Raw genomic sequence first — 72,089 nt, forward strand, 5'->3', positions numbered from 1 at the left:
AAAGTTTTTAACTATAAGAACACTTTTCAGAAAACCTCTCATTATACCAGCGATAAACAATAGTGGTCTCGAACTGATAAAGACACTTGTTACAGACGCGCAGAATGTTATCTTATCAATGGGACTTCTGGGAATGGAAAATACATATTCCTTGTGCAATTTATCTTTAATTTTTACTGTCTTTTACAGTTTTACAGTTTGTTTTACAGTCTCACAGTTTAAAACAAAGAAGATAGTGCAGGCTAAGCTGTGCTTAAATAAGAATGTTATTTTATATAAACATTTAATTATTAATGATGTATCCATTCTGAAAGAAAATAATGTGTTGTACATTATATTTTTACAAAAATCTTGTTAAAAAAAATTGTTTTATTTTCCAATGAAAACAGGAAACTAAGGTATATAAAAAAACCAAGGTATAAAAGAAAAAAATACAAGACTATGATCATTGCTATTGCAAGAAGAAAAACAATTTGTTTCCTGCCGTATTTGCTCTATATCTATGGTGAGAATACGGAAGTTTGTTTTCTCGCTTGGATATAATGTATTATGTAGATCTAATGTAATATGTTGCAGACGGTTTGTTACGATTAGTAGTTTTCTTCCATACCATGTAACTTTCATCCCACTTAGAAATTGCAATTTTTCGGCATCTTGTGCGATAATTTCCTTAAAATGAATATTTGATTTTACAACAATTAAAATTGTACCATGATTGTCATTAATTCACGTAGTAACGTTGATAGAGCATTAAAAGTAATTTGTTATCGAAAAATATACCGATAATAATTATATTCAAATATCTCTCACTTACTGTATTAATAAAATTTCTTCTTAGTGTTCGTACACAAAATTGACGTTTCCGGGATGTTGCTGAAAAATAGTGCGTGTTGTGCGGATGCTATCGGTCCCGTTTGGCCAGATAAGGTACCCATCAATTTAGTTAAACTATTAGTCTCGTTTCTGCTTAGTTTTGAAAATTTTTGTGGATTACTAATATCTATCTTAAATATCTTGCGTCCCGCTAAAGAAACATAGTATAAATCTAAAACATTCGTGAGAAAGAAATGAGCAATCGCAAAAATTAGTGAATGACATCGATTATTTACCGAAAAGCTTTCTATGCTTTATATTAGTTATAAAAGTTTCTGTTAGTTATAAATGTAAATGTGTATGTATAACTGCAGTTAATAAATAAATGGTAGTAATATGACACAAGTATCAAATCAAAATAACACTTAAATATCTTAATACTTATTTATATGAGCTTGTGTAATAAGCTTATATAATAATTTAAATAATATTTGTGTTAGAAACTGGGTACTTACATTTATTAATAATTGTTAAGCTGCGACTACTGTCCTTCGAATAAAAACTCTGACCTTCCATGGTGGGATCAGTTGCATTCATAAAATCAGATTCAATTCTGTAGAAGCCTAAATTTTTGTTGTATATCACCAAACCGTAACCTTCAGTGCCAGCCATAAACACCTGTATACATACATTGTACATACGTTAATCTATTATTTAATTAATATAATAGTTGCATCTTGATTTAAATAACAAGATGTGACGTATTAACGAGACATTTACACGAGTATAGAACAAAGAACGCGTACTGTTATGACTAAACGCGTGAAGTTTGAGAAAAATACTAACGGTTGCATCGTTTATGTAATTGCAATCTCGAACATAAGGAAGTGGTGTCACGAGCAATCCAGTGCCATTTTACTAGCGATGTCAGGTGGGATGACGAGACATTGCTCGAGCATATCGTTTTCTAAATTGAAGATCAATAGTTTCGGAGGACAAATTTTCTCTTCCCCGACTGCGCCACAATCCAGAACAAAAAGGCGATTGCATTTGATCTAATACAAAAGTATAAGATATATCCGTAGCACATAATAATAATTATTTATATACGATAGCTATATGTTGCTAAAAAAGATACTGCTACTCACGGATATTCGGTATACACTTGTAATAGTATCACAACCGCAATTAATCTTATTGAATTTGTGCCATGTCCAATCTGGATAAGGAGACAGAAGTGGACCACCTCGTCCTACTATCTTATTTATTGTCGTTAAACTAGCTGGTACTCCCCTTTGTCTTACCATAGTAACAAATATTCTACTATCTACAAGAAGTAGAATTGTAAAGATCTTGTGCGCTGATGGAAGATGTGTTTATTGCAAGCATGTTGTAATTGCATTGCAGCAATGATATTATTTATTTTAAATCGACCGTGACTGGCAATATATAACGTCTTTTCGATATGAACATTGAAAAACTGTGAGCCAACTTGGTTTGTCGGATTCACACAGCACTTTTTTTCGGATCAATCATCGAGACATTATTAATTTTGACCATGGTTTTGGTCAGTTGATGTAATTTCTAAATTAAATAGTTTTTAAATTTTATTGCGAAAAATATCACCCCAGCCAGGGTTTGAACCTGGAACCTCCCGTATACCGTGCGGGTGTCTTGCCAATTCGACCACTGAGGCTGTAGTAATATTTATCGCAATAACAACTATAAGATGGAGCACCGATTCTTAGGTCGACGGTGTATAATAAACAGAAGTTGGCTCAGACAAACCAAGTTGGCTCACAGTTTTTCAATGTTCATATCGAAAAGACGTTATATATTGCCAGTCACGGTCGATTTAAATTACTTTAATTGTTATTCTATATACTGGCAAAAGAAATTTATTATTCTGATTATTTATTTTATTGGCAACATACAAATATAATAATTAAATAACAATGATGTTAAGTACTATATTAATAAGTTTTTAAATATAAAGATATTTTATATAAAATTATTGTTATTTCTTTGAATTTATAGTATTAACCTACCTGGTGCTATATCTGCATCATATAAAACGTTCTTACTAACATTATAATAGCCAATTTTCACCGCATTCTGCTTGTGCGTTGAGTTTTTCCGATTACGTAATCGATATATTTCCATTTGTACTGCTCTTCCAATTCAACACCGAAGCTTATACTTGCAATTGTTAGAATTAATACATTAAATAGTAACGGCGTCATTTTTTTAGTGTAACAGATATGCACAGTAGAATGATTGAGTTTCATCAATAGATATATGTCACAAGAGTGAATTCAGTAATAGCAACTACAGTGTTTGACAATATTCACTCGAGTTTATATAAGAACTTGCTGTAGGTATAAATAGAAATAATTTTTAGACTCACCCTCGTTATACCGATAGTTAAGAACTGCACACCGTCGTTTAAGGTTAATTGATCTATCATTATTGATAATGATTATTGTTATGTCTAATGATCAATGTGTTATCTTATCAGTGAGTCTTTGAGAAACTGGGAATAGCGTATTTTCGTATTATACATATAATAAATACGCAGTGCATATATAAAAATATAACATCATGAAAAATAAGTATCATTAAATTGTTCAATTTTTGTCTATCACTTTTATTAATTGTAAAAGTAGTGCAAAATTGTGTGACTCGTTTTATATATATAGTATATATTTTTTTAATAATTAAATGAGAAACTTTGATAATTAAGTAAAATGCCTCTTTGAGTTTTACAAATACTGTTTAAGTTCAAAGAAATGTATCTTTAAATATTGATTTGATTACGATTTACATTAAACTTAGCTTCATTTCTAGTATTAGTAAATAATTTTTATTATGAGGAGGAGTAATACCCCCACAACATCAGCGTCTATAATGTATTCCAACATATTATACGAATCAAATGCAAGGGATTTCCAAGGTAATGTCTTGGAAAAAATGTAGGGTCTATTTTACACGTCCATCACATCCTGTTATTGCAGATCCTTACATGGCGATGTAGGTAATATGAAATATCTGGTGATGGATGCTTAATTTGAAAAATCTAGCATATTTCAAAATTATTATTTCTATGTAAATAATAATTGACTTAGATATATCATAAATATTGCTAAATACAAAATAGTCAGCATTTTTATTAGCTGCGTTTTAATATAAAATTTTATTGCACTATTTATTATCTTTTTTTGTACGTTTTTCATAATATTTTGTTGCGTAAAAAGAAATTACATGTATCAGGTGCGATCGCTCTTTGGTTCCGCGTGGACCGTGGAGTATCTTTGAAGCTGTCGAGAATTCCTTTGTCCTAACGTGGTTGCAAGATGTAAACCTTGCTCTATGTATTGTATATGCTCTATTTATACTCTGAGTTTCTCGATAACTTCCGGCATGTCGTTGCGCTGGCTGGCGACGACGTGCTGCGGGATTCCTCCCGATGACGCGCGCCTGACGATGGTTGCGTCTCCAAGTCTCGAAGTACACGCCAGAACTTTGTTTCGACGGTCGACGGGTCGACCGAGGAGGAGCCATAACGTCGCGTGTAAGCGAGCCACGGGAGGGCGGGGGGTCGTCAGGATCTAATAACCTTTTGTCGGGTGGCCGGATGGAAACTCGCGCAGTTACACGACGTCGACGTCGTGCCGTGTTACCATGTAAATGGACGTCTGAATGTCCTTGGCAGGGATAAACGAGTCTGTAGTCCAACTATATACGTAGTCGACGACAAGTTCGGTGCCATCGATCCAGCCGGCGAAAGCAGGTCGGATACTTTCTTTGAAACGTCGCCGGGGTAACCGGTGGTTATCTCTCAAATTCGAAGACAACCTAACGATTGATATACCCGACCTCTTCGCGAAGTGAACTTTTTCATCCTTACCCGCTTCTCTACTCGCGATCGAGCGGCTTTAGCGCCTCGTTTGTCTCTCTCACAGAACATGGACATCGCCGACAATCGTAGATATGGAACATAGATTCCGGCTTTCTTAATCATATCGAATAGTCTGTTCGGATTATTTAACACTTAAGAAAAATATTTATAACTTTGTTAATTTTGAAAATATTATTAAATTCCTTAAAAAAGTTTTTTTCTCTTTTCTAAATTGTTTAAAAGAGAACGAAAAGATCGACTAATTACTCTGAAGGAAGGTGATTATTAGATAGAAAGTAATTAGCAGCAGATGTTACTCGAAAGTAACTATGGAGATCTTTGTCGAGTAAAACGATATCTTCTTCAAATTATAAAATAATTTTCTAGTTATCAAAGAATTAAGTTGCATTTCTTTTATGCCGCTTATTAAATAAATGAATTTATATAAATATTATTAATAATTAATTTAATTGTATGTTCTTTCTTATTATTAATTTTAAATATTTATTATATAAAACAAATTAAATATTTTTATAATTATGTATAGTCTTTAATCTTTATTATAATATTTTAAATTATGCTTATATGCTATATAATATCTATTCAACTTGTCTATAATATACACACAAGAAAGAAGCGTTTTATGAGAGAAGAACAGAGGCGAAGATCAAATTCGCGTGATTAAGTTATTCGTGTATACGTGGCATGCACCAGCGCGCAAGAACGTTGGGCGGGCAATGTGCACGTGAGACGATAAGCGTACCCAATTAACGATTCAAATCAACCATGAACAATTGGCCCGGGACTGAAATTTACTCGCCGAGTTCTAACGGCGCGTTGCGGGATATGAAGAGATTAGCACGAGATGATCTGCCAGGATACTTGAAAACTGTAGATCGACTCGTGGAAGAAGATTAGAAACAATCTAACACAACTTCAATAACATTCTTACATCACGATAAACCGCAATCTATTAAAGAGATGTTAAATTGTCAGATACATAAATAACTACAGTTGATGTATTCTCTCTGCAGAATATTTCTCGTTACTCATATTTTTAATTTATCCTTTTTTTTTCTTCAAGTAAAAGTATTTTTGAATTCCTTAAATAGTCGTCCATACTATATTTTTATTCTCTTTAGAAATAAAGTTAAACTACTCAAAATATTCAGTTACGATGATCTTTTTTATATTACTTGTTAGATGAACTCTCGCCCCACATTTCACGTTTCCTTTAATATATATATAGTGATTCAAGTAAGTTATGTAAGCTATGTAAGCTTCATTTTGTAATATTCTCATCCTTCTTCGAGATAAGAAAATCTTAGGAAATAAATGGGAAATTGCTTGCGAATTTATTGACGCCGATGCATCATTTGAATGGTTTCGAGGCTTTGTTTTCCAATCGCGCCACGTCCTCCAGATAATAATTTCGCGAAGTCGACGTTTCAATCCGACAATCCCGAAATTGCGCTTAGATCTTTCGTTGACACATACGATGGATACGTTATGTGAAACATGACGTTTAATGGAAATAGATCGTGTGTGTACATGTCTGTGTGAACGATCGATTCCGTCGAAATGTTAATGTAACTGGCTACTTCGACATTGAAGTAGAATGGCGTATCTACCTGATCTTGATAGATATGTACATTTTACTTACGCTCTTTTCGTTATACCTCCATTACACTTTGTTATATTTTCTCAAACATAAAATAACATTAATTGTTTTATTAAGTAAATTAACCGCTCAATTTTATTTTAAAAACTATATGTATATACTATAAAACTATATACATATATTTTTTATAAAGTTTATAATAGTTTATTTTATTCTTTTTACTATTGGATGACTTACACGGATCTCTTTTTGTAAAATAAATTAAATTCATTAAAATTGTTGAATATAAATCAAGTAATTTTAATGATAAATTAATTATAAAAATTCAGTTCTCTTTATTGTTTTGGGATATTATGCACAGAATCTTTTAAGGTTTCTATAGAGTGTAGAGATATCTTCTCTCGACAACTTCATGGCTTGATTCCGCCGCAAGCACCGTTTGTGGAGAGGCAAACATCTCGATCCGGCCACTAAATCGTCATAAGCGCATTGCGCGCAATCTCAATCTCCCAGTTATAGTACTCTCTCGCATTGGATTACCGACTCTACGGAATACGTAAGCGAGCTCGTGTCACCAATGTAGCTTTACATGATAGTTTTGCGCTCGAGCAGGAAGGATACGGAGAGTGATGAATAGAAGCGCGGCCTCCCGTAGCCAACGGAATCACTTCCGGATAATCCAGCGCACTTGATTGGACGCCCCCACTCCGCAGATTGATTGTTATACAAGTAGTGTTATTGAAAGCGTGATGAAAATTTAATGGGAAATAGATCGTCGGAAATATTAGTCTTGCGAGCGAGTGCGACACTCCGTGGCGCGAATTTTCATTCGGTTTAGCTCGCACTTGAAATTACAAAGTCAATTACGAGGATGAGGCTCGCTAAAAATTTTTGTACAACGTTTTTTTAAATAATTTTAATGAAATGTAACGAATTGTGTATTCGTTAAATAGTCCACGTTTAATCTCACACGAGTCTTCGCTTCTTTGAATGTGTTAACTCGCTGGGTTAAGCTACTGGAAGGCAGTATACAGGAAGAGGAAATGCGAACTATTTTATTTACTTGTTCACGATGTACTGTTACGATTTAAAGCGATAAAGGCTCACGGAAGCGAAACGATACGAGGCTGTGGAGAAGTGGTGCGAAACAGGACGACGAGGCGGACTGGAGCCGCGGATCGAGCCGTGTGTAGGAGTACGGGCTCTTAAATGGGCTGGGTATAACGGCGTGAGAAATGATACTGTTTTGACAGTCGTCCGTTACGCCTGCTATTGCCCGTGTCGATATTAATTTCGATATATCGTATATATACCCCTCTATTTTCCGTCCTAGATTTTAGTCCTACACAGCAACGCTAATGGTTCCGTTAATCATACATGTGTACGTTCTTTTTTTGCCTCCTGGCGTGGCGTGAACGATGTTCCAGTAAATTAATCTTTATATGTCTCTGTCTGCACATTATGTGTAATGTAATCGCAAAAACCATTTATTATCAGCACTAATTACCTTCTATAACTCTTACTTAAATCTTGATTAATGTCATCAAGGTATGAGTTTTTCAGTAGTTTGGCATACTTATAACGCGGATATTTGATAAATAATTATAATATATATTTGTAATGTTCAATAGCAGGGGAAACGTTATTTTATACTAAAATTATTTCATTTCAGATGAATTGGTCATAATAAATTAACAGTATCTGTTCATAATACAATCGAGGTCAAACGCGAGCTTAAACGGGCCTAAGCATAGATTTAACAGCCCTATATATCTCATATCTGAATCGATTCATTGGAAATGTATTGTTGATCCATTGATGTATTGGTATATGACTATCTAAATTGATTAGGCAGCTGCAATATAAAAGATACAAGTGATCTGTATCGATTTTATGTAAATGAAATACTCTTTGACTCATCTATGACTTAATTTTTAATTTTTATTTCTGTTTTTTTCGGAATACCTGTATTTTTGTTGACTTGAAAAAAATTAATTAAAACTTATAAAATTATACACATTTATAATAATTATTTAATTTAAAATAATTAAATATGAATGTACAATGTAACATAAATTTATATCGCTGATTTCAGCATGCTTATTACATTTATCTTTGAAGGGGAGGGAGGCAGTAGCCTGCAGCATCCAATTTTCAGAAATGGGCGCTAAGGCTAAGAAAAAATTGGGAACCATTGCTTTAAAGATAATAAAGATCTTCATATAATTTCCTGTTTAATATTTCGTTAGATAGATTGATGTATAAGCTACTTATAAAATAAGTTACATTTGTAATAATATAGTAATAATAATCGACGTTTGCAGTGATAGATAGCTGTCAAGGTTTCGATTTAAAACGTTCAATTTGAATCAGATACGCCCCGTTTTACGACTTGAATCGATCTACTTTCATCGCTACTTTCGTGAGTCGATTTCATCCTTGTCCATTTATCTCCATCATATCACTTATGTATTTATTTATTTATAGCCTATATCAGTAATTCCGCAAGCGTAGAGAATGAGATATAGGGACACGTAAACGTTCGTCTATGAAACGGGTACTGGTGCGGTATATACGAGGAAGCTCTATATCGGTTTAGTGCGGCCAGGTTATAAACTATTCTCCGTGATATTGCTTCTCTATGCCCTGTTTAGGTTCACCTACTCGTTATAAATCGTTGTTTCTATACTTGCGTCTGGTTTTAAGTTTTGTCCATTTTAATCCAATAGCGCAATTATGTACCGTGTTATGCTAAATATGGTATTACCGTAACTGCGAGAGAGATGAATATTAAAACAAAATTCGCGTGGGTATAATGTACTGCAATATAAGAATTAAAATGTTAATAGCATTCTACCATTAAGAGGGTAACAACAAGAGAGTTCTTGCAAAATTATTAATTCGCAAGAACATTTGAGCACCGTTATAACGTTCAAAGGCTTTACATTTATATCTGTATCTTGATATTTAACTAAAGCACTAGACTTTCCACAAGTAATATTATAATACTTGTTAAAGTAATATTATAATAATTGTTAAAATATGTAAATTAATCACATTATACAAATACCTATGTACGTGATACTGGTTGTATCAATTTTTTTACAACTCACACGCTTGCTGCTGCGAGAGAAAAATCCATTGTGTATCACGGCTTTAAAAGGCCAAATTATATTTAAGACAATTAAGCGACGTTGAAGATCAGGGACGGATAGATTACATTTTATAGGATACCAAAAGAGAAGTGAAATGATTTCAACAGTCTCATAAGGGAACTTATGCAAACGCGACGCTGTGCGCCGTTCTCCATTCGGGTTAATGAAGTGGAAGTCTTGGGAGCTAAAGTTTCTTCGCTAACGGCCTAAATCAGCTCGCGATCATATCGCGATGAATTTTCCCGTCGTACAATATCCCGCTCTTGCCCATATCGCCGAATTGAGATGCGCCACTCCTCTACAAACTGTATCTTCGTTACGATAAATCGCGCGACTCTCCGGCGATGGAAACGAAACGTTAACTCGAACGGTTAACTATCACGGCTTATCGCAGGTGCGTGAGTATGCACCCGCACTCCTGTCACACACCTCGGATCGTGTGTGTCCCCCTCGTCCCGCGTACATTTACCCAGAGGGTGTTAGGAACGGGTTTTAATGGAAAAAGCGTATCTGCACAACAGGCGTCTACGACGAGCAGTCCCGACATAGTTTCCCTATCCTTTTTATTTCCCTCCCCACGTTCCGGACCATCTAAACCGAGCTATAAAACGCTGCCCGTCCCATTCTACCTCTCGCCTCTTCCCTTTCCGACCCCTTTCGCTCTTTTCCAACCGATTCTCGTGCACGTCCACGTTCTCTCTATCTCACTCCACCCTTCCCTTCACCGCTTTTTCCCTCGGCCGTACATCTCTAGTACAAACGTGCCGTTTTACAGTGACGTTAGTACCCTCCTCTCTGTTTAACTCTTCGCGCACCATCCGCGCACCAACGCCTTTCATCTCTTTCCTTCTCTCGGTGTCCTTAGCCTCGACTGTTTCACACGGGAGCCGTAAAGTCCGAAGCGCAAATAGCGAGATATCCGAAGCATGTACGCGAAACGGGGGGGCCTCCTGGTGGCGTGCTTTCTCCGCTGAACTGATATTCGTAGTTAACCGCGAAACTGGGACAGGCGTTTCTCATTCTTCACCGGCTGCGCTGCAAAGCGATAAAATCGTCTGAATAAAAAAGATTACGATCGCGAGCGTATGCGTATTATCGTCCTGATCGAGCATTTCCGACATTGCTATCTCCACTGGAATTGAAGTTTTTTTTTGCGCCAGTCCGGGAGGAGGAAGCGGACGATGAAATGGGGGAATCACGCGGTGGAACGCAAATTGTCGACGGTGTCTCTGCACTTGCGCGAAAATCGACTCATTGTGTTAGAATCCGCTTTGTCAGAAAGTGGAAAAAACCGAGAAAGCTCAGAACATTTTTTATTAGAAAAATGACTAGCAAAATGAAATTATATCAGATTTACGCCAGTAGAATATATTTATAATTTAATAGCATTTTTAGAAGATTCATGTTTAATAAATAGTAAATAAACATGTTTTCATTATTATTTAATTTTATTATAATAAATATCTATTATTATTATTATTATTATTATTATTATTATTATTAGTATGTTGTCGTTATAAGATATTTCATAATCAATTATTTCATTACACATTATATTAAAAGGCAAATTGCGTTTGCTTGTTAGCTAAATAGATTTATTTATCTTTTTATCGATTTATTTATCGACGAGAAAGATTTATCTTCTTGTAGCTAATGTTAATTTTCATGAAGTTAATTTCATTAATTTTCTCTTGTATAAATTATGTGGAATTTCGAAGAGCTGCCTGAGGATAAGATTATTGGTATGACGTGTTAATGAGCCGATAAGTCGAGTAATCGAGCAGTGGTATCGTGATCAAGCTAATTACGATAAAATAATATTATAATATTATTACGGTAAATAATTATATCAAGTGCAGATTGGAACATTGAAGAATTAATTACTCGTTAAACACAATCACCCGTAACCTTCTAATAAAATACATTTATAATGATATGTATTCTTTATGTTTGGCAAACAATTAAAAAATGTGATCATATTTAAAAAAATTAATAAGTGTACGCGTGTGTGTGTAATTTCATGTTTGTTAAATCTTATTCTCATAATCGTTACTATTATAACGACATAATTTTTCTTCTGACAAGTAGCGATAATTTTTTCTGTATCGTACAAGTGTCGTAAAACAGTTAACGTAAGGGCTACTTTAACTCAATTAATAGCACGTCACGTTTAATACCTTAGTTTCCTGTCTTGTCGTGCGCCGTGTATATAGCGATTGCCTAAAGGCACGTGCCACTCCATGTTTGCTTTGTCTTGCTTGTCATAGTTAGCTGGTTGTGTAACAATTTTCGCGGTTGTATTTCGTGTTACATTCATGCACACATTCGGAGCTTGTCGTCTTTGTGGCGCATTCGGCGGATCGCCGGGTTCTCGCTTGTGTGCCTGAAATGTAGCATTTTACCGCGAAATCCGCAACGTGGCGTCTCGCGAGCTCGTTTCTTAGATGTTTCTCTGTGAAGAAATGTCTATCACTTTAGTTTACTTTGAAACGTTGAAACACGACATACCGGGAGCTCCAGGAGCGGACGCTCGTTAACTGTAAAGGGATACCGCGTTACGTTTTGTTGAATCGAGCGTCTACAAGTGGATGAGTGCGGAGTGATTGATCGCAGCCGATTTGGATGTCTCTCACAAATTGGGAGAGAAATTGAGGGTGCTTGCGAAATGTAAAGCAACGAGATGGGGGTAGGTAAACTGGAGTAATAATGAATACTGAGAAGATGTAGAACGACGGGAGAAATTAGATTATGTAACAAAATAGAGAATGATTGATATTATAAAATAGTATTTTGTGCTTTTAATATTCTATAAGCTTTCAATATCAATAGTTGTTGATATAACACATCAATTTAATATCTTACATTTTAATCCACAAGAATGCAAAAAGTAATCATTTTTATAAAAGTTATATAAATAAATATTATGTACGTTATGTAAGTTATATAAATTATATAAATTATATAAATTATATAAATTATGTAAGTTATATAAATAAATATTATTACGTTATGTGTGTGTGGAATAAAAAACAATAAATTAATTTTACATACATTTACACATTTCGAAATTTTAGTATTCGTATGTTGGTACATAGTCACTTTTTACAACAGTGCTCATAACATTTTAAATATACAATTGCAGCATTCGATGCTTACGTTTTTTTCTTTCTTTTTGATAAAGAGCAGTGCAACAAGCGCTGAAATTTTCTGCGCAACGGGAACTTTTTAGGAAGATGTGCCACCAGTGGCCAGTTACCCTTAATTTGGAGCAACGCCAGTGCGCGGTTATTAAAAGTTGGCGGACTATACTGTGGCAATTAAATATTCAATTTCCATAATCTTACAGTCCAATACCGATTTCACTGGCGGAAACAGTTGGAAAATAGCAACGATTATAGTCAGTCGTATATAAAATGCGCTTTGTTTTCAACGTAGTAATACGAAGGAAAAGAACTAATCAAATAAAATTTCCTGACAAACGCTAAGGGTTAAAAAGAGAGAAAAATGCGTATTTTTTGTCGCGAAGTATTAAAAGTTGTCTCAATGCATTTATTTACCATCTATGCCGCGTTTCTCTTTCTTATTTATCGGTAATGTTGATTTATCTCAACCACCTTTGAAAAATCAATAATGACAAACCTTTTGAACAAAAGTTACTTTAAAGCAAGTAATAAGCTACCTTTTAAAGGCAAAAATAAACTGTAAAGGAATTGCTAAACGTACTTTGTATTCAATATGCTGTTTGTGAACACTTCTCTCGGAACGATCTCAATTAGCAATTAGCGATCTCAGTATGACGGGTATTTCGTATCATCTAAATTTTTCTCGCATCAAAAGAAGATGCTTTACTCGGAGTTTTATTATATATTCCCGTGTGATACCGTTTATATCTCTTATTCCATGAGAATCTTTGCGATTTAATTGCACCAGCATTTCCAAGAAACTTTATACCTCGCTTTTCCGTTTGTTCCATTGTGTACTAATGAATTAGCGGAGAAATAATATTCCAAAAAATAATAAATCTCCTTGTTTATACAAAGCTTTGTGAATATTATACCGCGTTTCAGTGCGCCTTTAATAATATTAATTAACATCTTGGAAATTATTAAATTAAATTCTCTCTTCTACGTGCTGACTGCGCGGCACACGTTTCTTTACGACAATATCCTTCCTTATCAAAATGCTTAACGAGTCCATTACAAAATACTTTCAAAGCGTGCGCGTTTAGCAGTCAAATTTCTCTATAAGAGATTTTTTATTTATAGGAGATCTTTTTACATTTTATATTGTTTTATTACTTTTTTCATCTTTTTGATGAAAAATGACTCGCGCAATTAATAGTACAACTCGGTTGTTTTATTTGGCGGAAGAACGAAGAGAATTGACCGTTGGATCGCAACGTTGTGAAGTCCTTTGGTGAATGCGGGCATTCTGAACGATGTTAATGCTTCCAATTGTACAAAGAACCGACTTTTCATGCATTCGATTGTTACATAGCGTATGAGCACAAACGGTTAAAGGAAAAAAAACGTTGTGGCGCCAACTATGACGTGAATACGTGAATAATGCGTTGGAAGCTTACCTGGAGTGTGATGTCCGCGTTTGCTTTTCCCCGGCCTTAATTCGCTATCCTGTGTTTTTCGAATACGGTTGCCCTGGCGAAATGGTGTCGGAGATGCCGCTTGACGGAGTTCCTTGAAGCACCTTAGTTACTTATCGTCGACGAAAAAGGAGCATTCTTGATAAAAGATTCCCAGCTGTCAGGATAAAGAAGACGTGGATCTGAAGAAGCAAAGGGATTTCTTGAGGAATCCGGTCGTTTCCACGACTGTGTCAAGATGTCCTCAAAGGTAGAGATTGGAACAAAGGAAACCTCTCAAACCGATCGTTTCTAAAGGTGTTACGACGTCACCTTTGTAATAAACTTTTCCCGTTTCTTCGTCGCGGCATTTATGTAAAAAAAAAATATATATATATATATAAAGAATAAATCTCGAATTATAATAGAGAAAGAATATCACTAGTACATTGCTCTTTATAATAACTATATATATTAAATATCATTATGCACACACATATACATACATATATATTAAAGTAATAAAAATATAATGAAAAAAAGTTTCTAATTTCTTTCGTTAAAAGATTCTATATAAATATTTGTTTTTTTTAGCTTGACATGTTCATAAAAAAGATTTATCGCAAAGTTTTTTAACTCTAATGAAGCAAATTGTAATATTGTAAGAGTATAAAAAACGATGAAGTTGACGTGGTCTATCGTAAAAGAGAATTAATATCATTTTGTCAATGAAGAGATTGATGAAGACTTATCAGAGGGAGCATTTATTTTTTAGGATACTTTATGTACATGCGGCTTTACAAGCTCCGCCCAAAAGAGCAGGCCACCACTCCACTTCCTTTCAACATTTTTATTTAGTAAACATCGTAATATCATATAGTATGTACAATAATATACCTATCTATTCTAACGATATCACTGCGATTACGGATTTCTTCTTTCTGCGTTCACTTTTTTTTTCATCTTAATCTCTTTACGCTTGCGCTTAGCAAAATCGTCGATTAGGATCTACGGCTCGTCGGAATTCCAGTCCGTCGCACTATCGTCGGAGCGCATTCTCGTCGACATTTAATTCACGATCTAGTTAATGATTAGTTTCTCTCGGCGCCTATCACCTGTCGCTATCGCGGAATTTCGCGCGCGCTTGTGTCCGCAGTAAAATGTGCGACGCGCAAATTGAGCGTAGCGTCGCGATGCGAATGAGTCGAGAGAGGCAAGTGACGCTCCGTAAAAATCTCCATTTTTCTCTATGGTCTTCTTTCATAAAAAATGAAAATCGCATTTTGTGCAACTCTGCAGAGTTCCGCGCGCGATAAATTTTTCCTTTTCTGGCCTTTCCTTTTCTAATGAATACTGGCCTGAAATCATATTTGATCAGAAAAGCTAATCTATCTAATAAGGATTGATTGAAAGACAATAATTAATAGTTTGTAATAACATAAAGTTATTCCTTATTACTGATCAACGTTACATTTATACAATTATAAATTAAAAAAAATACTAATATTGAAATTAAAAATATACAATCTGGCTGGATTAAATATAGTTTACAATTTCCATTTATATTGACTCTACTTTCCTTATTACAATGTACAATAAATGATAAATTAACACAAATCCTTTTCTAAAATATTTGTGAAGTTTAAAAATGTCTATTTTGATGTATAAAGAAATTACTTCTTTTTAGGATTAACGATTAATTGGTATTCTTCTTGATAGCTTCGATATGATTTGTGATAATATTCTGTCAATTTCTTTATAATAACAATATATAACTTCGATTCCTTTAGGACAACGATTAGCCGGGCTAAACATTCAGGGCAGATCCAAAATCAAACGCGATTTCACGCAAACCATTACGCGGCATTCATCATCTTCCAAATGCAATTCGAGTGTAATTATTATCCGATTCGGGCGAAACCACTGGCAACTATAATGGCGCCAAGCTCGGATCGTCTACGTCTCTCTCCCTTTCTCTTTCTCTCTCTTCCTTCCTAATATTACTTCCTAATAATGTGAATTATTGGATAAAATACCCGTTTTATTACGCGGCGTGTATACACGCGAGCGAAATCCCGTCGACCGCGACCGAGTGTCGTGACTGAATATCGTACCAGGCATCGCGTGGCTTCGCACAAAAGTTGATCCACAAATGAAATTGAAAGGAACTTAAGTTACAGTCGCCCATTATCAATTAGCACAACAAAATAATTTTCCAGAACAATTTAAGTTTTTTTTCCAAGTAAGTGCTTATTTATAATTATGATTGCAGCCTCTAGAATCAATTTGAAAATTATGTTTACTTATAAAAAAAAAAAAAAAAAAAATGCATAGAAATTTACTCTTTTTAACTCTTTCCACACTAAATTTCTGATTAAATTAATAAAATCAAAAATATATGTTCATCTGTAGGTGCCTCGGGATTTCATTGACGAAAGATCGATTCCATGCTGACTGAAGAATTTGTAGTGAATAGAACATTCGGCGGGACAGCTTGTGTAACGCGTAAAATAAAAGCGGACACGTTCCGAATTCCCGACTCCGCGAAATGAGGTAAACGCGACCACGTAGCCCGCTTGACGCCCGAATTCAGAAAGATGAAACGAATTCGAATTTTGTTCATTCCACGTGGCCGGCCGAAGTCGAGAATTGAATTCCAGGCGCGATCGGAATCCAATTCGAAGTCCGTGGTTGTCCGCGAATCCTCTCTCCCACATCCTCATCCTGATCTCCGAACTCGAGCGGGAAACTTCGCGCGTAGTCAACGCGATCGTTTTCTATCCTGCGTCTTCACTTCCAAACTATCTTTTCTCTTGGCGTTGATGGGTAACAATCTTAACCTTTTTCTCAAGTAACTGGAAACGTGAATTCTGTAGCCCATCCGAATCCGCACTTACTCGCTTGTATTTTCGTATACACGCCGCTTGTTGATAGAAGACGGCCAGAAAAGCCAACGACGTTGGTTTAAATAGCGCTATTGGTATTGAACGAAATGAGTTGCAATATAGGATATCAACGTTTAATATAACACTGAATTTTGCAGGCTATATTTATTTGGGTTCGTGTAAATGCAATTTGAAATTAAAAGAGCATAATATGTTTATTTTATTTTCGGATCACTCGCGGGTGTATCGGATTGGTAATAATGGAAATGCCAATACCCGTAAAATCCTCAAACGCGCAGTTAAATCATTTATTTGCCATCCGCCGTTAACCATTTATAATCTAGATTATTTGTATCTTGTATTTTTTATGTCATGCATTTTTTTGCATCTGTGAAAAGTTGCAGATTGACTGAAGGATTCTCGTTATGTGCGTTTGCGAACATTTAACCGGAACAGCCAGAGTCATCGATATGCCCCCCGACGACGGGCTCCGCTCGGTAGCGAGAAAATCGATGCGGCACGCATTGCGGACTTGGTTCCGCGACTCAACGGCGCGCTTCCTATCTCTTACACCCAGTTTCCGCCGAAAAGAAAGAAAAATGCCCGCAAACTTTTGTTTCGGCCTCGACGCTCGTACCCGCCCGCCCGTCCGCCCGCGCAATTATTTTTCCCCCAACTTCTCATTGTCTGCGGGGGCCGTATATTTTACCGCCGAACCACACACGTGTAAGCGTGACTCTAGCAAGTTCGCCCCTCGAGAGAACTTCCGAAATATTATCCTTTTCACCCGCGCGCACTTCCCTCGGAATTATGTGCTTCTTCTGTAGTCACATGGCAAGGTGCCGACGGGTGGCTCGAGATTTCTTTACGGGTTCTTCTCTTCCCTCACTTTATTTGACCCTCTTGTTTTAAAGCACGACGTATTCAAGGGGAATAATGTTCAGGAAAATATACGAGTAACTTAGAAAATTGCCCTGCGGACACATTGAAAAATTACGTCAACAGTATTAATCATGATTGTCGTCGTAAACACATCCATTGCGAAAGTTTATGAGATTTTGCGGTAAGTTTTTCTATTTGGATATTTCGGTAAGCTGACTATTTTAAATAAAATGGAAGAAAAGTTTTGCTTATATTAAATGCCGGCAACAAATACAAAAATGTATGCGTGTGTATTAAAGAAAACTGATCTTGATACGCGTTTCAATCGTTTTAAAAACGCTCACTGTAAAATCTTTCGAAAACTTCTCGCAATCATACAAAAATTTAAAAAAGAACTTTGGCAGTTGTAAGAAAATCTGTTTGTTACAAAATTATAACAAGGAGAGTAGGTACATGTGCGTCTTTTTAAGATCCTATACTTTTTCTGGACGGCCATGGCAATGCGTACACATCTTTGCCTTTCTTTTCATTGCTTCTCTCTCGACTCATCGCGTTACTTAAATCGCTTCTGACAAGCGACTATCCGTGTCGCCCCGGGAAGTTCTATTGGGCCAGGCGGGGGCATCCACCTCACCAACATATCAGAGTCACGTAGGAGAGCGAAGATGCAAGCGACTTCGTTTCGTCGAGCGCGAATGACCCGAGCGATACTTTCGATACTGTCCGATCGCACTGGCCAACTGACGATTTCTCTTATCGGTTTTTCCGAGCGATCCTCGAGCGACTTCGACGTTTCTGCCGATGTTAGCAAAGTAAATGCATCGACAAATAAATGAACGACATATTTTATCCACGTGCTCCATCGCTCGATATGCTGTGCCTTTCCAAATTTATGATATTGATCGATGCTGTAGTCGAGAATAAATCAAATATTACTGAACATGCTTGGACATTTTGAATGAAGCATATATAATCAAAACATGGTTCTTACGAAAAATTTAAAATAGCAATAAGATTGAAAACATTTTAAGAAACATTATGTTATCAGAAAATGTAAGTACATGGTTATAGAGTGTGGATTAAAAATGCTTAAAAAATATCTGAAACATTATTTAAATATATTTTATGGTTTTTGATAATATTTGCTTAAAATACAAAAATGTCAATTTTAAGAGGTTGTTTTAAATCTCAAAAGTAGCACGTTATAAAAAGACAATGCCTTTTAAGTTTTAAACAATCTATTTTAAAAGGAATCGAATCGTTTTGTGACAACTGCGTTTTGTGACATGTCCTTGTCAATACCAAATCACATTTTGCAAACATTTCTATCTAAAAGTTATATTTTAAAATTATATTAAATAAGCATGTGTGTTTGTACAGAACCGTTCTATAACAAAAATAAAAAAAACAATCCAGACAAAACTTAAAACGAATTGATGGAAAATGCTTTTTTCCGCGGGAAACAAAGCTTTTTCCGATCAGGAAGTCAATCGTCACTGGCCAGTGCTATCTGGCAGAATATCACATCGAAACACACACAAATAGAAAGTGAAATTTTCTCTCTCTCTCTCTCTCTCTCTCTCTCTCTTTCTCTCACTCACTCTCTGTCTTGTCACGAGTTCGGATTTTGATTTCTCCGCGTTTACATTCGTCTCATTGTCAGATACATCCGAAAAGAGCGAGGAGAGGAGAGATCGGCTCACGTCTCGAAGTTTCTCCATGCGGAAAGGCGCGCAAGGCGTGTGAATGTGATGTCGCACAAGTTATGATACAGACATTATGTACAAATTCGCGTTGGTATGTGTCGATGCTAACGCCGACTGCGACGCGATCGCGGTCGTTTACTGTTGAACGGCGAAACAGGCCAAACCGACGCATTCGTCGTTGATTAAGGTCGCCATTAGGGGTAATCCGCACGTATAGCTGCATAGGAAGCCTGTGCCTGAGACGTCGGTGCGTTTGTACTCACGAATCGGTGAATTTAACATGTATCCGACGAGCGCGTAAACACGCGCGTCACGTTGATTTGTCTGTGTACGTGTGTGTTTTGCGCTCGGTGAAACCTCTCCGTGCGCTCATCTTTCTGTCTATATCTTCCTACTGCGCCCGTCTAATCCGTACCACTATCTCAGTTCACCTGTCAGTCTCGCGATATAATCGTCAGACTAATGATGGGACAAACGATGACAGGAGTGCTCGACGTTTGATCAGCTATTCTCTTGCAACGAAACAATGCGCGAAAACTACGCCGATATCATTGCTCCGTTTCCGTGCGCTGATCTCGGAATCTCTGTATAATTCTCTCTCTGGGAATTTAATTAGGGCAACAATTTACGCAGCGTAACTTAAGCTTATAATTATAAAGATGGAATATAATAAAAAGATATCGCTTTACATTCTCATCTCTTTGATAATCCAGCCGAATCACTGAGAATGTTGAGTAATAAGACAGTTATTGTAAAAATAACAACGTTTAATGAAATACCATTATGCAAACGGCATTTAATTATTGCACCCAGCAGCAAAAAGTTAAAAAGAATATAATTACAATAATGGTTATATTTCGAATTGTATATTTTTAACAAACTATTTAGAGTGTATTGTGTGCGCGCGTGTGCGTACATACCATATTGCTTTTGTTTTTAGTATAATGAAACATAACGTGGCAATTATTGAATATATGAAGCTAAATGGGCAGGACTAATTGCAAAATGGAGGTAAAAATATATCGAGAGAAAATTGTGCGACGTGATTCTTCTGGGGCTAATCAATGGTCGAAATTTAAAGCGCGCCTCGCCATCATTTCCATTGACAGAATGATTATTATTTATGCGCGGCTCGCAATAATCGCTGGCAATTATTGTATTAAATTGCCGCGCACAGTGAGCTTTGTTTCGATTATTCAACCGTTTCATTCGCACTTATTTGCAATTGTAAAATTAACTTTTACACGCGTGTCTGCCACGTTGTTGTTATTTATTTTTCATTATTACTGCCCACTGATGCATGACCACCAGGTCTAATTGTTTTTTATATATTAGCATGTTGCAATGGAAGGATTACAATTGTTGTCGCTTTACTGACGCTGTACTGTTATTACTGTAATATCAAAATTCAACTCGTGTTAGTTCTCGTAAATATATAAATACTTTTTTTGACACTTTTAGATTTGAGATATTTATTTGATTCATTTATGCACAAGATGTACATAGGTATATACATTCATTTATCAATTAAGTTTTCTTTCTTCTCTATTTATTAATAAAAATATATAAAGTTCAGTAAATTATAAGGAAATAATAGGGCAACTTATCTCCTTAATAAAACTTTTTGCTCAATATTTTAATTTTGTTTGCTGCGTTCTTTCCTATAAAAACTAAATTAAATTGTGTATGTCCTCCATGTTTCATATTCTTAATTTAAATTTAACTTAAGTTAAAATTTACATTTTGATCATTAATATCGGTTAATCTTATATACTCCAACATGAAATTCCGACATTAACTGTGTACCAACAATGTATTTTGACAATTTACCTCTATATCATTTTCCTGTTATCTCTGTTCAACGCTGTGTTAATTAACGGCTAATCGAGGACGATAGAAAATTAGGCCATAATCAAAGTGCGTAACAATAGACTACTTAAGCTTAGTTTATCCTGATTGCATTCAATTATTGAGTTTTGATGCCGTTAATCCAATTGTGATTCGAACGAGCATAATTTAGATGCGCTTTTCACATTACAAAAGTGCACTCTGTTTTAAAACTCATATTAAAATGTACCTTATTTGATTATATCAATTTAGATTGAGTAGTTTCCGAAATTTCTGGACATTGAAATGTATTTAATGTATAATATTTACGGTTTTTTTTATTCGAATTATTTTGCTTAGTGCTATATAAGGCGCGTTTGATCGATAATTATAATTAATACAATTGATTTGAGAGAAGCTACGTATTTACAATACAAACAACACATAAAGTCGATATTTTGCATGTTCAGTCTTGCTTACGGAATGCGTTAGAATTAATATAAAGTCGTTAACAGCAATTTTCGTTATAAAGAATGCTATGGTAAAAAATAAATAATACTTACGACGCTGTTTAATTTGAAATTTAAATTATTTAATTTAGCGACGATGAATGTATATTTTCTGAATAAATGTTAATGTACGTTTTTGTTAAAAAGAAGTATTTATTTATTATTCGATATAATATAAATCTCTGCAAGTGCTATTAGAGAGTCGAAAACAAATTAAATGTCAGAATATGAAAACCTTTTTACAAACGTCAAAAAGTTGTTACTAGAGAGAATATATCTATATAAAACCGATCGATTCTTAAATCACCTACTAATGCAAAATCCTACAGAGTGGCTACAAAATTTACAACACTAAAATGCGCGAGTTTGGAAAAGTGTCAAAATCCGAGATATTTCCAAACGTAATATAAAACTAATCGCGGAGAGAGAACGATGTCCGAGTTGCCAAGTCGGCGAGTCGCGATGAAATTTATCCCGAGAAACGTCGCCAGGACTGAAGATAGCATCGGAACGAGTATAATGTGAACGCGCAGCCGATTATCGCACGGCAATTTTATGAAATATACGGAAAATTGCCGAGATCGAGCATTCCAGTCACGTTTTATTTTCCATTGAATCCCATCCACGTAGCTTGCATTCCCCAAGATTCGACTGCTCGTAAACCGTAAACCGTAAAGCAATCGCTCCACGCCTTAACGCTTCTCGTAAATCGGTTTCTCGCGATAGGGATTACCTGGATTATCTGGTGGCCCCTCCCCCTCCCCCCGACCTCTCGTCGGCCTTTTCCTCGTTTTGTGGGGAAGGAGGGCAAGGATTTCGCGCGCCAGATCTACCGCGAAGCACCCGCACTTCCGGCATTAGCATCGACGTTCGCTTAATTAAGTGCCCCTTTCTTACCGAAAGATGTAACTCCCCCTCCGAGCGCGAGGAAACGCGTCGCGCGGTTCCATCGCGGCCGAAATGCACGCGACGAAAGTACCGCGCACTATCGAGTTCTTCGTCTTGATTTTCGACGCACATCGGCGCGGGGCGTTGATAATCGGTGGCGCACGAAGTAAGTGTTCTTCATTTTCTTAACAGGATCGCTGAGCAACAACTCAATACCCATCGTCCCGTCTAATGTCAGAGAAGAGAAGGATCAGATTCACGGGAACGTGTATCCGTGAACGTTTGTGCCTCGCATTCTTTTGTTACACAGTATAACGTACCATGTAACCCGGCGTGTCGCTAATAGACTATAATTCACCATGCTTTTTGTAAGGAGCAATAATCAATTAACCGACAGCTGCTACTTACAAGAGAAATCGCTATTTTTCCTTGATTGGCAGTTTTCCCTCCTCTCATAAAAGCATCGTGAATTATGTTGCGACGTGCCAACTGAACACGCTCTACTTCAGTCATTCACGGAATCCTTTTATGTCCCGTACAAACTTGCGGTCGTCCCGCGATCACGTTTGTCGAACACGCACGCGTGGAAGCGCGCTCGCGTAGACGTAAGAGGAACGTACCGCGATGGATGTGATCTTCGGCCGTTGACGCCTTTCGTTTTCGTTTACACCGAGGATATGTACAAAATGATGAGGGACACCAATAGACAACTTGAGGACAGTATCGGCCCCGCGGTCCCGGTCTGCATCGCTTCCGGTCGCTCGCCTGTAATACAAAGACATCCCGGGTTAAGGCAAGCGGTCTGTCAGCGATGAAATCTCATTTTAACCATTTAATCTCATTTCTACGTTAAAATATGCGCGCACCGATGAAAAGACAAAAGAGACGAAGATCATAAAGGCAACATCTCTCTCGAATGTTTTTCTCTCTCGCGAGGTTTCGTCTTTCGTCGTGACAGGTGTGTTGCATTATCTTTTCGACCGGAACTCGACTAACCGGCTAATACATTTTTATTACGTCACTCTTGTTTCTGTTAAAATGATGGTAAAACCATTATTACGAAAGGTTCTTCGGGATTTATGCAGCGAGTATAAATAAACCATCCATCAATCTATCAAGTCTCATTCAGCGAATATAATCTACTTCGCGCGAACTGGAAAGGCAAAAACGGGGGAGGTGGGTCGAGAGGGTTGAAGCGACCCGGAGTTCCCCGGGCGTGATCTGGATAATGAGAGCTTACCGTGCAGCGCGTGCTGGTGCCACCGCGGATATTTTCGCATGGAAAGTTATTGAAATACTAGTGACGTGTACCGCGCGAGGAAAGTTTCTCGCGTCGGTGTGACTGCTGAAATTAATTGAATCGCTCGCTCGCGCGCTCGCTCGCTCGTGAGCGCGCTTTTTGTTCCGCGTCGCGGAATGCGTCGTGAAACTTTTTAATGAATGTCAACTGCGAGCGATACATTCGGATAAATGATCCTGTTTTCTGGCGCGCAATTTGCCGGACCGCCGGGCCGTGCGATCGCCTACGCTGGGAATGTTGATCGCGACGATTTCGCCCATTGTAAAAAGTTTCGAGCGGACTGAAGCGGCGTATTAGGCGCGTCCTTTCTATCCGACCTTTTATCGGATATCGGCCACTTCGTAAAACGAATCGAAGTACTATTTCCGGACGTGCGTTCCCCCTCGCTCCACCCGTAATGCCCGCGGAATTTTCCGACTCGGCCCTCGTAAATTTACCAAGTTTTGCGCCCACGCGAAACTTTCGCGTCCGTTCATTCGTTCGTTTGTTTGTTTGCCCGCTATTCGCGTTTCTTATAACGATGCAGGGAATTTTGGGAGGATTTTTCGACGGTCCTCTCGGAACGGTGGGAATATAGAGGCGAAACTTTCCAAAATTGTTTTTAACGCATTGTAACTGGGACTCCGAGAGATTATTCCGACGTGCGCGGCTAATGGCAAAGTTTTCATTAAGTCGAGGGACCTATATATTTCTTTCGATGTGGGAATATCGGTCGCGCCAGCCAAGGCAAGCGCGCCGCGCTCCAGCACGCGTGTGCGAATCGAAGAGTAATTTCCGCCCCGTTCAGGCGGTATCAAGCGAGCAGCTGTAAATTTCTGCGAGCTTTTAAGGTGTCGTATTCTACGGAGGGATCGGGATTTCGATGGTAAAATTTTAAGAGCGCGCACTTACGAGTTATTTTGGTCGTCGCGATTCGTATTTTCTTTGACAATGAGCGCGTGGATCGATATTGCTGCAATTGATTCCAGGCCGACATTTCGAAAGCAGTAATTGAATTATTGAGAAAGATAGAAGACGACGCGGAAATTAAACCCTGAATTATTCTATTTAATGTAATTTATTAACTGTTTTATATTTAAATTATAGAGTATGACCGAATTCAACACAAATATTTTTTGTAATTTTTATATCTAACACAACTTGATACATTTAATGTAAATTTGTTGAAAATATGAAAATAATATATTAAAATAAAATTTAATAAATTAATTCTGGGTCATAAAAGGGCAAAATAAGTTATCCGTTAAAGTCATATACAGATGTTGTAAAAAAATAGTATCTAAGATAAAAATTGTATTTAAAGTAATAAATAAAATAACTGTTTTTACTATTACATGTAAATTCTCTACATAATTTATATAACTATATTAATCATAATTTTTAAACTTAAAAGAGAGCAACAGAAGTTTATAAATGTTTAATAATAGATTTTGTTTAATTCCATTAGCGAGAAATCATTGGATAAATGGTTTCTCTTCATGTTGAAATATAGATATTCTACAGATATTCGAAACGTTGAGATTATAATTAAAATAAAAAGATATTATTATCCTTTTATAACATTTTGCAAATAGTCGCTTTGTTACCTATGCACGGCAATATATGGTTACAAATATATATCCGGATTATTTCGCGAATCATTTCGCAATCCGCATGTTTCACTAAACGATATATTGGAATATCCGCGAATCACCGAGCGAAATTTGTTTCCTCGCGCGATGTTGTCGCGCGTCGCGAAAAACAAGCCGCGATAACGAACATAATTCAATAGTGTCTCCCGCATGCGCTTCATTAATAAATTATTCAAGCTAGGTTATTGAAGCATTCGCCAACTCCGCCGGCTTCTTCGTTCGTCGCGAATGACGAAGGGCCTTATTATGCGAAATCGGGGTGCCTCGTATTCGCGTCGAGTTCACGCGAGCGTTTCCGTATATACATATATATTTATATGTGCACGCGCGCGCCAACTTCGCGACTGCATAATTGCCAAGAGTTTGATAGAGCGGCAAGTTTCGAGCGCGGCCGAAAGCTGGGAAGGGACAGCTGCGGGCGTTTACATTCTCGGCCGATATTCTCCGACTATCAAGAATACATCACGAGACCGGTACGTGAAACCCATTAGAAAGATAAGAATTAAGAGCCATTAGGCGTGATAAGAATGAGGGATAAGAAAGAACACGTGATAAGAAAGTATAAAAGAATAGAGACTTTTTGCGCGCCGAGGCGCGCTGTTCACCGAGTTTTTCACCTCTTTTTCGTTATCATCCGTTTATCGATTTCTAGTCCGGCGAACAGCGGATCTATACGCGCATTTCGGTGCCGCGAAACTTTTCCGATCCACTATCGGTCCTGAGTAGTTTTAACGATCGCGGACGCGGAACGGTTCGAGTTTACGAGCTGGCTGTGTGAATAGTTAACATCTACAGCTTCTCTATGCGGGATGTGAACTGCAGAGCGACGGTCAATAAAATAATTTTGCACGCTATAAAGCAAGACCCGATGACAGCCAGTACGCTTTGGGAATTCATTTCGAGGGGCGGAAATTGCAACTTGGCAGATTGGCCAGGTTGATTCGGAATTCTGGCGCCTCGAAGCGACACGATAGTTAATCGTCGTAGCACAACGGAATTATATTAATTCCACGGAATTGTAAGCAGGCATGAGAATTTAGGCTAGCAAACGCATTTTTATTACTCGATAATTATAATTATCTTAAATTTTTTGGTGCCAGTTTAGAGCAGTTTGCCCAATACGAAAAGACATGGAAACACGAAATCTTTCCATCGTTGCGAATTGCTTTCCAGTAAAGCAATTAAAAGACTCATGTTTATTAACGAATCAATGCAAGATTTAATATATACGATACGTAATAATTAATTGCAGTGGTAATTTAGTTCGTTGTTCAAATAAATGCCAAAAACGTTCCGCTTTAGAGAGAAGCTTTAGAGAGAGGCAAATAAATATACGAAACGTAAAATTTTTAATTAAGCTACCTAGCTACCTCGGCTGATGAAGAAATAGCGAGTTGTACCGAAAATACATGACATTTCGCGGCCGTTGTCTCGCGTCGCTCGTAAAATCGCGTCGACAAGAACGGAGCTCTGGGCTCTGGCGTACCTCGCAGGAGCAAAGACTCACCATTTAGGACATGAACCCTGATAGACGCCGTATTGGCGTTGCTGGGCTTGCAGCTGTACTCCCCGGAGTCCGAGGGCTGCGCCGTCTGAATGAGAAGCCAGGAGGTGGTAACGTCGCCACCCTTCTCGGTTATCACGGAGACGCCGCCCCTGGGACTGTCGTAACTCAGGACTTTCTCATTGTAGTACCAGAAGATGAAGGCTGGTGGCTCCGAACTGAAGCGTATGGCACACGTCAGGTTTATCGTGCTGCCCGCACCGACATACAACTCGGGGCCGCCCAGTATCGTCGCCGTAGGTACTGCGATAAAGAAGAATTTTCTCTCGCTTTCTATTTCCCTCCTCTTCCTCGTTCTCCTCGTTCTTATCATGCTCTCCAATTTCCCCCGATTCCACTCCCTCTCGGGGTCATCCGCCTCGGCTCGGATAACCCCAAAGATCCGTGCATCGCGTCGTGAAAGCTCTCTGTATGAAAGTCTTTTGGGAATGGTACTTAGCAAACGAGGGGAACGAGGAATCTTTAAAGCTGCCCCATGATCCGTGAGAAGTAACGAGGAAAAGCTTCTTAACAAACGCAGATAAGTGAGGATAATTGCGACGCCGTCGACGTCGCCCCTTCCGACGTCGAATTCAGCCCCGGGATCATCGTTAAATTGCGTTTAAATCATCAAGCGTACCATTTTTTCGTCAAATTTACTGCTTACTTTGATTCATGATCTCTAAATAGTTTGATGCACAAACGGAAACTGAATTGAGGCTAGATAACATATATTTTACGCATTTTGATATATCGTCCGGACGAATAATATTCACGTTTTTACGTTTATTCTGTAGATTTATCCTTTTCCTCTGTGTCCTTTCATTAATCATGTATTTACTAATTTAATCTCGCTGTGAACACAGAAATGGAATTTTTTTCAAAAGCCGGAAGAGAACCATGCCGTCCTAGCGGACCGATATTTTGCGGATTGAGACTGAAACGCTCACCAGAGCGTTTTGGAAATTTCATCGAATGGTAGAACGGGGACAACGACGGGTGAGATTACATTGAATGAAACATGAAACTTACCAACGACATTCAAGCGAAATTGATACGACTTGATAGGTATGGTGGAAATCTGACATTCATAGATTCCCTGGTCTCGCTCCTGCGCCCACTTTATGCAGAGGGTCCATTCGGACCATTCGTTGCTGTGGCCCGTGTTTTGTCTGTGTAACGCTTGAAATCGCTGGTCACTCGTGTACGTGTACGCTCCCGCAGTCAGAATGTGGATGTCTCTATGCCTGACCCAGGATACCTTCGCAAACAAAATTAGCAATAATGGTGATAAATGATAAACCAATAATGTAACTGGAATATTCAAACTGTCTTTCATCAACCGCATTACATTTATTGTTAGAGAAAGCGGTGGAATTAAGACTCTCGCGATTGCCTTGCGCTTTCCTGCATCCAAGAAAATGACATGCGCGCGACTAATTCGCGCGGCGCACCTTGCAGGCAATATGAGAGATCATTTGCCAGAGTTTCTCGTTGTGCTCGCGTTGGTTCCACTTAACGTTCGACATTCATCATTGCCGACGTCTTCTTGCAGTTTCGCGCGCGGATGCAGCGTTTCCCTCTCCGTCCCTCGCGCCGGCGCGTCCGCGAGTCGCCCCATTCGTCCCGATGGATAAGTTGGGAAGCGCTAAACTGCTTTTGTTCCCGTGCAATAGCTACCGCTAGCCAGACACCGCGAGAGACGTAAACTTCGTCGAGTAAATACGCTAAGTGGTGCCAACGGCGAGCACATATGTAAACGGCGTTCGCACGGCGCGCGTGTATATACATGCACAAGACCGGGAAAACGGTGTGCCGTACCGACACACTCCCGGCCTCGCCCGGTTTATATACGAGGTCAGAGCTCTGTGAAAATATCGACAAACAGCCAAGCCGCCCACACTCCTAAAGACCAACCCAGCCCCTCCGGGAGGGGAAGGGTTGAAATTTCCCGCATTGGGGACGCGCGCCCCGGCGCGAGAACCCGACGTTAATATGCGTCGAACTTACCGTTACCGCGAATTCCAATGTTACGGTTTTGCTCCCATTGCCTCGCGATTGCTTTTAGGATGGATGGTTGACAGACGGTAACGATAAATTATTTCGACGCGGGTATTTTGCGTGTGTGTGATTTTTTTCAAACACTATGATTTAGCAGCATTATGATGCATGTGTTCCATTGGAAATGTATAAAATACACAACAAATTCAAGGTGCGCAAAAAATCTGTACATGTATGTTTATGTATATTTTTTGAATTAAACTCTGCTTTGATGTATTATATTAAATGTGTTTAGTAATATAAAATATATAATAAGCATAATTTTTAGCTGAAACAAACGTAATAATATGAAAATTGTTAAGCGGAAAATATTACTTAAACTTTTCAGAGAACGAGACATGAACGTTTCATTTTATTATTCATATATGATCTTTATTATTAGTATCACAGTCTCTCTTCCGCATGCAAATTCTTACGATTCTCTCGCCATGTTTCATATCTGAAAACTGCAGGGAAATAAAAGTATTCGCTTTGTTGGAACAGAAATGCGTACACTTCATTGAAAAGTCGACGAGTCTCTCTGTAGTAGTCCTCGGGAATATTAAAGCAGACGGCGAGCTTCGACGAGAGAGCGCTACAGAAGTGCCTTTTCTTATGGTTTAACTTTTAAGTGACCGAACTTTCTTCATGAGTAAAATTTAATTTCTCGTCTCTATTCACTTATCATCGCGGATGTATTCCATAAAAGAAGGGAGGATGTGATTAAGCCGGCCCTTTTACTGTTCCCTCTTATTTAAAACGATAATTATAATTTTACACAGACAGATGGAGCAGTTTTCTTAATAATTCAGCAATGTAACGTGATTAATCTAAATTATATAAAAAGTAAAATTTTAAATTTGTACAAATCGATCTTTAATCACATTCCGTAATTTCATATTTATAACATCTGCAATCCATAATGTAATACGCTCGGGATTAATTCAATCCAAAGATTAATAATATCGCACGTGACGACTCGTTAATCCTCTTTAATTCACTTTTAAGATAAGAAAGTTAGTCGCGCGAGAAAAAATACGGAGAGCTGAAATGGTGGAGAGGCGCCTGTAAGATAATATTATTTCTGAAGAATTCTGAGAGAGTTTCAAATGTAAGAAGACGCCCGGATCGCGCTCCGCGTTCCGCAGAATCCTTTTATTTCCCGTTCGAAGTCTTCCCCGGAAAATCGCCGAAGACCGTCGAAGTCTCACACTCTGACACCAGCACCCGCGTGAACGCGCGCATGAAAATCTGCTTTGCGTGCGCGCTGGCAGCGGAGGAAGCTCGCCCGGGAAACTTTCTGTATTCCCCCGCAACTTTTCTTACGTTTCGACACGGGTCGGTGGCTTTTCCGCGGCGGGCGTTCCATACGGAAATAGACGGATCCTCTCGTTCGGTCCTTCCGTTTCGGGATCGCAGTAAAGTTGGTCAGGCGCACTGTACGAAGGACTTCATGATGCAAAAACTCCGACACGGATGGTTATCAGAGTTATCGAAATGAGCTTCCATTCCGATGAGCTTATTTTCTCCAAAAGCTACGTTCTTGCCTCTCGCTCTTGCCGGAAAGACTTTAAAGGTGATGCATAAAATCCGTGTGAGCCGCGAAAATAAAGTCTCGTATACATTGATCTCATCACTTGTATATCTAGTAAATTTGTTACTTGAAAGACAATTGAAAAACTGTTTTGGATAAATGAAAACACAGCTACAAAGGATGATTTTCTAACTTAAATACTTAACTTGTAATTTAAATTTCTGAGTTTTATTGATTATATTTATGTATATACTCTGAATAATTTTAAAAATATTTACGATTAATCTAAATTATCGATCTGATGATTTTTAATTGTATATATACTATTTATTTAAGAAATTAATTAAAAATCATATTTTTAGTTTTTTTAATATTCAATCCGACTGTTTTAAACAATTGCACCACTTTAAATTTAGATATTAAATGTAAACAGAGTTGGATATAAATTTTAATAAATTTTTTTTTCAAAAAAGATACTAACACGCGAATAAATTAAAAGAATCTAAAAATCATTATTTTAAAAATAAAATAATTTATATAAAATAATCGCTAAACTAGGAATAATCTGTTTTTTTTTGTATGCTAAAATACAGTATTCTTTATCGATTAATACTTCCACAGTCGAACAAGCATTATCAGCGAGATCAGTAATTATTATGCAAATTTTGCGCGGAAATTAAAGTACTATGTACCTTTCGCATTTTGGATAACAACGAAAGAAAGGAGGGCGAATTGTTATCGCTTTATCTGAATTATCTTGTTATACATGTAAACTCCATACTTTACTATTCTGTTTTCGCAGTCGCTTCTTTTGCGTGGGCACTTTTGTGCTGATTGCTGAGTGCATCGTCGTCGGTCCTATTAGTCGATATTTCTGCTGATATTTGTCCCGCGGAACTCGATCGTTTATTTATATAGTTTTATTCGTAAAATATCTTTCCTCCTTTCTTTTTTGTCACGTGTATGCCAACCGCCGTTTCGGTGCGATGTCGACGCAGTAATTGCAGGAAACATGCGCGCGTTGAGAGATGTCTGGTGACACGCGTCAGAATGCATTTCCAACCTCGATATACGTACTAAAAACGTTTATTGGCTTCGCGAATCTTATGCAAAATTTTACAATTTTACTCGATTGCTTGAAGTCTCATGCGAGATTTTTATTTAAAGTCGAGTGATATTTAAAATAATCATCGAGTTAATCATTAAGTTATTGAAACTTAATATGCAAAATATTATCCTTGGGAGAATACAAATATATATACACAATGTTCGCAGATCTAAAACATCTAAATAAATAAATGAAAAAGAGATTTTCTTTGAAATTCGAAATTATAACTCGCGAAATTGTTGTCAGAGAGACGCAATATGAATTCTTGTATTAATGATGAAAATGTGAATAATTTGCCTGGTTTTTTAATAACGCTTTTATTGCTTTATTATTTTGCAGAATATTGCGTATTCGTTTCTGTAATTTTATCTCATTGACTTTTTTAATATCCGTATGAGCTGCATTGCGTCATTGCGTGGAATTTCGCTGTTTTTCTCCTGATAATCCGATAGCGCTAGCGCACTAATCAGACAGGCGTTTGTATCACGAAATACGATTAAAAGCTCTCCCCTTTTGATATCGCGTTGCATCAAGAGTGTATATTGGAATTTAATCCATCAACATTGAATGAAGATAATTTCGGTATTGTGCATTTCCTGAAACGTTCGATTGTATGCTTGCCTTTAGTTAAGTATCGAAAACGTGAAATGCAATGTATGTGCAATATGTGTATATATTTATTAGATTTATTTATATTTATTGAATATATTTTCTTTCGTGGAAAAAAAAACAATATACGTTATTACATGAAATAGATCCAATAAAATGTTATAAGTTGTTCAATCGTTTTTAATCTCTCCAGGATCGTTAAAATCTTCTAATAATTCTATTAAAAAGGAAATTATATATTCTGATTTTTAAAAATAGAATGACATAAAATTACATATCTTCAAATATTGTTTTTTTAATAATACTTATTTAAAATATTTTCTATATTTATATTAGGAATAGTATATTTTTTAATAAACTGTAATGATGAACGTAACTAATATATTATATTTTAACTTAAAACAGTTATGTCACTAAATATTTAGGATTTTGTAAATCTTTTAACAATTTTTTGACAGACATTATTTTTGACATGAAGTGACAGTCCTTGATCGACAAGTGATATAAATTCTTGTTTTCTTTCGTTGTGACACAATTTGATATTTTGTATAACTTTACAAAACAAAATCTGGCGGTATTATGTTTGGTGACCTACATAAACATTCACAAAACCGGTCAATCATGTTCTGACTATCTGTTTGCAATTTTATTATTGTGTATTCAAATATTATGTAAATCTCGTGGAAAAGAAATGGCAGCAATATTTAGAAGAGAAAGTATTTTTATTGCTATTTTAAACAGTCGAAAAAATCTACGTACAGCGTATATTCATCATTTAATATGAGCAACGAAATTCTCATACTCATGATGTTTAGTATGATATTGATATAATTTATCTGTTTTAACCTTTCCGCGAAATTAATTCATGAAGGAATAGGAATAAAAATAATTTATAAAATTTGGAGAATACGAGAGAATTGACATATATCTTTAAGACGTTCGAGTGAATTAGAAACACTTGCTTATACTTACTTCAGCAATACTTACTTATTGGCTTTGCAACAAGCAGCCTCGAGGAAAAATAAACTAACTCGTAAATTGACTTTCGCGTTGCGATAGCTTAACCACTAGTGCGCAAATAATTAAATTGCTTTGTGAGAAAGCAGAAATGCGGAAAAATTTTCGAGCGAAACCCCGATTCTATTATTAAACACAATTACGACGTAACGCAACAAAACAACTGTAAAGGAATGTAAAGTCAATTTTTTCCATATTATTTCGTCCGACGCTTTTGCAAATGATACAATAGCGTTTCAATTAAGTCTTTTCTATCTCTCTCTCTCTCTTTCTTTTTCTCTTTCTCTCGCATTTCGTTTTAATTATTCTGATGCAATAAAATATTTTTTCAAATAAAATAGTTTCTAAAAAGATATCCTATTAAAAAATTATTAATTTATATCTTATGCTTAATTGATTTTTTCTCGATAAAAGTTTAATGAAATGCTATCTCTTTTTGTCACAGTTTTAATCTTTAATCTCAATGGTTACATCAGAAACTTTCAGAAAATATTACTGAGGTAAAGCTCATTTAAAAGTAAATATAAATTAAAGTTTTGTCACTCGTATCTCTTTCACTGAAGTATGAGTAATTTAATTTAAGTTGAAAGAGAGCTTTTATATTTTCAATTATTTAGAGTTCGAGAATCATTAACGACTCATTTTATAAAAAAGATCCCAATGGTTGATGCTAATAATTTAGTATAAAATCGTAATTTCTCGAGAAGAAAAAAGATTTACAAAAATTTGTGTAATGTTTTATTTCTGTCGAACATTTTTTTCTTTTTCTTTTCGGATCTCTTTTTATAAAGCGTGGAATCGGTGTTAAATTACTGGTTGCTGTTGCAAGGATCTCTATTGTCATCGTTAGAACAGCGAGTAACTGAATCTCTGGTTTGTACGAAGGAAAATAGTACATTGAAGTGAATACGGATCGTCGATACGTAATATCCGACGCATTTATTTAAAATAAGTAAAACTGAATATATTTCAGAAGCATCGTCTGTACGTTCTTAACAGATTACATTGATAATAATCCGCGCAAGATCGATCAATTCGAGCATTTCGTAACTCGGATCATTTCTTTCAATAGAAATCGTAATAGTAGTACTGCGTCTATGATAAAATTGAGTTTCCAGGTACTTCTAAGGTCAATTAACGTTCAATCGATCCCGTGCACCTCGATTATTGTCTGCAAATCGTTTCTCCTAAAATTCCCTTAGATCGGTTTTTTCTTTTGTCCGCGAGAGAGGGAGAGGAGAAGAAGAGAGAGAGAGAGAGAGAGAGAGAGAGAGAGTGTGTGTGTGTGTGTATGTGTGTGTTTAACTGTAGTTTAAATGTCTTCATATATAAGCTTAATTTAAATATAAATATAATATATATATATAAAAAAATAACACTGTGCTTCAAGAACGTGGAGTAATTGATATTTGTTTAATAACTTTTAATCAGCATTTTCTTAATTAAAATAAATATTCTTGTTCAGTCTGCATAATAATTGTAAGAAATATCCTAAGAAATATATTCTCAAGCAGGGTGAACACACTCAACTGTTACAGATAATATCTTTGTAATTTATAATTCATAAGGTAATATAATGAAGGCCCTTACAGTCTTGTCGCCTAGATTGCGAACTCGGCACGTGAGGTATGCAGTTTTTCCAATCAGGGCCGTCACGTTGGTGTTCTGCGTGAAGTCGAAGGTGGGTTCCGGTTTCGACTTCGGGCCGGAAGAATGATCCAGCATTTGTTGCCGAGGTCTGGTCTGAATCGCGTGTCTGTCCATGTTATCTATCGGCCGATCTCCTAGACTCAGCGTATCTGTAACAAGAGAGAAATTTGCTGATTGAGTATTCAGAAGTCGTAGTGTACGCCAAATGATTAATGTTGCACCACGATTCGCGCCAAGACGACAATATAAATTTTACCTTTTTTCGCCGTACGTTTATATGTACCGTACGTTTGATGAAGTCTAGAGTTACATCGAGACTTTATTTGATTTTATTTAATCTTATTTTATTTCTTCTTGAATGGCAAGAAATTTATTCGATGGTTATTATTTCTGATTTATACTTCGAAAAACTTCAGTTTGTATTGGAACGTAAATTATGTTGATTTCCGCACCAGTTAATTTCCTGTTGACAAATTAGCCTTTAATCACATTCCGTAGCCAAACAAGGGATTAGTGAAATTTCCGGTTAATTGAAATTTGTAATGGCAGCCATTAAATGTATGAACAAGAGTAACAAAGCATTCCGACGTCCAACGAAATGTTAGCAACTTTTTAAAATATGCAACATTTTGGATAGCGTATTTTTCTCGAATCGCTAAAAATTCTAATAAAAACTATTCAACCTTCTTGTAACCTAAAAATCGATTTTTTTTATCGACTTTGGCTATTTCAATATTCGCAGAAGCTAAATATAAAAGGAGACGGTTTAATATGCGAGCAACGATCGAAGCGCGTTCCTCAGAATAGAAAAGCGATTGGTATTTCACTCGACAAATCGAGACTTTTAATTCCGTCTATTCGTTATTATTCGTCACAGTCGTCACTTCCATATAAAAACGAAGGTATTCAAACTTATAATTCTTAAATTGTAAAACATGGAACGTAAATATTGCGGATGTTTGAAATTGCAAATGACTAAGCTATTAATAATAGTAAATGTATAAATAACATTGATTTTAAATATTATATATTATTTTTAATATTAATAAAAATTACAACATTAACACACACAGATGTTTCTATACATATTTAAAATGTTTTAAATAATATATGAAGAGAGTTCACAGAGAGAGTAAGTTTTATATATTTTAGTACGTTAAGAACAAGATTCAAAAAGTTAAGCAAAAAATCAGAGCAAAAGAAATATACTCAAAACTTCTGCAGAATGTATGTGCAGTGTAAATGTTATGATTTTTATTTAATTACAATTAAATCGATGAAATGTAATTAATTGCTGAGAAAATTTAATGAGATTATTTGAGATTTGTGACGTCAGTATAGCTGTGCTCAGATGCTGCAAAATGGTCCGTATAGCACCCCTACACTTTGTGCACTGCAAGTTGTTGAGTTAGAAATGCACTCAGGAGCGGTCGATATATGTCTCGAAGTAGCAGAAGTGTTTGCTTAGTGTTTGAAACTAACTCCACTGCATATTCCGGATTTAATGGCGAATGGTACATACATTGCTATCATATACGAATTACATATTTAGAATATTCAATTCATTCTTTTTTTACCTCCGTTTTGTTATAACGGTATTAATCAGAGGTATCTCTTAATTAAATGCTGATATTATATATTATTTTATATATAATTATGAAATTTATTTATTATTTTTAGAAAAAATATATTACTGAGGGAAAGCTGGGGAACAAACTATTTTATCAGGTGTATAATTATAATTATCACGCGTAAATATAACGCGAAGTACATAAATTTATAAAATCTGAACAACACTTCTACACAATGTCCAACATAGGATATTTCACGAGAAACACGCAAGCCACGTGTATTATATCGTTGTGCGCTATATATAGCTGTACTATATACGCCACGGACCACGGTACAATAGCGACGAACAAGATATAAGCAAACACCAAACAGCGTCTTAGCCAAGTTATGGGCGTAGGAGGAAACTTAATCTTTATCTTAATAATCTCCGTCCCTCTTTCTCTCTCTCTCCTTTCTAGCCCGGTCTTAAGTGCACTTCGGCATTCGTAAGAATACATCCGCCCGTCGCTCATTATCTCTCGCGAATGATGCTGCACACGAATTCGCTATACAACCAACAAAAGGACATTTCTTGATATCTCGCGCCCGCCTGAGCGAGCACTTGCTTTAATTAATTTCGTAGCGGCAACTAAGACCGAAGAGCTTATAACGAGCTTTTCCATGCACTCCAGGGAGTCCTTCTCTTTGGCTTTCCCAGAACTCGCCCCTTATATATCATCACGGCTGTCTTCGTATATCGAGATTCGAGAGAGCATCCCCACCACACACACACACATACACTCACACGTACTCACACGTACACTCCGCTGCACGGATATTACATTGTTGGAGCATGAGACTGCCGCACCTGAGGCGTATCTCGGTGGAAAGCTAATGAAGTGCAAAGTTTTCCACGTAGACTATCAGCTTTTGCTCGCTCGCTGCGATATGTCCTCGTTAATTAGAGGGGTTACAATCTACCGTTTCCATTCGGATGCGTTGACATCAAACTAACAACTTGACTCTCCCTTCTGCTGTCTTGCGAGAAACAAAGCTTCGACGATTTCATCGTTAAAATGAAGAGCGCAGTGATCTATTTCGTTGATGAAGCGCATATATACGAGTGCGAGTGCACTCTATCACGGTCATAGACATCAGAAACGGACGGTTATGATTTAAATAGTTTCTTTTTCGACTTACAAATAATTCAAATATATAGACTCTTGCGATAAAGCTACAAAAATGCAAAATAAGTAATAAATAAAATAATAATGAAATAAATAAAACAGTATATAATGTATTTCTAAATATGTTTAAAAAAAAATGTTTTTGTACAATCTGTTGCAAAGCAATTTAGAATATTTATTAGAATATATGAAAGTTGAAAGTGAAGAATAATCGTTTATTTTAATTTATATTAAGGGAAGAGTGTACTACAATTTACTCGAGAGATGGCTATAACTGTGAAGAAACGCCTTTTAATACGGTCCATACGTATCAGATCTTGTGAAGATGCCAAAGCTGAAGAGTTATATCGATGTCTTATAAAGTTCAGTACTCAATGTCCCGAGAGACAAGATACTACTATACCACGGCTCGTCGCCATTGTCTTCAAGATGGCAGTCTCCATTATCGTCAACGTGATGTATTATAAGAAAAACAATGAAAAAAGATTTATCTTAACCGGAAGCGCAGAGTCCTTTACTCATACAACCCATTCTCTATACCTAATTCACTCTTAAGCTGAAGCGTAATGAGCTCTGATCTAATCTAATTCCATCCAATCTTCCTCCAGCTATAGATACATCCCGCAGCTATTACAGTTCTCTGATTACTCAACTATAGATACTTTGTATGCACTTGGCTGTTGGAACTACCCCGTTTCACTCGCGCATTGAAAAGACGCGGTCGATCGTGTGCCTCGGCATCATCGTCCTCGGCAATTTTGAATCTCGGTCTCTCGGGAATCATTCCAAACGGATATTCAGATTAGTTAGCTTCTTGACATGATAATAGAATATTAAGAATATTAAAATTTGCAGAAATAAAATTTTTAGGATTTACCAGTCGTTTCTTTGTTTATTTTATCATAATTATAAACAAAGAATTTTCAATGGTAACGGTTTTGTTATAGCAACCTTGCTTGACAAAAGTGCGATGTTTCCTCTGCAAGGAAGAAGCGAAAAATGACTGCAGAGATTACGTTCGACAGAGGAAACATTCCGTGAAACGAGATTGTTGGCGAATGGATTTGAAGTATAACTCAGATAATTTTCATCGATTTATAGACGACTAGCGGTTCAGCAAATTACGGACCATTCGTTTTCAGGGCGTTGAGAAAAAAGCTGGATTTGTCGGCGGGTTCATGTCGGCGCGTCTTTTCTTTTTTTCAGAGCGCGACTTCCAGTAATTGCACCTTCTGTCACTTGGCGTCATTTGACATGGGTGGTTACTCTTGTTATTACGGCCGCGCCCGAGGTCATAGATTTACGACAGGTGCAATAGAATAACTCTTTGCACCTCGGTTGGAGCTTTATAAGAAAGAGAAGAGCAGAAAAAGGCATAATGTCTTCTTCAAAGTTAGCTTCAAATTTTTCAAATATGTCACTATTAATTATTTAGTCGTACTATATTATTTTAGCTCCAATTTGCATCACGAAGGAAAAAAAAGATCCCACGATAATGATTCATAGATTGAACAGAAAAGAGTTGTTAACTTTATATTTATTAATCCTTTGTGCTTTTCCTCAAAGATTGAAATTTCAAAAACAATAGGCATTTATTGATTCCATATCTTTGTTTTATATAACTTGAAGTATAAATTTAATCTCAAGAAAAAAACTATGGTATAGAGGTAAATCAATCATGGGGATAGATCAATCATAGAGAGAGATATTGACCAAAAACTATAAATATAGGTAGATTCCCAGCGAGAATTCTCACTGAGATGGTAGGAACATCAATTTTAGTAGGCAGTTTTTTTTATTACAAAACTTGCACTCGCGAGAGATTAACAAATGCGATTTTATCTCGGCGCAAAACTTCTCGTGATTTTTTTAATAGACGGTATGCCATATCGAGAAATGAGCTCAAAAGTTTCATATAACCATTTTTGTTTATGATCTTTTCAGTCGCTCTACTGCTAATTTAGATATATAGTGTGTACTTTAGCGTGTTATTGTAACGAGCCCTCCATTCACGTCCAACGGGAGCGGATGGCGGAATTCATTACGCTGGAAAATGGTTCGCGAAGCGGCCGCGAAAAAGAATGGCATAGAGTTATTGATACGAAAGTACCGATAGATATATTGTAACAGCTGCAGCAACCGCAGCCGTATCATAAAACGCCGATGATGGAGGAGGAATAACGATACCTCCAGCGGGCACATATTTCTCGCGTTACTAACGTATCGATCGTCACAAAATCATCTTCGCGGCCGCGCCTTTTTCCGAGGAAATCTGAGTCGAACGAAAAATCACTTTTCGTGTCTAGATATGTTCGATGCCGACTGACGTTGTTGCACGTGACCCCGAAGGATTTGAGCGCGAATCGCATCGGTGCTTATTTGGATTAAGGTATTTAAATGAGTACGGATTGCTGCCGTCTTTTCGCCCGCGTTTGGTTGCAATTTCCCGACATAAAAGAAAAGAGAGAGAGAAAGAGAGAAAGAGAGAGGGGAGGGAGAGGGGATTCCAGACCGCCGCTGCGCCATCGTAGCCCAGCGATCTGAATATTTAGATCGCTCTGGGGCACCGGGCGAATGACCTTTGCAATAGCGAGGGAGGATCGTTTTCCGCCTCCGAGGAAGTGGACGGTAAAAGTTACGATCTTATTTCGAGCTCATCGCAATTTGCCCAACGCCTTCGTTTCTACAGTTCGGTTCCGTATAGCTCCAAACCCGACGAACCGAACGAAAAGATCGGAATTTTTTCTTACGCGAGCATGGAATATTTTAATTGCGTTTTTTTTCATTGATCATGCTTATGTCAAGATTAAATCCGATTTAATTTTTACATCTTTGCAATGATGTATCCAAGCCTAAGAAGAGTTGAGAAAAGCAATAAGTGCAATTCAAATGTATGCATTTTACATGTCATAATAAATGTTTTCTATCTGTCTTTTAATATACAGGAAATTTTTCATAAAATCTCTAGATATATACTTTTCATCACAGGTTGTTTAACAATTTCAAATCGATTTTTTCTTCAGTAAATTGTCGAAGAATAATTGGCTTTCACAAGAGATTTATAATTAAAAACAAGGGATATTTGGCAAACAGAATTCTAAGAGAAAAAATGAATGACGATAAAGAATCAAATTTTTAATCAATTTTAAGCATATACTTTATTTTAAAAGCATTTTAATTTTAAATTTAGTTATAAAAATATACAATGTTAAAAATTTTAAAAATGCAGTAAATAACCTCTCTCAATACTCTCCCTAGAAAATTAGGACATATAATCTTGGTATTAATAAATTTATAGTTTTAAATGTAGTAAAAAAAATTATATATATATTAGATTAATAAAGAAATGTTCACTTACGTTCGGAAGTTTTAAACAGGTTCACAGAAGTTTGAGGAGACGCGAGACGGGGAGAATAGATAGTGCGAATATATTTATCCATTAATCCAATTTGAATCCTTTTATTAATATCGTATATATATTTAGAAGCGTGGAGATTTGTATTTCGATTTTAATTTCCGATACATATTTTAAAGGTACTGATACTCTCGTCCCGATTTATTCTTCCCATTTATATTTGTATCTCGTGCAGTCAGGGCTCCAAGCAAAATGAGGTCGCGCAAACCTAATTACCCCACTTCACATTTTCCCGTAGTCGCACTTTTTTTCCACGTCTTTTATTGAGTAATTATTCGTTGCGAGCAATAAAACCCGGCTTTATCTTAAATCCCGTTATTTGACGTTACATTTTCATCCTATTTAGGTCACAGCTCAATCAGAGACTGACTTGATGATATCACCTTATTCATCTGACTCGTAAAACTACCCCTGTTCGGACGGTTATGCAGTAAGCAGGATTGAAACGTTCTTTTCGCCCTATCCGGTGAATTACTGATGCGCGAGAAGCCTCGCGTGTCGCGTGAATTAGCATAAGCGTCACAGAGTTTGCAGTGAATTATCACACATGCGTCGCGACAAAGTTCCCGTTTTTATCGAATTGAATTTAATCAAGACGCGAAATTAATATACAACAGTTCTTCGTGAGAAAATTTTGCCATGAAACACACGCGTATTTCGCGATAGTCTGCTGTGATTCTTTCTGGCGAAAATCTGTTCGGAGAGAGAGAGAAAGAGAGGCATTGGAATTATTTTTGCAGAATTTAATAAAACCTCCGCGAAAGCTCGATACGTCGGCAGGATTTACGACCGGCGGAACGCGTATTCTGCGTGCCGTTTCGAGCAATAACGGAAAAGCCGAAACGTAATTCCACCCCATCAGAGGTGGCTGCGTGTCGTTATTTCCTAAATTATGCATTTCTATGCAGACGCGCACGGCGCGTATGTAAATTTAGAGTAAATCGAGAAATCGGGAGCTCGTCGAGGTTCGGGGAGGCTCAAACGCTCGAAGCTCGAAGCTCGAAGCTCGGTCGCTCTTTAACGGTCGCTTGAACGGCTCGTACCCTCGATAAGTAAGTTAGATAAAGTCCCGCGGTCCCCTTATCTTTTAAACAGGCAATGTAATTTAATCACACCGGCGCCCGGCGCGGCGTAGTCGCGTGACTCCGCATCGCGGATTTGTCTTCTCGGTGCCGCCGCCGCCGCCGCCGCCGCCGCCGCCGCCGCCACCGCGTCGGTACCGATGTTATACGCCCGCGTTATATGCGAGACGCGTTATTTTTTCTCGTTGCCCGAGATTGCGCGAAATAAATCGTGGCCGTTCGTACGCGCGCCGCGAGCATAACTTTTGCGCGTAGTAACGAGCGACGTAAATGATTTGTGGGTGGGCACGAAAGCGGAATAAAACGGGCGCCGCGCTGATAGTACGGTGTGCGAAACGCGCGGATATTTTTTTTAATAATGGAATTAGACGAATATTTTTCTGGATTCAGGAAGCCGGGGTACTCGTACCGCTACCAGATAGCGTATGAGAATTTATCTAATAAAGTGAAGTACCTTCTGCCTACAGTAAATAAATATATCTCCACATATTTTGTACAAAAAATTCTACTTCGGTCAAGTGAAAATTTGTTCGGATTTGAAATAACATCGATGTAGTGTAACGTATAAAAATGTAGCGAAGCATTTTTTGTATATATATTTTTCTATATTTTATTAGAAATTGTATTAAAAATTAAACTAACATAAAACATAATCATCATTGTTTCTTATATCAAATCAGTTAAAATATATTTTTGTATGTTATATGGATAAAATATAATTTTATCTCATAAAATTTTATTGTTTAAAATAATCAGATTAATTTAGAATTTAATGTAGCATTTCTTTATGAATTATCGTATCGGGGATGTAATTTTCGATTTTATCATGTCCTATACCATATTGTATTATATACATTTGCGCATTATATTAAATTTTGCCAGTTTTGTCCTCGGCGCTATTTCGGCAATGAACGCAACTCCGCAATGTCGTATCTCCGAGTTATTCCAGCGTAACATGTAAATGTAATGTATTTAATTTAAAGTTGCGTCACACCGGTCGCTGTCCGCCGCGCCGCGCGCCAGCGAACGGGGAGGAAGAGCGCGCGTTTAGAATTCTCTAATCAAATGATATTACGGAAGTTGCAGCAGCCGAATGGAGATCGCATCGAAAATGCAAAATGTAGTTGTTATTACGTTTATCATTATTATTACGTTATTATTATGTTCCTAGTTTGTTCGACGGCCCTTCGCGGCGGCCGGCGTTTTCCCCGAATATCTCCAGCTGCAATGCAACGGGCGCGAGTTGTATTTCGCGTTTGCCGAACTTGAAGTACGCGTCGGTTTTGTACGCTTTTTTTCGAGATTACTCGCCTTCGTTGCTCGCATCGATTTTCTCGCGCGCGATGGTCATAGGATTTTTCCCTCGCTAATAACTGTACGGATCTATAGGCATTACGATATTTAAATGCAAGGCTCTAATGCCGGTTGTATTTTGAGCCGCGCGAAGTCTCATCACGATATTTTCACGTAAATTCCGCCCGTAAGCGATTATAATTTTTATTACACGGGAACTCTAGAATAAAAGAGAGTGATATCTCGCGAATATCGGGAGATATCGTGCAAATTTATTCGACAGCACATATGAATGTATTTTATATGCACAATGTGCTAATCTGGGTGAATTGCAATAAATCCGTATCGCAATAAATTATAATTATTTACGCCTGTTACTTAAATTTCCGTTTATCGAAATAATCCAATATTACATAAATTAAAACATTTAAAAGTACGATCGCTTATATATCCACATTCGCCGCTTAGAGCTTTCGGTTTTCATTAAAACACTGACGCAAATGCCAAGAAATGTTAATTATTCGTCCGCGTGCGTCGAGTAAAATAAGGTTCTCGGGTACTTAAATATATATATATATTAATACTTAATAACGCTGATAACGAACTGTTCTGTACCGCCGTCAGCGTCATCGCAAGACCTCGAAAGATCTTGCGCGCAAGAGAAGTATCAATTTATCGACATGCAAGTAACGTCCCTCATTACAGCCACTAACGGCTTCTAATCAGATCTCAACGTTCTTCTTTCCCTATACTCTCTTTGGGAGATCTTCTTAACTTTCCTCGCTCGCTACGCAGGAAAAAAGGACGTTGCGGCCTCGCGGGACAACGGGGTAGTAAAACCAGTTAATTAAAAGCGTTCTTCCCGCGTAAATATATCGGGCTTGTGCCTCCCGTTGAAATGTCACATCAAATATAGGACGAGCGGGCGGCGTCGCGGAATAATTATACGGCCGACGATCTCGGGGGGGTTTATCGTTCGACGTCACGTGACACGGAAATGCAGCGCGACTGCAGGAACTGCGTTTAAAGCGGCCGAGGGCGTTCGCACTTTGGTCTCGTAATTAAAACACGGTGGAGTACGAGGGGACGGGAGGAAACTTAATGTTTCCTTCCTTTTGAGGACTCGCGAACAACACAAAAGCTCTCCGGATCGTCGCGCAGTCTAGTTTAAATCGCGTTTGTATCGTGCGACGGCGTTTCGCGATTCGCACGCGAGAGAGAAGTAGGCGAACTCCGTAGGGCGGAGAGATTGGAATAGCAATGAAATGCTTTATTTGCATAACACAACAATATAATAACGAATCTCGTTACAACAATTTCTGAGCCTGAATTTAAGTTGATTGTACTGATATTCGGATAGCATTGAATTTTCTCCCCTGCACTCTCCGTGCTGGGAAAATATTCGCAACTTTCGTACCTACATATACTCGCCTAAACGAATTTGCCACGGAGGGCATTTCCGATGAGATTACGCACGAGAACGAAATAATAGATGATTTACGCTACGTATGTTTCAATGATCTCACTTTAGCCTTACGAAAAATGCGTTTTTTTTTAGTTTGTGTAATACTGTATAATAGATTATATAGGCACATATTTATCGCAAGATTGTATTGTTAAATGGAATATTCTTTTTTCTTTTCCGAAGTTGTGCGAAATGGAAATTTAATTACTTGCGGCGCCTAACAAACCCTGCTTTTTAATAAAACCTCCTGCGCTCTATAAGCGACGCTGCAGGATACTCTCGGCGAAAAATTTCGAAGCACGCAAGTAAACGCGACTATAATAAGAAAACAATTCCTAATGGCGTCCCTGGGGGTATGTCGGTCGGTCTTTCAAGATTTAAGAGGATTAAAAGCCGATCCCCGGATGGTTCTGTCTCACGCGAGAGAGCTTATTTCGCGAGCGTCGTCTCCGTTTATTTTCTCGCGGCGTAACGTTGCGCCAGCCGCGTAATCTTTTCACTGTGATATCGAGTCAATTGAGCGCAACTCGAGCCGCGCTCGGGCAAACTAACGGTGTTACTTTCCAAGCGAACTTGGTAGAGTAGCTGGCAGGTGCGCCGTCAATCTCGAGAGTTCACCTCTGCCAGACTCCATCCCGGAATCATTTTATCTCGCCGCTGCGCCCGCGCGCCCGCCGCTTCTGAAAAGTATGACGAACCTTGAAATAACTTTTCGCAATAATAAAACGAATGTGAGCTTGGACTAAATTCGCGGAGTTCCTCGCTTCGGCGGAATGCCCTCGGGCGCGGTTGTCTTCGTTACTACGGCCGGATTTCCTTTTAGAGGCCCCGTAGCGCGTACGGATCGGGCCGGGGTACAGCTTGAATAAGAATAAAGTGGTAATTATTTTCACCCCGTGCGAAACTCCCGAGTTTCTATTAAGATCCGACAGTGCCGCGCGCGGCAAGGAAAAAAAGACGATTTTTTCCAGAGATTACGCCGAATTCAGCAGCATTCCGCGTCGCGAAATGATTTCCGCTCCACTTAATCCAAACTCATCGCGCACATCGAGATTTATATTTCACTATGTACAATGGTAACGTCGCGAAATTTAAATTTATCGAACAAATCGGTCTGGAGTATTTTGCATCTTTGCCGGAAACAGCTGCGAAAAGTCGATCGATTGATTGCGCCCCTTCGAGTGCGGAGACGCGTTACGAAGCTTATCAAGAAAGATCTTTCGCTATATAAATAACTGTGAATAAAATGAGATTCCGTACAATCCGTGGAAAACTTCGGTTTTTGTTTAAAGTTCAAATATTGCACGATTTTAGTGTTATGAGTTAATTCACATTTTAATTAATTTTTTAATTATACAAGACAGGCAGCATTTTAATATTTAAAAGAAAAAATCTGAATAAATACTAAGTATTTAACAATTGTAATGTTGTATATTAAAAATTAAGTCATTTTTCAATTTATTTCTAAAAGTATTTTAGTTTGTAAAAATTGAACATAATGATAAAATATTGTGACAATACTTTTTATTACATCTTTTGAATATTTGATATTAAAGTTAAGATTTTTCAATTTATATTTTATAATAATTTTAATAAAACAAAGAAAGCGGAACACCCCACTTTCCGTATATTATCTATTTTTAATAATGCCGGATGAGACTTTAGATGAATAAATTGTTATCTCTCGCCTATCCACGGTCCTATGAATTTGTATAAATAGGATATCACTTTAAAGTTCAGAAATAACCTCTTCATCAGCTTTACTAGTAGTACTTAATTAATAAAGTTTCGCCTCGATCGCGCGAGGAATAACCTTTCTCATTTGCGCAAACTTCTAACGACAGAATAGCAGACTTCTTCAAAGCGTCGAGGTGAAGTGATAGAAATGCCTTTATCTAAACTGAGAGAAGCTGCTTAATTATTCTCATTATATCTATTTTCGTAACCGAACTTATATCGTTCGTTTAATTGAGTCCGATATAGCTATTTGCAATAATCATCCATAGATTTCCTTATTCGTAAGAGACAGATTTTATACAGACGTACTTGCGTTTCCCGGACAAACACAAATAGACGCATTAAGTGACATTAATTTCCAAATAATGTTTTATTGACGCGAAGTACATGGGAAATGTCGATTGAGCGAACACTTGTGCATGATAGGTATTCTTGAAATTGCCATCAAATTAGTTTTTGAATCTGCATTACTTTAAATAAATTTCCGTTTGTTTGCGCAGTGCCTGTATATTACCTTATGTGAAATTAACAGTGTACTAATCAACTTTACGTATCCCATTTTTTCGACGATAATAAACTATGAAAATACTAATGCCTTCGTCGAAAACGAAATTGGAATTCAAAAAAGAATAATAAGCATGCTGGTATAATAAATTATATGTTGTAATAATAATTACCATGTTAAACTTACTGTATTTACAACAAATTATACATATTTCTGAAAGGAGGTCGCCAATGACCTGCGCTAATATAATTGAGGTGCTAACAAGTAATTTTTATCATAATTATCTCTGTAGCGCCGATAGATTCTTTCATAATTGTGCAGAAAATTTCTTATAGAGAATTCGGTGGTAGGAGAGGAGGATTCTTCATTATGAAAATATGTAACATTTGTAATTCGCGTATCGAAAATTGCCAAGTTGAAAACATTTCGTTAATTAAAGTTACAAAAGTGAAAATGCATAAAGTCTCGTTTGCAATTAATTTTATCCAATTTTATTTTAATATCAATTTCATTGAAGAGATTGGATTGTGAGTGTTTTGAATATTAAAAATAATAAACTGTTATTAAATTTTCGTAAAAAATATCAATTGGCAGATTGTTAAAAGGGTCTCTCGCCCTCCCTCCTTTCCCTCCGTCTGTCCCTCCCTCACCCTTTCTCACTTATTAAGATTTAATATCGTGAAGGTTCGTGGCGATCGTCACGCGTTGTTACAACGAGAAAACCCTAGTGAGATCCGAGTCATGATACTTCGAACAGCGGGGAAGCCGGAAATTTCAATTTATCGCCGAAATAGAAGGCGCGATCTCTCCTTCAAACGATGGCAGGTCATATTTTATAGTATACAACGTGTACGACACTAAGTATAATAAGATGAGTTACGTAGTCCAAAAGTTGCACACTTTTGCGAGACAGTCCGAAACGTATTACGCTTGCAAAAGCATCCTGCCAAGGGACACCGTGGCAATAATCATTCTCCACTGGGACAGAGACACGTGATATAACGTGACGGCACTGATGGGGTGCCGTAGATTCGCCGAGGAAGGCCGGTGTGCCCGCAGGATATTTCGCGTAATTTTCTGCGGTGTTTCACTGTCCGCGATCCATCTCGCGATAATATCTAGGCTGCGACGCGACGGGACGCGACGGGACGCGACGCGACGCGACGCGACGCGCCACACCCGCAGCAATGGATAATCACTTTGAAGCATGATTTTAGGATGGTAATTTTTCGCGTGATATTTTTCTGAAAATATAAATAACGTCTTACAAAATACGGTTTGTGAGAGAATCGAGGGTTATACAATGTACGCAAGATAAATATTACATGTATAATTTGATATTTAATCTTATGAAATTCTGCCATTACGATAAAATAGTATTTTTGCCCTTTTAAATCTGTATTTATATGTCACTATATAATTTACGATACTGTAATTTTGTTGTCTCTAGATTTCATATTCGATATCACTAATGATTGTTGAAATGCTTGGAAATGCTGAATAAAATACTCTACGTTATAATATATTAAATAAGATGTAGGTATAGGTATTTCTATATTTGTAGTTATATCGATCTAAGGAACTATATACCAACAACTCATCGATAACTATGTCGGTCGCAACTTTGATTATAGTAATGTTGGTGAGATCAGAACTTGTGAGAGTGTTAAAGGAATAATTTATGATAGAAGAATTTTTCCGACGACTCAGCTTACGTGAGAAATCCGATACATATGTGCTCCTCTGGTAAAACTAATCCCCACAAATGTAGAAGGTATCTCACGACTTGCGAGCTTAATTTTAATGACATTTTCTCTATTCATTTTGTCCAGCTCTTTTTAGCAAGACGTTAATCACTGTAAATTTCCAATTTTCACATTTTCTGTTCGTGGTAAATTTACTTTACGAAAAACTTTTTTTCTTTTATTGTTTATAATTCGTAAACTATTGACACATTCGGATATTTATTAGAGAAAACATATAACTTCAAATTTTCGAAAAAGTTTAATTTTCATTAAAATTGAAATATATATATAATAATTTATGGAATGTTTATCTCCATGAGAAAATAGATAAAAACATATTATGTTTAATAATATTTACTTTTAATTAAATTTTAATTAATTTTTGAAATTTATTTGTGGTAATGTATAATATAGTTAGTTATGACTTTATTTTTTAAATTAGGCAGTACTATCTGTTGTAATTTGTTAATTAAAATGAAGTTTTTATCTATTTACATATAAAATAGAACAAAATATAGAGACAGAATCTTTCTCCATGGAGAAACAATTCTTCTAAAAAATAATTATGCAAAAATTATGTAATAGTTATAAAGTAGTTGGGGCTCGAGATAGAGGAAAAAGGATGAAACATAAAATGTAACATAGACAATTAGTCTATTAAATGTTGATTAGTCTATTATAGTGTTTTAAAGTCCATCACGAATTGCATGTATATACAATTATCGTAAATAAGTAAGATAATAAAATTGATTTAAAGATTTATACGATTTCTCAAACATTTGAGAGCAAGAGCAGTCTCAAAATTAATTTTAAAATATTTGCGAAGAAATTCTCGAAGGTCGATGATAGGATTAAGCTTTTCAGTTTCAAATTAAACAACAAATTTAAGATATCGTACGCGTCACATAAAGAGAATTACGATGCTCATTTTTTTAACGCCGACGCACTTAGACCGTTTCAAATCACGAATTGGTACTCACCCCGCATTTCACGGTGAAAAAGAACTTTTCCTTCCTTTTGCTCACGCGCTCTCATATCCACCGATAAGCCGCACGCACGCTGCTTCTATTGCAGGTTCAAGTACTGCGGGTCAACGACTCGTGTTCGCGCTGGCATACAACGGTCGAGCCATTATCGTTCGAGGCGAATGCGATCGGTCTATAGCTCACCCGTATAGCTACCCCGTCATTGTATCCCCGCGTCGTATTGAGATGACGATTAGGTAAAGTCGCTTTGTTTGTAGAATATTGTTATACGCTAATTAGCGCGCTCATGCATCAGCAGTGCTGTGCGTGCGAGAGCAATCGCTCTCTATCGCGAGACACGTCACGATACGTTTTGCGGGGGGGGGGGGAATAAATATCGCTACATTATTATACCACGTATTATTAACGATTAATATCATCGCGGTTCATTCTGTAAACTTATTTTGTAAATTTAATCTTGACATTGTCGCGCCGCGTTGACACGTTATCTCACGTCTTTCCATGATAACCGTGCGAACTTGTTGTGTAACTCCGACAATAATCCAGTCGAATCAGCGTATTGCTGTTGACGCAATAACATCTTTGCGGAGATAAACCGTGATGCGAAACGTCAGTTATTATACATCGCCGATATTTCTGTTACATTTCATACTCGACGAAATGTATTATATTTTGGCGAGAGTATGTGTCCTAATTTGTTTTTAACTTATACATGAGATACACATAAATTGTGAGAGCGGGTAAGCAGATATTCCAAGAATGCTTATAATAAAGCCCGTTCCACTTTGGAATAGTAGCGCATTGAAATAGGAAAAGAGAGAAAAATAGAGAAAGAAAACTGCAAGAAATTCAAAAGTTTATCTAAGTTATCTGCTGACTCTAAAAATGTCGGAAAGTTTTTGTAAGCTTCGTAAAGCTCTGTTAAAATGATAATGCAAACATTTTTGTGGAGACTCTTGGTACGCATTTAGTTAACAACGATGAAAGTTCAGAAAAGAGTTTTGTAAAGAGTTTTGCAAGGAATGCAGTAGAAAATGGTATCATTCTGAATATCCGAGCGTAAAAAGCTATAAGATTTATTTCTATTATTGTTTCTTTAAATCAAATGCCTCTTAAGAGAAACAAATAGAACATTGTGCAAAACTTTCTAAGGATCTAATTGTAAGTAAAAACAAAAATTCACATGTGTATTTATTATAATGCATCAACTATTTTTCGAAAAATCAAAGTACTGAATTTTGGAAAATTTCCGTTATTTTTCTTTCTGAAATGTTTTTAACTAAAATGTTATGGTTCTAAAGATTAAGACGCATATAAGGTTTTAGAGGAGCTTTTACATACTTTTTTACGGCTACTTTTCGAGTCCCTCGATAAAACTTTCTTGGTTCCTTTTAGCAGTCTTTTCGTGAAAATCTGAAAATCTTCTGAAATGTTTGCTGGGCGTAGATCTGTTAAACCACGGGTGCGTTTTCAGAAGATTAACTTGACTTGATCCTATAATAACGTGAGATTCAACGCGAAGCACCTTTGCCGACGATGACTATCTCGTAGCGTTTTAGCCAATTAGCATGTTTGAACCCATTTAGATCCGTGAAGAGACAGATTCCAAGATTGTAATGAAAGTGCGGATTTAATGCTTTATATAGAAGAAAAGCTATTCAGCTTTAAAGCAAGGCGGATTTGACATGCCTTTATCGCAAGATACACGTGCAGAAGGTAAAGAAACAAATTTTAATATTTTTTGAATTTTTGTGCTTGATATATTCCTCTCATTTCAATTTTTTCCTCAATTAAAATCTCTATAACTTTTTGATATTTATTAGATATTTTTGTAACTTCAAATTAAAACTTTAATTATAAAATTTATAGGACACTTACTATAGAAATAATAGGAAGGAATTAATAAGGATAAGATTTTGTAATTTTTTTTATATAACTTTTCTTGCAATTTAATTAATAAAAATTTATGAAAACTTGTGATGAAAAAATTTTTCATCGTTTATAACTGATGAATCATTAGCGCTGTGCGTGCGAGATATTTTTATGAGAAAATCGATTCGAATAAATTCGTAGGTATAATGGAGGATATGAAACACGATGCGTATCTAGAATGTTATTTCTGTCATGGCTGACGTTAATATTTGCGAACGCGCGATAAATGAATATTTGAAACGCAGTTGCAAAAATACGCCATGCAGACGCATACATAGTTTACAAACTATTGTCCTAAACCAAGTATTATATTTTAAAAATGGTGTACCATTGTTGGTTTCGAACACACTATCTACAGATTGGTAAACATATGAAAATGGTTTCTATTCGCGCGGTAAAAACGCTCATCTGCCAGATCTGCCATATCGAAAATCGGGCCACGTCGAAAATTTATATCACTTTTAATCCGTGCCACGTTAAATTTCCGACATTCTATTCGTCGACGTCTACTCTCCGCGCCTCGGCCTATTTCAACCACGCTACTTTTCCCTTGACGACCGGCGCTTTTTATCATCTCACACCCGGAGCGCGACGGTAATTACTTGAATTTCCGAGGCCTTTGGACAGCTGAAGATCGCCGAGTTAGGCATCGCACGAGCGGAGACAAGCGTTTAATTTACCTGGACCAAGTTCGCGCGCGAAGTCCTTGTCGCAGTCCGTGGCGCCGAATGAAATTGCGAAAGTTGTTCGTCTAGAACGACAATGGCGCAAACGAGGTGTGAAGCAAGGCTATGAAATATAACGGTACGACAACGACGACGACGATGACGACGACGACGACGACGAATCCAGGCTCGGCGAAGGCCTCTCTCTGGCTGGCTTTTTACTTTACCACGCAGCCATGTAACATCGGCCAATGATCGATATTGCGTGTCATCTCTCATCTACCGAATCGATATATATTCGGAAGGAGAAAACGTTTTACTTGCGCGCGCGAACACCATCGGCGCGCGGCACTGGCCGACTTGGGCCGAGTTATGAATAATGCATGCGATAAATTTGCGTCGCACGCATGCAAGCGCGCCCCGGTAATTCCATTAGCTGTACCATTTTATCGCCCGATACCGTGGATTCAATTGAGTAACTCCTTTCACGCCGCCAAGTACCATTCCGTTATTTCCTACGACCACCCCTTGCGCCACGACAAGTCGCGCGGGCGAGGGATATAGTACGTGATCCCGATATTTCTCGCGCACGATAAACGTCGCGCGGCATGTTAACTAGTTTATTAACGTCTACGTTGAATTCCTGCGGCAACCATTTGGTTCGTTTGTTTAAGTTTAAAAGTAAAATATATACATATACCACACATACTTGCAGAAAGTAATTTAGAATAGATTTTTGTAAAGTTTTTATGTTTCTATATATGACTAATAGAGATCTTTTTGGATTTTTTTTAAAGTTCTGAAGATTATAATACGTTTTAAAAGAAGCTTCTGATATTTCAATTATAATTATCGAAAAGATGAAATTAAAAATAAAACTGGTATTTTTTTTATTCTCAGATGCAAATTTTCAGTTTTATGGATAAGAAGCTTTTTTAAGTCTAGCATTTTCTTCGAAAACGAAAGTCAAGTTTTTGTACTTTTAGAGCTTCATACAGTTGACAATAATTCATGTCTCTTGTAATACATAGTGCTATTTTATTATCTTCATTATGTTACAAATCAACCTCTTCCTATCCTTACAAAACGATTCATTAATCATTTTAATTAATCGAGGAAACGTCGAGGACTATATATAGTTTTATTACTTCTGCCGCTTCATCTAGCAAGCACTAATTATCTTTTCTGCATTAAGTAATAAGTATATTCAATGTCAGTAATAACTAAATAATATTATAACAAAATAATTGCAAAAATGTCCATGTTTTACATCAAAGCTTCCATTTAAAAACGCGTTCTTTGCAATGCTTATGAATATATATTGTTTTTATTTATTCATTTTCATCGATTTATTGCAAATAGTATATGTATTACGCGTATGACAGTTATAAAATTTATAATATATGAAATGAACTAGTTCTACTTTTTTATTATATAGACACGTGGTTATATATATACATAACTCAATAAGTACATAATTGTATATTCTCTATCCAGTCTATCCGATGCGCACAAATTTTATCTTTTGCTTTATTTAATTCAAACGCTATTAAAACATCTCATTAAAGCGTTGAGTTTGATTAATAATCTCATCCTCATTATGCGATTATGTAATGCATAATGTACATTTATAGATGTATATTTCTTCGGATATTCTCGTAAATTTAAGCAGCATATTATATTCTCTTCATTCTTTACTTTATTTTACAAGAGATTCTGTATTTTAACAAACTTGTTACTTTAATTTTGCGTTTAACTTCTTATTCATCACATTATTGTACATTATTCCTGTTTTTATCGTAAGTTTCTATTTCGTTTAATTACCGACAATGCAAAAATACGAAGTAACTTCGCTTTTACATGAAACCTTTATATATCGCAAATTGAAGATTCTGTTTCTGCGCGTAGAACATTTTTTATTGAGTCCCAGTTAAATATACAATTATAATTGCTTCTCAAAAGGAATCTGTTATTTTAGGGAAAATTAGAATTTACATAGTGCAAACCGAAAACTCTGCTTCCACGTATATATATTGAAAATATTTTTTTGCGTTAAATTTCATTTAAATATACTATATACATACATTTAAGTGTAACAAATTTACAAAATGTATCTATAATGTCGGGGGAAGTTACGTGACACGTTTTTCTCGCGAATTCCCTCACTTCCAGATGCCCATCTGTAATTGAGAGCTAAAATTATAAATCATCTTCCTCTTTCAGTTTACGTCGACCATACGCGGTGAAGGAATTGTATGGATATCGCAGGCACACAGCAAACAATCGACTTCCTCCGCGTTTACGAAGCGCAAACATGAGCCATAAATCTCTACGTTTCTTTCCCGTACCTCGCTTACTCTTTGACTAGAACAGCAGTCGTAAATTTCTCCCTCTTCGAGCAGCAAATGTCGCGTTGCAATTAACGTAATTAAACTGAATCTTAATTATCGCGGGCGGTAGTGGATGAGATTTTATCTGTGTCATGAGGTACCGCTTTGCTGCTTCGTAATGCGTGTATGCCTCTCGTACTCTCTCTAAAAGCCTATTTCTCATCTCTTATTATCATCGTTCCTATTCTCCCCTACGACAATATTGATATTGTAGATGGATTTTACAAGTGACTATAATTAGTAACTAATTACTGACAAGTATCTCCAAGTAATCGTTTGCAAAACAATAATAAATGTTTCTTTTTACAAGAATGTCAACAGTAAAGAATATATACGAATGTGTCTGAATAATAGTTTGAAATACATATATACCTAAATGTATTAATGTGCTGCTTTAGCATTTTTGTGATTTAAAAAAAACTAGCAAAAATATTTTTGTTAGCTGTATAACAATGTTTTTGTTGCTAAATTACGTTCACGGGATTGCAAGATTGCACGCTGGAAGCAGCGAGAAGACGCTGACAAATTCGAACCGTCACACAGGAGCACATTAATAACAATTCCACGATATTTGTCTCTCGTTTCTTCTTCACGATTAAAAGTACTTTTTTATGATTTTCCCCAACAGCCGCCTAACGCCGCGAAGGCACGCCATACCCATTTCCCCGTCGCAGACACGGTTCATGCAAGATGATTAGAGAGCGGCAAAGCAATTACCTTCCGTGCACATGAAGAGTATGGCAGCAATTGAGAGCCTCGCTTGCCATCTCAGAGCCATTTCCGCGACTGTTTCGGGAGACGCTTACACTTTGATACTGAAACGATTCACATCCTCCTTAGCGAGATCGCTAACTATCACCACTCACTGATATACCCCACCAGGCGACACCAGGTCTTATCACCGCCGACTTGCTTTGGCTCTTACGCCCGATTATTAGCACACGATCTCGCACAGCCGTGTCCGCGATTGAAACGAGACAACCGGCGGTCTATAGTCGCGATTTAGTCCGGAAGGTTTCAATCCACTTGAAAAAAATAAATTATCGTGACGAGCGATGGTCCGCGTCAGATTTCCCGTGAGAAATGACGCGTATATATTTGAACCGCACAATTCTCCGCACTTTGGTGTGTCGTCTATTTCCTGTAGTCGCCACGTAGGCGATAACGCGCACGGAAATGATTATGGCGAAACTTTTGACGGGTAACGTGCCGCGTGCTGCGAAACTTTCCACCTATATCCTTCTCGTCTGCTCCGCTCTCCCGCGGAGTCTTCGTTAAAATCTTCGCGCTCCTTCACTCGACGGTTTAAATCTTCCGGTTAAAAGAGTCGTGTGTTAAGCGCCTCGGACGAACTTGAGGTGAGAAGGAACTTCACGTCTCGCGCGACGATTTCGGGGATTTTTCAGGCCTGCGAGTCGGGGAATCGCCTCATAGGGCGGTCCCAACTTTCGTCGCGCGTACGCGCGCGGTCCGCGTCGGCAGTGTCCTAGGAATCGAAGATTGTCGTAGAGTTACAGAACACATAGCGAGACGCGATTGTCTCGAGAACACATCTGTTTCTCTCTTTTCTTTCACTTTGTTCAAGAATCTTTCAACAATCTTTCAGACACAAGGATAAAGCACCGGCGATCGACACTGCATCCCGCCAGATCGTTCGCGAAGCGATCGATCGATCGATCGCGATTCACCAAGGAACGCGAAATCTCCGAGCCGCTCTTCTTTGTTCCGTCGCTCTACTCCAAGATCGCTCGAGATCTCGCGCAGCCAGCGGTCCGGTCGTAAAAATGTTCTCCGTTCACCGCATAACTGCTGCCGTAGTTTCAATTCCACGTTCGTCGCGACTCCCTTTTTTACGATTATGATCAACAACTCATCGCTCGAAACTGCTTTCCTCCGTCTCGTTCCGCTTTCTTTTTTTTTATTTCTTTTTCCGTCTTTCTTGCTCGTCCTCTACTTCCGCTGCCGTCGGCTACGTTTCGACGATCGACACGAAACTCCACCCGCCGCGAATCTCCATACCGATTTTCCGACCCGCGAGCTTGCACCCCGCGCTATTTTAAGAAATCGTCACGATGACCGTTCGCGTACGCGACATTGTATATAGCATGACGGCACGCACCACGTCTTGTTTCGGTGGCAGATTTACCCTGACTGGGGAGATTCTCGGCCGTGGGAGCATGCGCGCTTCCGATCCACCCCCTGTGACGATGGAAGCGCGCAGAGGGTCCACGGACGCGGACACACACAGAGACGTACACTAACGCGCGCGCACTCTCACCCCGCAGGAGAGGACGTCGACACACGTTCAGAAGCGCGTACGCACACGCACGTAAACGTATATATATGTGTGTGTGTGTGTGTGTGTGATAAGGGAAACCTCTCTCTCTCTCTCTCTTTCTCTTCCCTCTTTCTCCTCCCTCTCTGTTGCTACCCCTTTGCCCCTCTCTCTTTCTCCCTCTCCCTTTCTCTCTCGTCTCTCTGTCTCCTTATTCTCCAGGACGTACGGCACTGTGTGTCACGGACAGAAACTGTGGCAGGGCGTGCAACGAGTGCAGAATCAAGGCACGAAATCTACAGTGCTCTTAGAAATGTTGCGATGGGCTTAAAGATTTACTCGCGTCTCCACGTACTTGTCAATCCAATCACGAATACGGCGGACCCCTGACTGCAGACTGCCGATCTTCTCGAGATTTCTTGTCGACGATATACGGAAAACTCCAACGACATGACGATAAAATCTTAAATGAAAAGAATCTCCGGTTATAATATCCCAAAATCTGAATTTCTAAACTATAGATTATCATAATTGTATCATTGCATTTGTCATTACTTATAGTACAGAATGATAGCATATCAGATTCTCAAATCGATTTTGATAAAATTCGTATGTTTGTAAGAATAAATAAAAATAATTTTGTCTCTGCAAATATTTAAGATCTCACCAATTTGATTTAAAAAATTAGATTTAATAAAATTTAAACCATTCTTTTACGTTATTAACTTTTTGTAAATTAATAATTATTATTTTTTGATGCTTTTCGATATCATATCGTTGCACAGATAGAATTTCGAAGAATCGTTGGAACATAAATTTAATTAAACCTGAAATAAAATACTAGTTCAAAATCGTGATGTAACTGTAACTTTAAATAACATCCATTTCGATATATCAATAAATATTTAATCTTATGGTATAAAAATTTTATTTCTATATCTATTATTCAACTCCCGTTCTCTATGCACATAAATATATTCTTGTGTATCTTTTCTCGTTCATTTGTACTCCGATACTCCAACACGAAGAATCGGAACTATCTCGAGAATACAATAGTCCGAGAATGCAAGTAACACAAGAACTCGAGCAACGCGCTTAGTTCGACTAAAGGCAACAGGAATACAAATTATAAGGGAATAAGTAATGCGAGGTGAGTCGCTCGACGAATACAGAGAATACGCATAAAACTTTCGAAAGTATACTTAAAAAGCGTCGTGCACTATATTACACGTTCTTGTCAGTTCAGCTTGAAGACGCGAATGCTCGTCAATATCCAAGAAACGTATTTGTTCCTATTATCTTTTATTGCATTGTATATTATTGATCGTGGTACGCACACATTTCATCACTGTTCTTGTAACACATCAAGGGCAATCGTTAGTTTCATGTTACGCATTGCAAGCATACATACACAATATACAAAATTAATATAAGGACCAAGAGAGAATATTTTTTTCATACGATAATTATATGACTATAACCGAAAATTATATACTACTATAGCTCGATGCCTGTGCTTCGCTACGATAACACGTTTCACCCCTTTTCACCCTCTTAGAAGTTGAATTTCTAAAAATCCCTTCTTATTAGTGGGTGCTTACCCGAATTTCATGTTTCTAGATTTAGGGGTTTGGCTTGGGCGTTGATGAGTCAGTCAGTCAGTCAGGGCATTTATTTTTATATATGTATAGATTGGATAAGGTGTTAAATAAAAAAGGCTTAGAGAACATAGTTCTCGAGTGTACTCTCTAAATAAAAGATGTTTATTTATTATAAGTTTAAAAATCTATTTTAAAAGTTAAGAGTGGTTTTTTTGATTTCGATAATACAGATGACTCGATCACTTTTACGTCATCCATGCCACTTACAAATGTATACAGGTTATACGGACAATGAAATGTCACTGGTGGAAGTCATATTCCGCGAAAAGTGCAGTATTGCATATATTGGTGGAACTATAATCATACTATCTGCGATCCAATTGATACAGGATACGTCAGTCGCATTTTCAAAGTATGTCAACGGCGCATGAACTTTTTGCACGAAAGTGTTATTGGTAATTTTGAAAATTGCTCGTATTTTTATTTCGCTAGCTATATCGATCCGCGGTCATGACGGGCGTTATTTTTACGCGTTGAAGCAATGTTGGAAAATACCGTGAATTCTTACTGTAGAAAGATAATGGATATAAATATATTGCAGGAAGAGATTACTCTTGGAAGCATTCTATTTTTTGATATACTGATTGATTTGAGTATTTTTTAGAGTTAACAATTGTTTAATGGTATATTAACTTATAAATATCATTTTAATCAAAATATTTTTATTTAAAAAATTTTTAAAACATGTTTTTTAAAAATATTTATTGTATCTAACCAAAAATTTATTTTGGTATACGGATTTATGTGTCTGTAGTACGAATACAGCAAGCTGAATTAACGGCGAGAATTTTCCAGTTTATTATTATCTAAAAATATATAACTGTCAACAATAATGTCAAGAACTTAAATTTTCGTAATATTTAAAAATATTTTAAAACGCACTTCTAAAAGTGATACAATTAAATATTCACATACAGAGAAAGAGAGAGAGAGGAGAGAGAGGAGAGAGAGGAGAGAGAGAGAGAGAGAGAGAGAGAAACTGTGTTTTGTTGTGTCTCTCATTTCCGTGTGAATAAAATTACAATAAAACAAAAATCTCTGTAACATATTAGCGGGCAAATTTTACGTTTCAACCCACTCGTTGAGTTAAAATACAGATTTATTCTCTAAACGCTAAAGTGCAAATCCAACATTTGTTTATATGGAACGCGCACCCGATTTGCGCGTAAATTTGCCGCGATTCAAAACTTTTAACTGGTTTACCGCGTCGCGACAAAATGAAAGTAAATATCGTGAGAGATTTTCCTACCGTTATTCGACGCGACTTAACGCGACCGAATTGGAAGACCCGTGCATTGAAAATACTTCACCATTTGATTTACGTTTGCATGTATCATCGCTTTTAAGCTGCCAGTAGTAATCAGCCGAACGCGGCCGGCCACCATTTCCCTCGATAGCGCTTTTTCACAGTGAAAACGCGGTGAAACTTTTACTTCCGTTTCAGCGCGGATGGAAATTCTGTCATACCGAATCCCGTGTGTAACAACCATTAACGCTTCCAATCGCGAACATATTTTTTTCGTCGCGTGTTTTTAAGATACAAACATGCAACTTTAATCTCACTCAATATTGTTAGTCTGATTCATGTACATACTTCGAGTTGTAATTTCAGAGCTTTAGCATCGTCAGCTCTGATTTTTTTATTAGAATAACAAGCAACATATAAAATAGCTATAGATGTTTAGAAAAAGAGATTTACTAATAAGTTTTTCTCTTTTTCTCTATTACATCTTTATATATTTATTATAAATTTTGTTATATTTTATTGCGTAATATTATATTGTTTAATATTATAATGTTATGATGTTATGAGAGTACATTTATGTTGCATTGATACACGATATATGCATGAGCAGGATTATCATGTAACATTTTGTTAAATTTGTGCACGAGAGGATTTATTGCGGAACACTTAATAACAACGCCCTATTTTTTTTTTCCTCGTTATTTTTTTTTCTTATATTGACGTGTATTTTGATGTAAATATTGAAATAAATTCTCGTTATTCCAGTCATAATTCAAACAACAACTTAAACTTTATAATTACTTTGGCTAGAAAATCTTTAAATGTCTAGAGGAGAGTGTGCAAAGTTACATACACAATCAAGTTACTATTATATACTTTACGTATTATACATATATTCGTTTACTAGCGTTGTTCTTTTAATAATGAATAAAGACTTGAAAATAAAAAATTTACATCTGCATTCTAAATCACTTTTTGCTCATTGTCCTGTTTATAATTCAGTTTTCTGCCAATCGTGGTAAATCGAAATGGTACACAATGCATAATCAATGCTTATAGATCGGCAACATTTCTAGAGCCACAGTAAATATTCGGACGTCCAGGATAAGGTCAGCACGGAGGCTTTGAATATTAACTCATGTCTCCATTTTGCATGTCGACGCGATCATGGATACCCAGACTCCTGGCAAAGCCTAAACGATCATGCGATATTGCAGTATGTCAGTGGTTGGAGCACTGATGTGTATCCGCACGAAAGTACGCCATGTGTTCACGTGAAATACGTACCATTACTTGGCTGAATGAAACACAAGTGACGCTCTCTATCGCGCTGGAGACGGTACGTTATTAATTTTGTAAGACAAATGCACCGAGATCTATGGCAAATACGTACAGGCAAATTTATGCTTGTTTAACGTCGTTACATAGTTAAGATAGAATCTTCCCTGCAGATGTGATAATACTTTTAAAACATTTATATTCGGCATGGACGGAAATTTTGTTTTATAAAGTTGGGCCGCTGAAATTAGACACTAGAAAAAAACTTAATTCTATGAAAATAGCGTATATGATAGCAAGAAGACAATGAAACTGGAAGGAATATAAAAAACTGATATATAGGATAACATTGTCTGTTTTAATAGTGAGAGAGAGAGAGAGAGAGAGAAAAAATATTTAATTCTTCATATACTTCTGAATGTTAGATTTAGAATAAAAATTTTTTAAAATCCTGACTTAAAAAAAATTAATTTTAATTTTGTAGATGAAAAAAATCAGATAGAGAATATTTGCAGACAAAATTTCATTTTGTTAGATAGAAAGATAGCAGTTGACACTTCTCTGTTAGAATCTCACCTAACTTTTTATCATCAAAGATTGAATACGATTTGTCAGTACGTTATATTGGTAAAGATCTATACAAAAAAAATTATTGTAATCTCAATTAATGATTATGATATGATCTACAATTTTAGATATTTTCTTCCTGACCAGTTGTGTTTATGTCGAATATTTTAAATTTAATTTAGTCTCATTATTCTCTTCCTGCGTTATATAAACATTCTTCTTAATACACACGAAACACGCACGTTTTAACAAGCGCGATTTATCTACCGTCACCTCAAAAATGTATTACAGGTGCAAACTAATGCTAAGCTCTTAATAAGAAAACGTCAAGTGCGACGTTAACGATTATTCCCTAAATTTCTTCTGGAAAGCTAGGTTACAAAGCGGCGTATTTAGCTTGGCGAGCGTTAATGAAGGAAGCACACAAGTAATCGGAGCTACTTTATATTGCGAGGCATTTGATGAGCACATCGATGGCCTTGCGTGCGCTGTCATTATCGGTAAATAATTAAACGTTCGGCACGTGAAGTGTCCTCCGCGTAACTTTCGTTCGGCTAGCTTCGGAAAGCTGAGGCTCGTTTGCGCCGGTCATCGAGAAAGGGTGGTAAGAGCATTAATCTCTTTCCATCATCGGGTCGTGCGATCATCCCGCGAATTCAATCTCCGCGTTATCGCGAAGACGGTCGCGATGTGATACGCGTCGCAGGCTCGTTTCGAGCGCTGATCGCGCGAAAGCGTGACCGCGGGGGCGGACGTTCGCGCGAAAATGAATGAAAAGGAAGAAGAAGAAGAGAAAAAGAAAAAAACAAGGAATGTCCCGCTTGATGACGTACAGGCCTTCCGTCCCACCTCGGTGGGTTATAAATAACGTCTCGCGTGACGGGCCCGTACCTTGGCGAGCGGGACCATTCATCAGCTACGCCTCGCACGTGAACGTTCCGATAACGACTCGACGCCGAGCGGCGCGGCGCAGCGCGGCGCGAGAGAGTCGATCGTTTACCCGAAAGACACGCCGATCGACGAATCCGTCCGTCTGCCGTCGCGCGATGTGATTTCGCGCGATCTTTCAGTGCCAGGTCATTTGGCGCGGCACCGTCGATAGCGGGGGGAGGACGCAAGCTAGGTTGGCCGCCACCGTTAAGATAGCGCCGCCACCGCACCGCGTTGCGATGTAGATGCGTTCCCGTTGCATACCCGGGATGAATGATGACGATCGCTCTCAAAGATTTTGCTCTCGACTGCAGTTCTCGGTCGCCGTGATCCTCCTCTTCGATCACGACCTGACTTTGCGCCGCGAGGATCGCGCGCTCTCTTTAGAACTTTAGTGTAGTGGTTTATCTTTCCTGTCTCTTTCGTAGGTCCCTGAAATCTCGATCTCGCAAACAGCTATTAATTAGAAACGACTGAATGGTTTCGGTTTCTTACTCGGAAATCGTCTTTTGGCATATTAGAATGTACGATAACAGATCCAAAGTTCCAATATCTCTCAAATATCTATCCTTTCATTTCACGTTATTTATTTAAGATATATATCGTTCAATATGTACATATTCCAAAAGTTTTTTGGGATATTTCCATTTTTTTCATTGGATTTAATTTCGATGGATTCGTAGTGCGCGTTACGGAACGTGCGGAATTCCGAAAGAGTTAGATTATATCATGAAACTGATGCGTTTTAAAGAAGATTGTGTACGATACTTTAAACAATACAAACAACAAACGCTAAGAAAACTCGCTAGAGAAATTCGAGACCGTCCTCTCGTCGATAGGCAATAGACATAGACATGTCGCATACAGGACTGTCTCTATAGTCCCCTTACGTAAAGGAATTAGATCTCGGCGAGGTGTTAGATGTTAGATGTTCTAACCACTATAGAAGACACTGCTCCTGATAGCATTACTGTCGCAATGTAGCGACGTAACTCGATTTCACGTTTGAAGATAATCAGGGCTCTTAGGCTGCATAGACTACGACTTTGATCAGTCCCATCGGATCGTATACAATACGATACGCGATATACAGAGAAACGTAACATGTGTGCTCAACTTACTTTAGCTAATCTCAGATAATTGAGATCGCGTTCTATGTCTGCTCTCAATCACAGATCTGATTCGATATCTTGCGTCGTGTGAGAAGCTAATTTAATACATTTATTAAAAATACAAAATGTCATTCCCGTTTTTTTATTTGAATTGAAATTACAGAATAAGGAAGAAAGAAAGATGTCTATTTAAAAAAAATTTAATTTAATCTTCACAATTAAAAATTGTGATAAATGAATCATACAAAAGATGTCTACCATATGCCATCATTTATTTGTATAATTTTATTGATCGATTTAAAACTGACTTCTAGTAGTATCAGCGATATTTTTCGCCACCATCTAATCAATTATTCATTATTACAGTTACAAATGTGTTCAAGCAAGTAAAATATTAAACAGATATGTATTTAAGGAACAAATAACTGAAAAATCTATGGTTTTCCGAAAACGAAGATAAAGAATCAAATTTTATTTTGTAAAATTTTATTAATAAATATTAATCTTTGAAATTTATTTAACCAGATTTGTATATAATATTCGAGGATTTATTGCGAGAGTATTTAATATAGAAAATTACAAGTTATATAGCGAATGATGAATCCCTTCACGTTTTCGCTAAGGAAAGGTCGATTTCAATTGATCAAGGAATTCAGTCAAAATGGCTCGTTAGGTCTGGGGAGCAACCTGCACTTATGTAAAATCTCTTCTTTGTAACGGCATCTATAGATTCGTTCCCTGAAATATTCATATCGACTTTCAAGAGCGCTTCATGTAACGGCGGTAACACGCTCTTTCTCATCCTTTAACGCTCTCGAAAATCGCCCTGTCGGGCGTGAGTAATCGGACGTAGTAACGAAGTCGTTACTCCCGAAACGCCGCCGCCTCGCCACCCGGCTGATCGTTCGGCTGATTCATTCGCCGCGAGAGCACCCGCTAATTTTGCGCCGCGCTGCAACGCGGGGCACGACGATTACACCCCTCTAAGAGCGATGTTAACTGGAGGAAAAGAGAGTATAAAATTTTGCCACGGAACTCTGTATACCTCGTAGAGATAAACCCGAGCGATAGTTGCTGCGTCAACATACGTGTGTGTGTGTGTAAGTTTGTTTTTGTGTGCGCGTGCACGTATGCGTATGTTTGTTGTGTATACGTGAATGCACGCGGCCACCCTCGAGCGAAGTTAAGGGTAAACTTGGTATGCTCACGGCATCGGTTAACGGCGGTACGTAGTCGAAGGGGAGGCGATGTAAACGCTTGTCTCTAGCTCGGCAAGTTGGCGACCTCCTTCTTTCGCGGAACACGACCGCGACACGCTAAGATTTCCGATATTTCGAAACTGGCGCCGATATAACGTATATACGCGGCTAGCTCAAACATATAGCGCGTACTTACTTGTTCGCGAGCCGCGCCGCGTGCTCGTTCACGTCCTGTCTTATCGGCGCGGCTACGCCAATAATAGCCTTGCGCGAAATTGAAAACGCCCTCCCCCGAGGGATCGGGGATGCAGAAAAATACGTCACGCGCCTGCGATAAACGATTCCGCACTTTGGAAATGTTTGTGCGCCATGTTTCTCGCAGGCTTTCGTGCCATTGTCGATTCCGCGAAAAGAAACCGGGCGTTTATATAAATCGCATTTGTGTGTGTCTTTTGAACCATCAACGCTTTAAAAAGTTGAAGTGGAATCATGGATATACCGTTGTGTGTTGATAAGCATCGAATGCAACTTGCTCGGATAACTGTTACCGGTCTGGATACACTTCTCCTCGACAAAATTTCCTTCTTGCGCCGCGTGATATTTCTTCTCAATCGAAAGAATTGTTCAAAAAGGCTACAGAACAGCCAGTGAAAATTATAAAAAAAATATAGCATGGCAATATTGACTAAATCGGATTGAAAGGTAAATTGAACATGCAAGTTGAAAATTCAGGTCTAGCGGAAATAAATATCAATGTTTAAAAAAGTAATAAAAAGAAAAATAGTTAATGAAGAGGATATTTTAATTGAATTGAACGTTTTTTAAATAACCAACGTGACTATGTGCTTAATATTTAAAAATAAAATATTTATTAACAATATAAGACGTAAATTTTACACACGAAAAATATAACAGATACACGATCCACACAAAGATTTCTATTGTCATCCGAACAATTTCAATTTTTTAACGTACCTATATTTAAAAAATTGCCAGTTTAATTAAAATTCGATTCACCCTTCAATCCTATCCACTTGTCATTGCAGTGTTATTAGATTCAAAATTAATGCTCGTATTATGGCAAAATTGAAACGTTTCGCTAGCTGCATCGTACTTGTAAGATATTTTGACTAAGTTCCTCGCGTACTTTGTGAACTAAGTTATCCATAAACTAAACAGCTAAGTTCGCAAGATTATGGTCGAAACACGCGACCCTCAGGTTACCCCTGAGTGCGGATTTAGGTAGAGATCTTGGTTGAATCGAAAATTTTGACAGTCCGCCAAAACGAGATAGTTACGTATTTCGCTGCTTGCACTTGCGGTTAATGCCGAACATAGTTCGATATTACGTCGGAGATCGAATGTAAGCTCGAGTTCTCGAATTCACATAAAAGTGAGGGAATACAATTTAGTATTACATACAGATAATCTTACGAACTGTCATATTATAAATCGAATCGGACATCTAGATCATTTTAGATAATTGAAACATAATATTTAATATTTATAAAAGAATATTTAATATAGGGACAACTTAAACACTAAAAATACTTAGAAATTAATTATATGTATTTAAAAGTTCCAAAATCTTGCAGCTTTTTTAAATTTATTTGGCGTAATATTGCAAATATCTCTCAAACATTTTTATGTCGTTGTATTATATAAGTGTTATTCTATAATAACACACCTGCCTCTATATTTATCATAAATAGATATTATCGATATCTGTTTAAAATACCCTTTACTTTATTAATTATTATATGCAATTAATATAATTTAATGGTGGAACGAATGAGATATTTATATTTAACTTCGAGATTTGGCAATTGCCATGTGTTTTCAATTAGAAAACTATCTTGCACATTTGCATTAATACATTTCTTTTGTCAGACTTTTATAAAAGATAAGAATACTTGAGAGTAGTTGAGAGTTATATCCTTCAGAACAAATTCAGAAATAAATGTGACTTCTAATTTCAAATCCAAGATTTAAATTAGGGAGAATGTCAGAAATTAATACGAATACATCAAATCTTGATTACTCGAATGAAATTAATATTTGAGGTATGCTGCTGAAATTTAGATCATATGGTTAACCATTGATGTTAACAGTTTCCTACACTTGAGATAATAGTCTTTGGTTGACATTTCTTTTTGTAGCGGAACAAGCGAGACCGTCTGGTAGAATTCTCATGCTTACAACAACCCGTTTGTTAGCGAAAGTTACGTCACGATAGATTTGTACTACGTATGTGAACGCCGATCCGCACAAGCTCACGGGAAAACGTAGCTCTCAGATGCGCGCGATTACTCCAAAGGGTTGCTTATTTAAGAGAAGTTGCTTCGCCGGTTTGCGAGTTCCACTGCTATATACGAGACTCACGGTTGCTCCGGGGCCACGCTTGACCGGATCGCAGAGATCCGAAATGTTACGCGAGTATTCAGTTTGTTAACCAATCAGGGAACCCAACGACGCCGACGTATAGTTTGCTCCGCTTTCTGCGTTGAATTCGGCTCTTTAAACTGGGAATTGATTTCTGTCCCTTTGTACACGACTGTATTGTACTCGTTTATAGTGCGGGTGTACATTGTGGCGGGCGAGGTGGAACCTCCTTCGATTCTTTATTAAAACTCTTTCACGCAAATATGCCACGTTTTGTATTGCACAAGTACGATATAATAACTCTCTGTGCTCTTAGTGATGCAGGTAGCTTTGGAACTCAATGAGACGTGAAACCTGTTCTGTTACTTTTGCTAGATCATTTTCTTTACCAGCATGTTGAGAGAAAGCCGTAACGCAGCAGCCTTGTAGTATAAAGTAAATTAAAAAAGCAGCTCTGCTGATTACAGACGGAAATAAGGAAATGTTTCTATTCTGTGAAGTATCGGAAAGCATTTTTAAAACTTTTCATTTAAATTACAAAGTTTTATTTATGTTCCTACTAAATATTTATAATAATTTTTGTGATAAGATAGCAAATTTTTGTCTAATTATGACGTAATCCTTTATACTAAAAATTTTGTTGATTATATATTATATAATGGTTGATTAATGTACTATCTCGACGAATAAAAAAATGTGGTAAAAATAATGGAAAAACGATAACCCTGGTTATCGACTGCAGCGGTTTGAGTTGTAGATTGGAATATTACTTTATAACAAGAGTTATAAAGTAAGCAATCTCGGTGCCAAAAGCACGTTATTACCCACTTTTAGTCTGAAATTGCTGTATAATTTTTATGGCTTCTCTGACTTTAGACCGGGGTCACATTATGACCGCTATACTCGCAAAGAACGCAACGTGCACTTTTTTTACGGCAACTATCTTGTCTCCCGCCGATAGATCACTATCCGGACTTTGTTATTTTATCAGACTCATGCACGAATTTTGCCCAGGAAGTCGCTTCTTGAATGATTAATGTGAGAAGTGATTTATGAGGAACTATATTTAACATATATTGATCCCTAATTACTTAGGAGCGACCTGAATGCAAAAAGATACGAACGACAAGTTCCGAAAGAAGCGCGCTCGCACAGTAACACTTCCTTTTCCTTCCCTAACTGTTCTTTCTTCTATTAAAATTTTATTCGATGAATTTTCACACAATTTCAGAATAATGAAATTAAAAAAAAAATGCTAAATATGTTTTCTTTGAAAGGAGGTAACATAAATATTTTTAGCACTTTGCACATTCAGCCTGTTCTTTCGTCTTTCGCCTCATGTGCCTTTTTGTCGCATTTTGTGCGCTTCGCAGAAAAAGAGCGCGCAACAAAACACTTAATTAGTGGCGAAGAAAGAAAAAAATGCGAGCGGAAAGCACCGCATAAATAAAACGAGGAGAAAATTGTTACGCGATGATGGTCAACTTCCTCCTTCCTGCCCCGCCCTCGTCCTCCTCGTCAGGTTGCACGCGTGGTCGTAACGTCCCCGTTTTAATTCTGCCACGTAATTACTCGTATGAGGAGGAAAACGGTACGGTAGAGCGACGGGGTGACGTACACATCTCAGCGTCGTGTGCCAACGTAAATCCTGGACGGTTTTAAGGGTTTCAGTGGCACGGTAATTTTCAGTTAGCCTGCGGCTTGCGGCTTGCGGCGATGAGGCGAGTACTTAATGGGCTGGCCCAAGGCACAGCAGGGCAAACATTCTTGCGCTGGGATGACGGCCAACTTTGCGAACTTGCGTGTGTAAGTGCTCGGCCGCCGTTTCCTATCTCCGCGAACGGTATCTCCTTCTCTCGCCAAAATATCCAGAAATTCTCACGGTATCTTCGGCACCGACGAATTATATTATAGTAGTATTTTCCGTTAAGTAATGTTTAGCCGCACGTTACGCCGGGTGAAGCTGTATTTTCTAGTGACCACGGAGGACGTTGCGCTGTTTATATTTCCGAGCAGCGCGTTATTATATAGCTTATGCAATCGATTCGCGAATACAGATAAATTTAACAATGCTTGGGAAGTATTATTATTCAGCATTATATCGAATATGGAATTACAATAACATAGGAACGTTTGTTCATCAGATAAATCGAACGTGTAATAGTATTATAGGTAACTAAATAACACGGTAATATACAGACCATCCCGAACTGTTATATTATTGTATCTCGTTCTTTTATATTTTTTCTGTTTAAAAACTGCATTAATTCTGCAGTGAAGTTTTATTATGCGAAAAATAAAGTTTATTAATCAACGATATAAAAAAAATTCTGTGCAACTTTGAAATAATTGGAAATACAAATGCATATTTAGATTCTTATTGAACTTTTTTGTTTATTTATGTTTACGTAATGTCATTCTATCAAGCAAAATTTTAAGAAAAAAAGTTTTACGAAGTAACCTAAAATATTTATCTCATAAGAATGATTTTCATTAAATTACCTCATTGATTACGCACTTAGATGGATTCCACTATATCAACAAAACAGAACGAAATACCGTAATATTATCCCATTCTCGATTATCATATAGCTGAAATCATTTATAGTAATCATCAGTAAGAAATCATCAGCTGAAATTATGTTACAACTGTGAATTTGCTACTGGATGATATAATTCAATTACTTCATGAAATAATAATTAATTGCAATTCCTTGATCGCTTGTTCTTTTTATTTACTTTATTTGTCTTTTTTTACGGTAGAAATTCACATTTCTTGAATTAGCTTCCGATACAGTGTCCACAGACGACGTCTGATTTTCGAGATCGAAATTCCGGCTAAGTTTGCTTCGACCTTCGACGGTTTAACCGCGCGCCCCATCCCGCTTTACGTAATGTGATCTCCCACAAAGCTTCGATCCCGTTTACGTTGCTCATCGCGAGCCTATCTGCGAAAACGTACCCACACTCGCTCGCATTTCGTATTCGGCTCCTTCGGATGAGGGTGGCGAAACTTTTCCTGTCTAACTTCCCGCAGAGGCGCGCACGAGGGTCATAAATGAAAATTGGAAATGTCCGTGTACGCGTTAACGACGTGCTAATGCCCGGAGAGCGGCTCACCCTCCCGTCGTTCTATTTTCTCCTGTCATCGTAATTCTCTTCATTTGTCTCTCCTCCTTCGCTGTCTCCCTGGGTGTTTATTGGAGTCCAAGTAGCTCCGGGCGACGTCGAAGACGGCACAGCTCGGCTTTGTTTCACGAGAGGAATTTCTCGAGTCCCGTTTGCATTAATAACTATATTCCTTAGTCCCTTCTTCATCCCCCTCTCGCGTAGTATCTCGCTATTAATATCGAAGGCGTTGTAGGCGTTCCGTCTTACGTCGGCTATTGCGGGATATCAAGCTGTCGCAAATGATCGTTTTCTTCTCGCGGCAGATTCCTCAAATTAAAAACTCCATTGTGTCGCTTATTTCTCCCTCGCGATCAATATAGAGTACTGTAACCACGTCCCGCCTGAGTATCCCCTATTTCACTTAAAGTACGATCTTATTTCGCAATAAATTTTGTAAATTGGCGCGTTATATCTGCGTTACTTCTCCAATTACGTTTCAATGTCGGACTATAAATATCTTGTTGGACGGCGGAGTCCAACAAGTTTAAAATATTCATATATGCTCAGAAATTTCTATTTTACAAATATCATGCGGCGTTTGAGTGCAAAATGTAAACGTGCTTCTTCGGTATATATCTCGCGTATAATCTTATTTTTCGCAATCATACATTATATAGGTTTCGTCATTCATCTTCAAATAAAATGTAGCCGATAAAGCATCATCTCCATATATTTCTTCCTCGTCTGTTTTTTATATCCGTTTTTACGATTAATATCTAACTGTATTTGCCTCGGGAGATTGTGCGGGTTTATTCTTATGCTTCTCCTTTTCCGTCTCGAGGATGAACTGGTTAGAGCTCCTTTGCGAATAGATGCCTTTGTTTTGTCAAGAATTCCTCGAGCAAGAGCATTAACATCTCTGTTTATTTGCTTGCTATTTCCATCTGGCGACTAACATTGAATGTACCGTAATGTCTCGGATATAATGTATCTGTGCCGCGATATTGTATATAGCGTACGGTAGATAGAGGATAGCGAAAAATACTTGCATCATCTCTCGAGACAATTCTGTCCACGTAATTGGTGCAGAATATAATATCTGAGGATCTAAAGAAAAGTCAAAGATTCTTGCTTAAATACGTGGATGTAATGAAATATAAAAAAATAAAAATAACACAAG

At 37.3% G+C, this 72,089-nt stretch overlaps 2 protein-coding genes across 6 annotated transcripts in view; both read right to left on the reverse strand.

Annotated features, from left to right (window-relative positions):
* LOC139813229 (major royal jelly protein 1-like) overlaps nucleotides 1-3,160 on the reverse strand; it is a 129,595-nt gene extending 126,435 nt beyond the window's left edge. The window contains exons 1-6 of one of the 3 annotated variants that reach the window (XR_011732088.1): nucleotides 2,862-3,158; nucleotides 1,962-2,140; nucleotides 1,660-1,868; nucleotides 1,329-1,491; nucleotides 815-1,045; nucleotides 152-669 (exon numbers count right to left, since the gene is read on the reverse strand). Coding sequence is in view for 1 of the 3 variants with exons in the window: in XM_071778598.1 (XP_071634699.1) it covers nucleotides 2,862-2,976 (115 nt within the window). In the remaining 2 variants the exon portion in view is untranslated. Of the gene's footprint in view, nucleotides 1-151; nucleotides 670-814; nucleotides 1,492-1,659; nucleotides 1,869-1,961; nucleotides 2,141-2,861 lie in introns of those variants that run through there. The other 2 variants (XR_011732087.1, XM_071778598.1) reach the window with 2 other exon arrangements.
* Nucleotides 3,161-15,827: 12,667 nt separating this feature from the next.
* LOC139813241 (zwei Ig domain protein zig-8) lies at nucleotides 15,828-57,301 on the reverse strand. Of its 3 annotated transcripts, XM_071778625.1 has the most exons (6): nucleotides 55,866-57,301; nucleotides 35,136-35,344; nucleotides 28,270-28,498; nucleotides 27,202-27,501; nucleotides 23,384-23,528; nucleotides 15,828-22,991 (listed from the first exon to the last, which is right to left on the reverse strand). In XM_071778625.1, exons 1-5 carry the CDS (start codon nucleotides 55,924-55,926, stop codon nucleotides 23,428-23,430), a joined length of 900 nt encoding a protein of 299 aa, XP_071634726.1. In that variant the 5' UTR covers nucleotides 55,927-57,301; the 3' UTR covers nucleotides 15,828-22,991; nucleotides 23,384-23,427. The 3 variants fall into 3 exon arrangements, with proteins under 3 accessions (XP_071634726.1, XP_071634725.1, XP_071634727.1); XM_071778624.1 differs by having other exon boundaries at nucleotides 15,828-23,528; XM_071778626.1 differs by lacking the exon at nucleotides 55,866-57,301 and adding an exon at nucleotides 51,503-51,523 and having other exon boundaries at nucleotides 15,828-23,528.
* Between the last annotated feature and the right edge of the window lie 14,788 nt (nucleotides 57,302-72,089).

Source organism: Temnothorax longispinosus, chromosome 5 (genome assembly GCF_030848805.1).
Source record: "Temnothorax longispinosus isolate EJ_2023e chromosome 5, Tlon_JGU_v1, whole genome shotgun sequence".
NCBI lineage: Eukaryota > Metazoa > Arthropoda > Insecta > Hymenoptera > Formicidae > Temnothorax > Temnothorax longispinosus.

What these genes read in the sequence shown, in the direction of transcription:
- LOC139813241 (XM_071778625.1), bottom strand. Translation starts at nt 55,926, where the DNA reads ATGGCTCTGAGATGGCAAGCGAGGCTCTCAATTGCTGCCATACTCTTC. An exon ending in GCAATCTAGGCGACAAGACT is followed by an intron (nt 28,499 to 35,135) that starts GTAAGGGCCTTC and finishes TTGTTTGCGAAG; the next exon opens with GTATCCTGGGTCAGGCATAG. An exon ending in CAGGGTTCATGTCCTAAATG is followed by an intron (nt 23,529 to 27,201) that starts GTGAGTCTTTGC and finishes TTTGTATTACAG; the next exon opens with GCGAGCGACCGGAAGCGATG.